This window comes from Homalodisca vitripennis, chromosome 5 (assembly GCF_021130785.1).
Source record: "Homalodisca vitripennis isolate AUS2020 chromosome 5, UT_GWSS_2.1, whole genome shotgun sequence".
Taxonomy (NCBI): domain Eukaryota; kingdom Metazoa; phylum Arthropoda; class Insecta; order Hemiptera; family Cicadellidae; genus Homalodisca; species Homalodisca vitripennis.
In genome coordinates, this window is record NC_060211.1 from 50,576,122 (window position 1) to 50,648,210 (window position 72,089).

Here is a 72,089-nt window from a genome sequence, read left to right on the forward strand (position 1 = left end):
TTTAAATATATATTTTCATATTTGATACCTGAAGAAGTGACAAGATACAGTTTCCGAAACCTCGTGTTTCACTTTCAAAGTAAACACCTCTTTATCAAAGTTGGTGTACCTTTTTTGCTGGGTGTGTTTTTCTAAAAGCTTTGTATCAGAAAAACATTTCAGGCGAGAATGTTATGAAGTTTTTAATGATGCAGTATTTCATTAAAGGCTAACTATGTAATCAACCATTACATTTTGAAAACAATTTTTTTGTAAATAAAATACCTTAGCCAAAAAACAAAATGTGGCATGAATAAAGTTGTCACTCATTTTCACAACTAATGTTAAATGTTGATAAAACCTCCACGGAAATTCTCTTCATTGCGTGTTTTTTTTTTATAATTACGACTATTAAGAAATAACCGTTTTGATTGCTTCAGCAACACTGGATGAACTCTCGAGAGATTAGCGACTTAAAATATTACCTAAATTAAATAACAAAAAGCGTTATTTACCTAATGTAAAATTATGGTGAAATGACGTATAAAATTAGTAAGCTTCCATGTTAAAACATAAATGCACATTTTGATTGGAATTCGAACATAACATTTTCTTTCATCAAAAGAAAAGTTTTGTATGGTTTTATTTAATTGGCTAAAACTAAAAACGTGTTTTGGAGATTATAAATTTCTGACTTTAAATTTTTTTTAAATTAAAATGATTATGCCATTTAAAACCAAGTAACATAACAGTTTTACTTTAGATTATAACATAGTACCTTTGTTAGATAGTCCTAATTCAAAATAAAATATTTAACTGCTTCATTTAAAGCCAGTTTAATTACAGTTATACGATTATGTTTTAAACTTTAAAAAACTTATTCCTTCCTTAGTTACGTCACTGAGTATGGTTATATCACCCCGAGTATTTGGATCGCTTTGTACACGGAGGACCTCACGCTTAAACAATGGTATGTCCGCAGTCCTTGTACCCTTTCTAAAATAAAATTCGAAGCAAATGTTCTTTCATATATATATATATATATATATATATATATATATATATATATAAAATGGAATCATACACATGATTTAATTAGTATTAAATTTACGAGAATGTCCTAAAACGTCACACACGCCTTACACTAACCTATTATACTGTTTGGAAAACCAGGGAAAGAAAACTCAAAACAAACGTACATAAAAAACTGTATCAATTAAACCTACAATATTTAACACAAAACATATATTTAAATCGAAATTGTAAAATGTAAATATAATTCTATTGTCTGTGTTCAATGTAACACTAATATCAGTCAAAGGGTTGTTGTTCCTTTATAACTAACACAAATAGTAATAAAAATGTACAAATCACAACGTTCTAGAACTAAGAAAATATATACAATATTGCATTTTAGTCTAAACTAACGGCACTACAGTAACCAATACAATTAATTTAATGCAATAGCATTGACCCTTTTTTGAATTGTAGCCTCACCTTACTTAGATAAACAAAGAAGCAATGAAGTTAACTACACTTCTTTTAATTGCTATTGCTCTGTGTTTGAACTGTATTTAAATAGCAAAAACTATTACACACATTTTTTACCTCCCAAGTTTTAAGTACAGGAGCTAGCTGTTTATCCAATCTAAATTGAAACTCAAACTATGACATTGCCTGCGCTGTACGTGCTTGAGACGAGCAAGTTCTGCACGCTGCTGCAAGGCAGGGGTGTCCATGGTTATAATACAAGAGCCGGAGAAAACTACAGAGTTCCTCAACACAGGCTACAGCTTCATGGCCATTGACCATCTCCCATCTCAAATGGGATTCAGATTTATCATTTGTTTACCAGAAAAAATTAAACATAACAAATCAATCAAAATTCAAATAGAATATTTCATGACAAACGCATTATATTCCGTGGATGAGTTCCTGGAACCAACGTTGTCAGAGCTGAAATACGTGGGGAGCTAAAGGGTTTCCGACTCAGTTGATATGAAAGATTTAAAAATACGTGTATATTTATAATTGTGACATTTAATGTATACATTTTTTTATTAATATTATTTTTATTTGAAATGTTTTATTGGACGACAAATATGATTAGTGACGCATGTCGTAAAATTTTTTATAATTGTTAAATAATGACAATAAAGAATTATTAAATTGAATTAATGTCAATTCGATACCGTTCCTAGTAGCTAAGTAGCTAGCGTCTGATATTACCAATCCCAGAGTCCTGGGATCAAATCACCGTGCGGATATGGCATTTTTGTGATAGCATAAATGATCTTAGTTATTTGTACACCTTTATAAAATATTCTAAATATATCAATGTTTTAATCAAAGCAGAACCGTTGATTCATGTTTCAAGTTTTATAAATTACTATACTAAACGTAAAAACAGGATATTTATTTCAGAGACCTTAATATATACTGTTAATGGTCATTTGCCTGAATTTGTTTCATAAATAAGGCCGTTTCTGAAATTGTAGAAACCAAACTGGAACTGCCTGCATCATTATCACCCTCAATATAGGTAGTAAGTGAGGGTTTCCACGTGTAAACATCTTCTTATTGATATTATTATGTCTATTTCGTATTTTTATAACTGAAATGAACATCAACTCAATATTTACACTGATAAAAAAAGTACATTGGCAGTAAAATCGAGTAATTCGAAATTATAATTTTACTTACATAATCATTATTATGTTATATATTTTTTGAAATGACATTGAAACTTTATACACAAAACATATCTCTTAAGAAACGATTGTAATAAAACCATCCTGAGTTTTTGCCGTAGTAAAAATGTTAAATCTCATGCAGTCTAACGCTCAGATTGTAGCGTTATAGGGAGGTACTTCATTTCTAATATCTAATTAGTACACATCTAAACGCTTTTTAGTTCTTTTTTTCTTAAGTGTATACTTTTTGAATAATTAAATAATGAAGTAGATCGAATTTGGAAATTTTCTTCTGAATAGCCCATAAAAATATATTTAAACAATTAAAAGCGTTTGGATGCGTATTATTTATATATCTTTGGAAAGAAATAACTGCCATAATCGTACGCCTAAAAATAAGCGTGGAACACTGCATGAGGTTTAACATTGTTCTTATGGGAAATCCTTAAGGTCTTTTTACTACAGTCGAGTCTTAAATTAAATATTTGTTGAAAAAACACTGCAAAACTATTACTCCTACATTTTTTCTTCGCTTCGTTATTTAAGCTGAAACAAGATTTAAAAAAACCTCCCTTGGTAGAAAGCGTTGTTTGTTTGTAAGTCGGTTTTTTATACCCTTCTATAACAGTAATCAGACTTGCTTTTTGTGTTTTTATTGTTGATTTCATGAGTAGGCACATACAAACACACACCTTAAGTAACCTATGTAAATAACCGTAAGGAGGGTTGCTACATTTTTAACATCCACAAATCAGGTAAGGCAACACTCATTCCACCTAAATATTAACCTAACCTTGTACGAAAGAGTCTTAGAATTCTATAACAAATATAAAAATACTAAATAATATCAACGTATTTACATAATTTGTAAGGCAATGTGTGCCAGTCAATAGTTTATAACATTGGAAATCGAGAAATATCACAGGGGCCACGAAGGGTGACGGCGGTTGGACTACGAGACGAGCTGGGAAGTCTCCGCGGCTTGGGAGGCTTGGACGGCCTCTGTCTTGTCCCTGGCCGCCGCCGCCTCCAGGCTGAGAGGCGCAGTTTCTGCCACGGAGCCTAGGTTGTGGGTCAGGCTGTGCCGGCGGAGGTCGCAGTTTCTGCGGAAGACTTTGCCGCATGCGGAGCAGTTGTAAGGTTTGATGTCGGTGTGGGTCAGCAGGTGGGTCTTGAGGTTGGAGCGCTGGTTGAAACTGCGACTGCACACAGGACACTTGTGGGGCGACTCCTCGAGGTGCAGGATCTTGTGGACGGCCAGAGTCCTGGACTGACAGAATCCCTTGCCGCACTCCGTGCACTTGAAGGGCTTCTCCTTGCTGTGGATGTACCTGCAACATCACAAAAACTGTCAGTTTGGAACCTCTTCTAATGTGAAGGATTTCTCATGCAAGTCCTGTTGTTAGCTCTGTATGTAAGGTACAATTGTCCCCTGTAATGTACACTCAAAAACAGTTTTCCCCCTTTGGACGTACGTAGAACACTGCTGCATCACTTACTTCCTGTAATTTTTTGCTTTGAAGCGCCTTGCTGTGTAACTGCTACATCTTGTGTAAAAGTCATTTAGGAAACGGAAATACAAACCTAATATACTATGAAGAAAGATTACAGAGTATAAACACAACTTTATACAGTGTAATTGACAAAAAATTAAAAATAATCCCTACTTTGTTTCGCTCCTTTTATAATTAAATATACTTCAATTAAAACTCTTGGGGAGGGGGGGAGGTATGTCATAGCTAAGTTATGCATAACAAATTGCTCCTATTTGCTTAGAGGTTGTGTCTAAAACATCGTAGTGCATTCAAGTTGGCCTGATGAGACAATAAGAATACCTCTTCTTCTAGATTATACTACATTTTGTACTCTGCGTATATCTGAAGTTGAAACGAATTAAAGTTCATTTTGACTTCTTCGTCGCCGATTTTGTTGGATCTTTACATACGAACATAGTATAGAGTTCAGGAGTCAAGGCTGTGACAGTGTCAGATTCCAGAAGCTGCACCAAGGGGAAGGTGAACTAGGGTAAAACTCAAAATTTATATTGAATCAATCCATCCCTATACGTTGTGTGAAGCTTCATTAGTTATTAATTAACGAGTTGTACTAAAAAACCTTTTATATTAGAGTCTGAGATTTTGTTTATCACAAACACATAATATGTAGGAACAAAAAATCTAAAGTATTCCCATTCATCACAAAATTTCAATAACTCCCCCTTCAAAAAAAAGGACTTCTAAGGGCAGTTTTGAGCTTCAAGCTCTTATAATACAGCTATTACAGGTAATACAATCATTTTATTATTTCTTTCCTATACTACTCAATAGTACGCTTAATTCATAAGATCAAATTATAATCATGCTTTATTTATTCATACATAAAACCCTTTTATATATTGCACAAATAATTAACTTAGATAAATAGGGTGTTAATGAACAAAAACAAGTCACCCACGATCTATAATAATAAGGCTACGAGTTTATTTTCATGAATCTTCAATGAACATTACATTTCCATACACGATTACATAAATAACAATAAAATGTCGATCAGTGGAAGAATAACTGCAATGGCAAGTCCCTAAAATAGATTCAATAAACTATAAATCAATGTTGTCAACTTTTAGATACTTCTTGGTTTAAAATAAACAATACACGAACAAAGTTATTTAATTTCCAATTACTATAACACTCTACATAATTGCCTTGTTAATAATTTGTATCATTACTTGTAGAATGCACTAACTGTCATGAGAAGTGTCAAAAACAAAACCTTTAACAGTATTCAGTATCTTGTTTAAAATTAGTTGAATCAGATGATTAATGTATTGTCTGATGTGAAAAATGTTGTATTAGTACTCTGTAATACGCCATTTATTAGTGGGAACATTTTATTTGGTTCCTATGTAAAAATACAACAAAATATCGGTTAAAATCTGTTATGTGCCCGTCATTCAAACTGTTCTTGTAGACCATGACCACTACAGAACGATGTTTTCCAGTTACTGGACAGTTCTACTCCGTATAGAAGGGAAACAATTAACACTAATCTGGTCGGTATTGTTATCGCTCTTATCCTATCTGGCTCTGACGTGTGGCTCTTTACCTTATCACCGAGTGCCGCAACTAACCTAGAATTTTATTCCGTAATGTGATAAGCGGTTCGAGGGATGTTCGTTGCCATCGCGTAGGACACTACCGTAGGAGGCAGACCGCTGGGGAGTTATGAGTGTCAGAAAAAAAATGAAAAATATTTTTTAATCTTGATTTAACAACCAATAAGACTGTTTCCTTGGACTTCATTTAGAAATTTCTGAGAGAAATATCAAATATAGTTTACAAAGATCCATTCTATAGAAAAAGACTAGAGTCAAACTCTAGCCCGGTTGATCATTTCCTAGTTCACTACCTTTATAGCGATAAGACGTTTGATAGTTTCATTGATAACGCCTTAAAACTGAAACATGTTAAGTGATAGTAACTGTTACAGCACCATTACCAAGAAGATAACCACTAAAGGGGGTAACAGGAACATAAGTTGTTATTGAAGAAAGGAGGGTAAAATCAGAATCAGAAACATTTGTTGTCACAATGGAACACGCAGGTTTTCTGTGCCAGGCAATACATACAATGCAACAGTGATGGAGCAGAACTAGGGTCAAGCTTAGGACCCTACTTGATCGGTAATGTTATTTAACAGATAACATTAGAGGACAGCCTCAAAGCTAAAGAGTTAACACTACTAAATTAATTTCTACCAAATTCATGTACAGAATCTCAATTTTGATTGAAAGAAAGCCCAATGTAAGAACTTCTTCTGAGTCAAATGTAGAAAGGCATCTTATGACATTTGTGGCTCAACGTAGCTGCTTCGATAATATGGCTCGTCTATATCAAGTCAAAATCAAGGTGGACCTACAAAAAAATACAAAAAAAGTTCTTTATACTGAATTTTTATCAAGTGTATAACTATTGTGAGGGGCTTTAAAATAAAATTCCACTTAAAGACTATTTTAGGCTATTGATGCAGAACCAGCCAGAAATAAAAAAAGAATTGGCTGTATATTTACGACATTTCAAGTGGAATTAATATGGCTGGTTTTACCCGCAAAACCAAAAGGTTTAATGGCCTCGATACGTTTGATGGTTTGAGAAAAAGAAGGGGTACAAAGGTAGATCCTTAAGGTACACCAATCTTCATCAAAAACATCTAAAAATACTACTCGGAATGTTTAAACACATTGGACGTAACCCAGCAAGTACAAAAAATAGAGGCACTAAGATTACTGGTGGCAGCCGCAACAGCATCATTAAAAATGGCACAATCACAGGAATGTTGCAAACATAAATCATTATTCATAGGGAAAGGAGGGTTACTCCAATGCTACAAAAAACAGCAACTGTAGTGGTGACAGTGACAGCAAAAATAACAGAGACACTGATAAGTGATTGTAACCGTAACAGAAACATTAACAATGACACACTCACTGACAGATGGTCCTGTAATCACGGGGTCACTGATAGCAGGTATTAAAGAAGTTCCCTGTAATGGCACTCCAGGGCCCCTCATGATGAGCCTACCTGCTCAGACCCGCGCCTTGCCGCGCTTGGCCGCCTCCAATAAACACTGTTTACCCCTAGATTGCATAATAAAGCAGAAACAACAAATGAGTCCACTGGTGTTTTGATTATCCCTTTTTGCTTGACCCTTCTGGAATAAATCTGGTGGCGGTTAGTCACTATGATGCCGCGGGGCGTTTGTTTCTAAAATATCTTGATTAGCCGTCACAATCAGAATAGACTCACTTTTCTACTCATTTAAAATTCAGCTGGAATTGTATCATATTTATGTTATTTTTGGCCTTTGTTGATTTGCTTTATGTTAAAAATTAAATTTCCCCATCTTTTAAAGGAAAATGTAGTATGTATAATCTATTACATTATGATATTTAGATAATTGTTGGATTCATACCTATACCTGATTAATTTATTATTTACATTGTTGAATATTTTATCTCTCAATATAATAGATCTAATTGTTTTTAAATTGTTAGGGGTTTTATCATAATTGACGGTTTTAATATATTTGTTGTTTTGAGCTTACATGTCTTACATAAGAACTATGTAGCAGCAAACACCACACCTCTCTGGAAAGGTTTTTTGTTGATTTGCAATAATTTTCTTGTTTTTGTAGAGTTCGTGTTTTGACTGTAAAAGTATGCTTCTGTGGTAATAAATAAGTAGAGTAGACGCTAGCTGTAAATAAAATTCAAAGTGGAAACATTACTTAGTATAAATTACATATTCTGGATCCACGAAGGATATTGCAGACAGAATAGTAAGGGCTGATGCTTGGAATATTTTAAGAAAGACACAAACATTAACAGGATAAATACTAAACTGGTTTATCATCTTTCTAAAACTGAATTAGACGTTCCTTGAATATATTTATATAAATCTAAGAGATAGAACTTAATTGACTGATTATCTCATTGTGTTAAGTAGAACAATTTTATTTTGTAATAATCTATTGTTTTTCCCTACCTACATAAATTATTTATTATTTAATTATTTACAGCTGTTACCTGTTTAGTAATTTAACTGATTGTGTTATTTTTTATATCTTCTTATCATTTGTTTATTTTTAAAAGGTAAAATAACATGGATGGAATTAAGTTATATACAGACATAGTATAGATATATTCTCTAAAGTAAAATTAAAGAAATAATTATAAATGGACATGTTTTCAAAACTAGAAATCAAAACGTCTAGTACTAAAAAGTGAGATTGGTGGTAAACTCGTATAATTAATATGTGGTGTTATTATTCTTCAAAACTTAAACAGATCGAATCATAACTGAATAAGAAAAAGGCTGAAATATTTACTAGCATAAACACTTGTCTGAAAAAACTGAACATTTCAATACAATATTCTGAAGAGACAGAACAGAAAAACAGAAAACTACGGAACGTCTTCGTGCTATGATAGTTTGTTATGGGTACAAAATAAACTGAAAAGTTGCTATTATAAGAATATTGATTGTAAAATTTAAAAATATTAATGACAAGAGGAAAATAAGTTTGTTCTAATTACAGTTTGACATATTTACATATTAGAAGGAATTTAAATTATACGCTTCCTTTAAGCAATTATAAAATGGAAATAAAAAAAATTATGGTTGCCTGTAAAGTCGGTTTTACGGGCGAAGATTTTACGTGACAACGTCTTTTTCTCGGTAGAATATTTATTGATATGAATATTATTAAATTGCACAATTGGAACAAGGAATTGAATGAAAATAAGAATTGCACAAATTTTAACTATAGAAATATATTTTGTTTACTAAAACATTGTACATAATTTGAAATTAATTAAAATTTGTTATTGTAAATGGTAAAGTTGAATAAAACATTTACTAAAATTGGAATTTGAAATTCTTGCTAAACACAGTTAAATTCTAACTCCGCGCGTGGTGATTGGTCGGTTTAGTTCGTTTGTTTGGTCGCACTGTTATGACAGGTTAGAGGTTATAGTTTGTTATTTTAAATGTTTGACTAGCAATACGCGCTGTTTCAGACTGAATTACGATTGATTGCAGAGTGATTTAAACTAATAATTTACTTAACACTATCAACATTTGTCAATAGTATGACATAACCTATAAACTCAGTTTCTCAACTTTTGTGTCAATCTAACAATTAATCAATCAATCATAGTTTACGATAATGAAATATCAGTGTACAATTATTTACCTTTATTGTTGTAGTTGTTGTAAATGACGAATCTAAGCACTCCACATTTTCACGAATAAACATAGTTATCTGCTTTATCCCGTGCGGCGGACCCACTGGAAGGGCATCGTAACGTTACCGGGCGTTACACTTTTTCATGAGTGACTCCGAGCCGCAACCTAATTTAAGACGTTGTCACGTCAAAATGTAATAGAAACATTTATTATAGACTAGTAGGCTAACTGTTTGGTTGTAACTTTATTCTTATTTTCTCGTTCTCCTAAAATGTACGAGAAGATTTGTAGAACACAACTCTAAATTTATAAATAAGTGCGAATATCTTGGAACCGATTATTAAATAAAAAAATCTAATTTCACGGCTGTTTGCAATACCTTGCAATAGTTGCAAAGTAATAAGTCCAAATTTAAGAGTATTTTTACAGTTTCATATGACATAGTTACGTCATTATTAGGATAACATCCCAAACTTAATGTTTTAATGTGTAATCAGTAACTCCTGTTCTATAATGAATCGAGATAGATATATAAACAGCTGCGCATTGTTGGACAGCTGATTGTATGGCAGCAGTTCTTACGATTATAATCTGTTGTAATGTTGTGTTGTGTTTAGAAGTTGTATTGAATAAATGTCGTTACGGATTGATATTATGGTTTATTGACGCCTTTGATTTAGGAAAGACGATAATATTTACAAACAAGTATTTTGATTTGAATTAACTAATTATGAAATAAATACTACAAATTTTGAAGATGACATCAATTTGTACAAATCTCCCTCACAAAAAATTGCTACTACTAATAAAGTGTGTTATACTATCAATTAGGAGGAGATAAAGTCTGGTCGTGAGCGGATTAAGATTGTGATTTAAAAAATCTTTAATCTTTTTTTGAGGGAGTTATTTCAAGATTTTGAACATCTTCTACCTCCAGACGAAAAGGAGCCAAACAAATATAAAGGTATTTAATTGCGCAATAAAAGTACTGAGACATGTTTTATTTTATTTTTAGCGATCTAATATTAGATCGTCCTTTTCAATATATATATTGAAAAATATATGAAAAAGTCACTGAAACATAATTGCTAAATTTGTGTTATATTTTGAATATAGTCGTAAAAAAACTGACTATTTTAACATTTACTTCCAACTATTCCACTTTAGAGGTTAAAGGCTGTTTCACAAATAGTAATTTAACATGAAAAAAGTGTAAATAATTAATTGTCTGTATTCTCAGAAAAAAGTATAGTAATCTCATTTAATCATGAACGTTGACAATTTCATTGAAGACTAAATACCTATTGAACACTTCAAATAATGAGATTAACCTACTAGATTTATTTTTTATATGTGAAAATATGAAAAAGATGCAATAGCAGTTTTGTTTTCATTTTCAACGTAGTATATAGTATATTTTTACTAGGGTAAAAAATGTTGTTTTATACAGGGTGTTCCTTAACGGGTGACTAATAGTTCACACATAACTCTATTCAGGTACAAAACAAAACAAAATCAATGCAACATATATCCGAAAAAGATTTGTTTTCCATCTGCCTGTGTGAGTTATATAGGAAATTACGTTTTTAGCGGTAAACTGGAGCTTTTTAATTAGGTATATTTAATATGTTGAGTATCCTTTAACAAAAAGTTATGGCATTCACAGTTCAAAAATAGCAGTAGTTTTTAATTTATAATACAAAATTTTAGATAAATCATAGATTTATGCTAATACACAATACATTAATATAGTAGTGCAATTTAACAGCGAGATGAATTATACCGAATGTGTCCAAATCTTTCAAGGAAGACAGACTGGATTATTAAATGTTCCTCAATATTCGCATTAAAATACAAGTAAGTTTAACTATTTTGAAATTTTGACAGCAATCCAATACCACTATCTGTCATATTAGTAACAAGGATGTGTTTGTTTTAGACATACATTTTATCCACCAATATTTATTTTTCTAACGGATGGGAAATGTTTATTTGTGAAATGAAAACCCCAACGAGGTTAAGATTTGTACTTCACAAGACTATGCTTTTATGAAAACTTGTAATGGCAACGCTTCTATTTCTGCTATTTAGTGCTGAACAACTATATAGTCATTATATATCAAGAAACATTAGATGTGTTTATTAGAAGATTTCGAAGATTGAGTAAAACTGGACAACTGTTATAAGTAGAACGGTTGGTCCTCAATATTTACCACACTATTGAAGGAAAGAAAACGTTGTGTAGCTTTCCATGAATAAAAACAGCCATGTCAAGTAAGAAAACCCACCTTTTTAGCTTTATTAATTCGCAAATAAAAGAATAATACAACTATTTGTAAATAAAAATGGTTTGAAAACACGTGTCTCGACCAAGGAATACACTAATTATTTATCATCTAGGATAGTGCATAAGTACAAACATTTGGAAAATATTTAAACCTAGTGGTATTGTAACAGTGTTAAGGCTATTCAGAAAAATGGTAGCCTAAGAAGTCAGCTAATTCCTAAATTTCTTTGACCAATTTGGTGATACTAGTTTTGTGATTAAATTGCACTATTTTTTATTTTTTGTGTATTAGTAGGACTATTAATTTACCAAGAAATTTTGTATTAAAAATTGAACACTGTTGCAATTTTGAAACTGTGAAAAAGTTACAGAGACTTCCAAGAGACCGTAGCCTCTAGAGTGTCCCTGTCTCTGAAATATCGGTCTAAGATTTCTTGGTCATTAAAAGCACTAGTATACTAGTAGAATCCGACAGACCTAAGTCTCTTGGAGCTATCGATTTTTTGTACCCTCCGAGCTCTAAGAGTTTTTCACTTAGGCTATGGTAATCGTCTAGAAATCCCAACCTCGGGGAGTATATACTTCTGATCCTCCTTGTTTCTGGAAAATTCCAGGTAACTCCTAGACGCTTTCATCCAATACAATTTTATTGCCTATGAAAACTCTTGGTTTATGGGAGTTTCTAAGAGCTCTTCATTTCTGAGAGCTTCTGCCCTCGGAGCTTCGTGCCCTTGAGAGCTGTCTAGTTCTGGAAGCTCCTCCAATCTGAAAACTATAGGCTCTTATAATTTACTGGACTTTTGGATATTTCGACTTTTGAAAACTTCTTGCCTCTGAGAACTCACGGCATGTAGAGAATTTCTCCCAATACTGCTATTGGGCTCCTGATCTCTAGAAGCTCGTGGCTTCTAAAAGCTTTCCTATGCCATTAGGAATTCATAGTAAGTGACTACCACGTGCTTAACTTGCACAAAACATTCATGTCGTTTCCTCAGAATCCTACCATCCACAGGATGCCCAGGTTAGTTGTGCCGAAAACGGTTGTGACCCTTGAATCGCTTCTCCTGGTTCAAAATGGCTCAATAATTTTCTCGGATGTAATTTGATTCATTCAATACATATTTGACAATATTCAATCAGACAGTCGTGCATTCATAAAAGTCCCCACCATTGAAACTTCGTTTTTATGTGAAGTCTGTGGAATGATAAAACGTAGATGATGGTTTTATAGAAAAAGGTTATGGGCCTGGTGATGCAAAAACACTATTAGCTCCAAAAGACTTTAGAAATGCGCTTAGTTAATAACTGCTACAAACGAAGTCTACGGCAATTTTTGCTAAAATCCATGTAACTGTATGCAAGGAGTTATGTTAATGGCACTTTTGCCACTAGGGTTCTACAAGTGGCAAGGGCTAACGAATTATAGTCTGTTGGTGATTATTTTCAACTTTCAAACGTTATGAACGTTTATGCCAATTTGGTTGAAGTTCATGCTACCACAGTGCGTTTAGATTAGATATGTAGAAAAAGTATCGCTCTGTTTTGCCCATTTCCGTTGATGCTGATCTCCACAAGGAACTTAAATTTGTTCACGCTGAGGAGTCGTGAAGAATTTCTTCATTTCTTTCTTTTTACGAATTCACGCAATTAAAGTATACTTAGTAGCTGAACAAGAATATACAGATACATAAAACAAGTCAGTACAATCATATGGTAATTGTGACGATTAAAGAAATTGATATTGTTGGATTACATAGGCAGATTACATGTTGATACTTATTCATTTACATAAGCACAGCGCAACACGATATTAAAATGCAATCTAACACTGTGTACAGAAATTTATTATCTCTATTATTTCCGTAATTATGAAGTCTATTAATTCATTGTATTAATTGACTGTAACGTTCTCTTCATAGTTATTCATGCAATAAGCACTGCAGACCCTTACTAAACTGGTAACAACAATGTACAACAGGTATTGACGATAGATTTGAATATCCTATAGAAAAGAATATTTATGAATAAGTTTTCAGTTACACGAATTTTACATTTTATTGTCAGTGAAAATTGAATTGAACCGCTATCAAAACATTATTATTGTTGAAAGTTAGGATCTTTCATTCTACCCCTCAAGCCCGAAGGGGCTTTGACTTTTCAGTTCGAAGTATGAATGTGCATATTACTGTAAATTTTGGCCTGAAGATTATACTGAAAAATTAATCACTTTCTTTGGAGTAATAACAAAAAGTTTTGATATTGTTCACCAAAATTCTGGCAGACCGTTATTGACATATGCAATTCAATATAACTAAAATCGTTTAGAAAATTGTTCCGACCTAATAGGAAATTTGTTTTTAAAACCTAATTTAAATGTAAAACATTTAAGAAGTCTTGAAATCGTACATCAGATCATTTAAAAATCTAGGCAACTAAACGATCTAAATATAAAATGAGTTTGTATTATTCCTTTTTAAATTTAATTTCTTTATCATGAAAAATATAGTTCACATAACAACTCATGGCATATATGTTGTTTATGATATTCATTCTTTTATTATTACTATTGTTTCCTCTTGACCATGAACACTGAAAAATATGAACCTGATTATACATGATATACGTCTACTTTTGTTTAAAAAAGTATCACAGGACTCCATAGTACATCATAAATGGATTCACTAAGAAAGCTACGGACTTCAACCTTGGAGTTTCTCCACATCTGTCTCATATAGTGCAAATGTTACAGAAATCGTTAGAAATGTTACAGAAGCTAACAATCAAATACTTGCAATTTTGCAAATAAATTACGGGCGAAACCGCCGGTAAGTGCTAGTATTGATCTAAAGTTTAATATGAAAATTAATATAAACATAACTTTCCAAATTGTCGTTCAAAAAGAGTTTTTAAACCCATTTGATATTTTAAGACATGAAATAACATTAAAATATATACTAATATGCCAGTTGCACCAACATTGCACAGTTTAATGTATAGCCTACTGAAGATAAAAAGATATAAACGGAAAGTTACCTAGTGAGAATCGTTTGATTCTTAACATTTCAGAAGAAGCTCCATAATGCTACGCCATGATTTTTAAATATTTCTTTAATATTTACTAAAGAAATATTTGTAAAAACTCCAGATGTAATATTTGCTTATCTGGCTTTTGAACATGATTTTATCTCTTAAAGGTAGTGTGTTTACCATGAGATAAAGCCGAAAGGGACGTAGAAAACAGGTTGGTCCATATACGACGCATCACTTTTTACTAGATAAGAGTTATCAGTGTAACCAAACATTGAATTCATTACGAGAATGTTAGGTTTTATGAGAGCACTTTTGTTATTTTTTTAACACAACTAACCTCTCAGCGTCGGAGGAAATCAGTTATCCAAAGTTCGTTGATAAAGAAGAGGTGACTAGTGTGAAAAACGAAGTGAAATAATTAGAATCCTTCCACGTGAACAGCATAGCAGAGTAGTTGTTTAGAGGCTGTTGCTCCAGGCACATAATCATCGATACTACCACTAAAACTAATCGGTTTCTCTTTAGACTTTTCTTACAATTCCATTAAGAGCTAGTTTTCCTGAGTCACACTATACGTGTTAAACCTTAAACAGTATTACGTAGTTTTGTCGTAGAATGATGGAAAGAGTCTAATTTTTAATTAATGTATCCTAATAATATTATAAATGCAAAAGTGACTTTGTTTGTTTGTTTTGGTTTCACTAAACTACTCAACCGATTGTACTAAAATTTTACGTGAACATTCTTAGGGTTCCTGGTATGAATATAAGCCTATTCTTATTTCGAAAATCCCTCCGGGCTACGCTCTACTGGCCACTGAAGGTGCAAAAATCCCATCTTTGTCTATAAGGTTGTAAAATAGTAATTGGAAAAGCCTATTAAATGTAATGAACTGTTATGCGTAAAAAATTGTTATGTCACCACAACTTTATAATTAGTTAATTTAACTACTATTTTCAATTGTTTTACATTTATAGTGCGAAAACATAGATAAACAATATGATAGTAAGAACACTTCTTATTTCAATCTTTTCTGTAACCACTGTCGAACACAGAATTTGAAAATATCAAGATAATAAAATTAAAAGATTTATAAAATATATTTTTAACTGTAATTTTTATCAAATATTAAGTGTTCGGGGCTTGGTCAGTACTGTACTGCAGATGTAAAAGACAAAATTACTATCTAACGCTTTCCATAAATTAAAAGACTGTTACAAAACCCGTCTTAGTTGTCTTTGGACATAAATAGACTTCTCAGACCTGTATATGTATATACATTTCCTTAATCGGGAAACAGGGCAAAATCAACTATGGAAAAAAATAATAAGACCGGAGTAAATTACAATTGCCACAAATATACACATTTGGTTACGTTTTTTGATCTTGGCAACAAGACAATCTCAACATTGAGTCGGAAATATAATTTACTCGAACATAAGTACTTACACACGTGCAAAGCCTACGAAATAGCCTGCGAAGCTGCGGGTAACTGCTTGCAGCATTACTTAGTTATAGACTCTTAACGCAGTTTTTGAAGTCAAAAAACCCGTCGAGGGGACATCACGTATTATTTGTAAATAGGGCCAGTTTGAAAGTTCAAGTCTTTGTGTGTTTGTCTACGTAGGTTTGTCCTTACATTATCTCGACAACAGTTTGACGTAGGCCTACAGTGAAGATACTTTAGCACCAGTGTATGCCTATTGAAGAGTAAGGCACAGCGGGCAGTTATGATATTTCACTGTACTTCTTTAATCGAAGTGGAATACAACCGCAAAAATAGACACTAGAACACAGTCTAAAGTAATTACAATTTCTATAAATTTTACCTAAAGATTAAATTGACAAACAATAAATGTTTTACTAGTAAGAATAACTAATCGCGGCAAAAATTGTAAGTTTGGATCTAAAGTGTAGATGGCAGAAGTCCGAAGTCCTATTATCCTTTCATACTCCAAAGAATAGATTTGACCAAGTGATGCACATATAATACGGACCTTAAGTGAATAAAACCGTAAAAAACGTGACTGTACAAGACCTTCCACATCCCGACAAAGGTTAATAAGTGAGGATGTCAAGTTTGGAAGTTCGAAGTAAGTACTATTATGCTTTCATAATCCAGAGAATATGTTTGACCAAGTGATGCACATATAATACGGACCTTAAGTGAATCAAACCGTAAAAAACGTGACTGAAACAAGACCTTCCACAACCCGACAAAGGTAATAAGTGAGGATCTCAAGTTTGGAAGTTCGAAGTAAGTACTATTATGCTTTCATATACCAGAGAATATGTTTGACCAAGTGATGCACATATAATACGGACCTTAAGTGAATCAAACCGTAAAAAACGTGACTGTACAAGACCTTCCAAAACCCGACAAAGGTTAATAAGTGAGGATGTCAAGTTTGGAAGTTCGAAGTAAGTACTATTATGCTTTCATACTCCAGAGAATATGTTTGACCAAGTGATGCACATATAATACGGACCTTAAGTGAATCAAACCGTAAAAAACGTGACTGTACAAGACCTTCCACATCCCGACAAAGGTTAATAAGTGAGGATGTCAAGTTTGGAAGTTCGAAGTAAGTACTATTATGCTTTCATACTCCAGAGAATATGTTTGACCAAGTGATGCACATATAATACGGACCTTAAGTGAATCAAACCGTAAAAAACGTGACTGTACAAGACCTTCCACAACCCGACAAAGGTAATAAGTGAGGATCTCAAGTGTGGATGGCAGAAGTTCGAAGTACTATTATGCTTTCATACTCCAGAGAATATGTTTGACCAAGTGATGCACATATAATACGAACCTTAAGTGAATCAAACCGTAAAAAACGTGACTGTACAAGACCTTCCACATCCCGGCAAACGTTGTAAGCGAGGATCTAATGAAGACGATGGTACGCGGCTCAGCACAGCGCGGTGAGGTACGGTGAGGGGAGTGGTGCGGGGGAGACCTCGGGCCGGAGCAGCCACACCGGGGTCACAGGTGATCCCACGACCGGGGAGCATTCACGTTCACATGGTCCCCCTCCGGCTACCCACGATAATTACATTTTATGCGCTTATAAATCAACACGTTATGATTTGGACCCGAGACTCTAAAATGCATGATTGTTTCTCCCGCCTGTGGTCCAACTGGTACAAAATGCTCACTATATTTACACGTCGGCGCACATCTGTTGCGCACACACGTACGCACGCACGCCGGCAATCATGCTCTGTCTGGGTAATCTCACTAATCTGCCGGTAACCGGCCTGCCCTGATAAATAGCTGCCAGACTCCCGCACGTCGCGCCTAGCCTAGGCTGTGCTCTGGGAAAGTTGTTACATAAGTCCTGACGGCACATTTACCTTATAGGTTTTCGACACCATCTTGTACCCGGAGAGTTGAACATACGTTACGTTATCACCTGAGGTGTAAATGTGCCGGTCACGTGTGCATAGTAATGTTTGACTGCCAGTGGGCACTTTCAAATTCGTTTATCGACACACAGGAACTGGAATAGTTTTCTGTGCATGTCAATAACAATATTTACAACAATAAGTTAACAGATGAAATACATTAATTTTGTATTGCATTGTAATTGTTTGTAGTACATTTAAATTGACACATTAAAGACATTACCAAATGTTGATAATTGGAATGTTATGGTGCTATCAAGAGTCTTTCCCACCATAATGAACTTTTCCAACCAGGTGGCGCTTCAGATATTTTCTGAAAACAACCACATTCGAATCTGATTTAATACTATAAGGCAAACTGTTAAAGTTTCGGTCTTAGGTTAATCTTTGTGTAACTGCAGTTTTTTTTGTTTCCTTTTAGGTATAATTTGGAGTAGGGAAAAGATTATAACTGCTGTGTCGAAATCCGAACAATGGAGAATACAAATGCAAAGAAGTGTAAGACTGTCATCTGGCCGAAAGCGTTTCTTACATTGGTCCCACGGTACAATACCCCCAGACACTCGCAAGGCTCTCTTCTGCAGAAGAAGTACTGGATTGAAGCTTTGAATGTCACTAAACTCTATGGTTTCGTTTGGAATTCATATTTATAGTACTTTATTTATAGTTTATTTATTATAGTACTTTATTTATAGTACACCACATTGCTGGATTATTTCACGAGGAAAAACTAACTAACTAAATGGAATATGCCTGCTCTTAGTCAGGAAGCAAACACTAAGTGATTAAATAATGAAGTACTGATGTAATGTGTGATCTAATGTATGTGACTATTAAAATAATGTTAAATTGTTAATAATGTTGAAACTTATGTTACACTTCTGTTTCATAATTGCGCACGATTAATGGGGTATTTGAACCATAATACCTATTGGGTTACATAGCAAAACTGAAGATTAATATCTCATATTTTGGCAAAAATAGCCTACTTAATTTACAGTACAGAGTAGGCTATACAATTTCATTTCTTGTAATCAAACCGATCCTGAATAAGATACAAAACTCAATTTACACACCTTCTAAAATTTAATCTGATAATATATATTTCTGGTATATAAATAAAATGATCATTAAAACCTATTCCGTTAGTGTGAGTAAATATACAGCCTATTACGAGTACATTGGAGGGTCCTTTTCACCTAGCAATCCGGGCGCATTCTTTATAACCTAGCGTTGAAGTCTCCGTTTGGAACCAATGAGCAAGTGCCCTGCCACGCCACCTGCGCTATTCTTTCGTTGTCATCACCCTCATACTGTAGAACTGTTAGTATTACTAAAACAACACCGATTGTAAAATGATAACTAAATTTAAGTATGTTCCTATTATATGGTATATTTAAATAGCATAGGCAAGAGCTTCTAAAAGGATAGGTTAGAACTGGGTTTTATACGAAAAATTAGTGTTCTCAAAAATGGTACCAATACATTCTACACCTACAATATGTACGCTACTTAGGCTATAATGCTCGAAGTAGGCTACTTATAACTGACAATATTATATATACTAATAATTCTCTGTGAAATTGCAGGGGATAATATACTGTATAGTCCTATGAAACACTAACACAGGACAGTGGAAAGTTCCGAATTCACAATGAATGAACGACTGAGTCTGACGGTACATTAAAGCCGGCTGAGATATTCGGGCGTTGTCGATGAGTAATGGTCTACAGTACACGACAGAACGTCGATGTTACCCGAGACATGTGCCGGACAATGAAGCCGTCGGTCGCCGCCGCACCGTCTCGTGATTGACCGGGCCCCGCCGCGTTATAGCCGCATTAACAACAGTTTTATTGGAAAGAGTCGCAACCAGTCGTAAATAGCGGGCTGATAGGGCGGTATGACGGAGAGGCGAGTACTCCAGGACACACAAGTCGCGGCGGCCGCGCCGTGTCCGCGCCGTGAAACCCGAGCGCAGTCACCGGCTGTCGCCAAACCCCTTAAATCATCTAGTTGATGTCCGCAGCGAGCGAACACCTTCAGGAAATACTATACGGTGCGGTCTCAACTCTCCACTGTGGAATTGAAGAAATGCGCGGAATGTGGAGTTGTTTAACACGTGTAGGGTGTAGAGCAGCCGTGTGAGTTCTCGGCTCTGGGCGAGCAGAAGGCAACTACTACAGTACAAACATACAAATACTAGTACCTATACGATGCGGTCTCAACTCTCGACTGTGGACTTGTGGACGTGTAGGGTGTAGTGCGGCTGACTGAGGTCTTGGCGCTTATCGAGCAGAAGGCAAATTTTAATACAGTACAAACATACAAATACTAGGATCTAAAGCCAGCAAACATAGAGCTTTTTAATAAATTTCTAATCAAAGATCATGATAATTTCTGGATTCTTTTGGGCGGATGGAGAAACGCCAAGGGACGAGACGTTGAAAATCAACTAATATGATCCGATAATCTGTCAAAAAGCGTTAGTACATATTTAAATTAAACATAAAACAACAAAATACTTCATAATTTACAATTCAGAAACTTAAAAATCATAATAAAATTATTGATGATCCATTAAAAGTAGCAATTAATTCTTTCAACCATTGCTGAACCAGACAGTTCTTCAAAATATCCCCTGCGGGGGGTTATTAATGATATCCATATTCCTTCGTCCTGAGAGTGAGGTAGAGATGGCCTGTATCATGCAAGATCGCAAACAAAAAAATCTTGTGACATTAATGGCAGGTCTGTGTGGTTAATTAAAAAGTGCTTCAAGCATATTTTGACACTACTCACAAAATTGATCAATCTCTCGTTTGCGCAGGGTGCCTTTCCATCCGCACTGAAGATATCCAATGTGACAACGATTTATAAAAGATGAAGATCATTGCATCTGAAACAACTATCGTCCAATTTCCATATTCCTAGTTCTTAGCAACGTTTTTGAAAAACCTTTCCTCAATCCGTTTAAACAATTTCTTGATCACTTTGAAATTCACTGTCCTAAACAGTTCGGGTTTAGAAGAAACAAATCGATGCCGTAACTGAACTTATTCATAATGTTGCCAATGGCCTGGAGAGACGAGAACGTGTGATAAGCATATTTCTCGGCATCTCCAAAGCTTTTTTGACTGTGTGCACCAAGCGATAATGTTGCACCATTTATGGACTAGTGGTATTACGGGTACGATTGGCTCTTGTCGTATCTTAAGGATACCAATGCGTAAGGATTGAGAATTCCCTGTCTAACAGGGCAAGATGACCTATGATGTTCCTCAGGGATCAATATTAGGGCTAGTTCTCTTCCTTATTTATGTCAACAAGTTGAATACATCACACTTACAGCATCTGCTCCAAGGTTGATTCTGACATTTGTATTTTGCGCAACCTTGCGAAATTTGTGTTCTATGGTGTATTAAAAATTGCCTGCTTTGACCTGATACATCCACATTTGTCTTAAAGCGGCTTGAGATTGTAGGGCAGCTGTTCTAAATAAAAACTCTAAAGAGTATTTGGAGTTCAATAGAAGGCTGTCAGAGTTCTTTACAAATTAAATTTTAGAGTCTTGAAAGGATACCTTCAGGGAGCTTGGAGTGTTAACTTTACCTGGCCTCCATAATGTCGACGTCGTTCTATACGACTCAAATGCGAATTAGTCCTAGGCAGTGACGTTGACCAATACGAGATTAGAGGCAGGGACAACGTTCGGATTGTGCAACATAGAACAACGCCGTTTAAACACTTGCCGTCTCAAGTTGGTGTGAAACTAATAAACCAGCTGCCTTGCGGTATTACACATCTTAGTGATTCTAAACTATTCAAATCTCGATTAAAACACCTTGTGTTAAAGACTTTTTACTGCGCTGAAGAGTTCATTTCAAGTCGCTGGAATGAAAATTATTGAAAACTCCAGTTCTGTTATAGAATTGCATAGCTATATCAATGCAAAATGTATACAATGATGAATGTACCTAATGCATGCAGAAATTATCGACGCAGTACCAATTATTATTATTAGTATACAATGCTGTCTCAACTCTCATCGGTGGAGTTGAAGGCATGTGCAGAATGTGGAGTTAGTTAACACGTGTAGGGTGTAGTGCGGCTTTGTGAGTTCTCGGCTCTGGGCGAGCAGGAGGCAAGTACTACAATACAGACATACAAATACTAACATACGGTGATGTCTGAACTCTCGACTGTGGAATTGAAGAAGTACGCAGAATGTAGCGTTGTTTACAAATGTAGGGTTCATTCTTTATTGATTACTGGGGTTTTTAAAGTTAATGGGACCAACCAAGTCTATAACAAATAATCGACATTTTGGATAAACCTAACTGCCATTAAAAATCTATTTCGGTTGGTACGGACAGTAAAAATTTGAGCACTAGCATCACAAAAACACTAATACAGTGAGGATTGGCTTTCTTTCCAATAGCCTTAAATCTAGCCCAATTTCCATGGAAAAGCAAGCTAATAGCATAATAGTACGGAATGCTATGTATAACTCTGTATAACTGTCATATAGGGAAGATTACAAAACAGTAATAAGTATTTGTTAAACATAGACGAATGCATAACGGAATGCACGGAGACATACAACTGACAACACAGTTTGGATTCTAGTAGCTGTCACTTTTGACTTCACAGCCAAAAAACTCTCAAAAGATAGTCAGAAAGTATGATTTTCAAGCTGCAGTAATGTAAAAAATGAGATTTTAGTTCTGTATTAAAGTGGATTTCTATAAAGATCAATTGAATTACGAAGTACTCTAATTCTTGTAATGAATTTCGGATAATCCGGATATACGTAGAATCATAATCCGGATAACCACTACTCTAGGTGTGTCTCGTAATAAAATTATTGGATTGAGACGAATTGTTCAAAAATGTCATTGCATATAGTTTGTGTACATTCTGAATGTTGAGTGGTTGTTTATAACTTTTTAAGTCAGTAGGAGTAAAATTCTTGAAAATATTAAAGGTGCAAAAGTGTTTTATTATGCACCCATAAAGTAGCATAAATATACACGCCACTTTAGTGAACAATTTCATATTGAACTTTACCTAGAGAGAGACAAACGATAAAAATAAAGAGGCGAATTTTCCCTCTTCAACGTAATCTTTGGTGTAAACATGTAATTAGTTACGAAGTAATAAATTACTTTTGTTTTGTTTACAAAAATGATTGTACAATATTTATTGTGCTATTGTTAGAGATAAGTAGAGATGTATTCTTTCATTAAGGTGTATTTTTTAATGTTCAAGTAAGTCTAGAAAAGTTGAACATTCATATTAACGCATTGTTTACTTGTTATTGAACAGTTCAAGGTCGTTCGGATGGAATCATAAAGTCCACTTATAGTGAAAATGCACAAACTACTTTGCTATAGAGTACTCCGCCTAATCTTTCTGTAGAGTTTAGCAACTTCAACCTCCAAATCTCCAATCCAAGTTTGCCTGAGATTTCCCAATCCGTGAATTTTACTCTAGCATCAAAAATCACATGGGACCTACAAGGACGTGCCTGTTGTGCTTATACCTAAAAGCATTGTATTTCTTGCAAATCCACAACTAGGAAAGTTTCCGTCTTGTTGAGAGTTCGACATACAGCTTAGTAACTTTTAATAAGTCGGTCAAGACGCAAATTAAACTTAAAATTTATAAGTAAAGTAATTGTTCCTAACAGTACATCAAAAAAATATCACTATGAAAAATCTAATTAATATCAATTACCAATTAAAATATAACAGTTAATTAGTGCTGGTTATATATTACTAGATTACTGAGATAGGCTGATTATTCTCTTTTACCTGAAATATCCTTGTCATTCGAACTCCGATTTGCTTGCAGTTGTGCAATAACTTAATCTCAAAAACCTTATTTTTTTAATGAAGCACTCACTAACTCTTACTCTTGCAACTGGTTATTAAAACCAGTAGAACTCTCGAATAGGTAATCAAATGTCTAAAACCGTTAATCAGAAACTACGGGATTAATAGAGAGACCTTGATATAGGCAGCATAAACTCAGGGTAAATGTTAGGATTGTGGTAAATTGCACAGAAACAGTTTATAAAGTGAAATTTAAGATTTTACTTAATTATATATCAAAACTCCTTTGTTTAAAGTTTAAAGTAATTGACGATGGAGGGACTGTGAAGGAAGTAGGATTTTTTGGCCGTTTGCCATAGTTCAGTGATCTGCAATCTGATATCTTCCTCAGGTGAATAACTACCTTAATACATATCTACAATCCAGGTTAAAATATAAAAAAACATGCCAGAGCGTTGTGACTCGTGACAAGCCAGGAAACACAAAAAAATTGTGTTTCTGATTACTTGTATCACTGAACAGTGGCATGTATCCGGAAAAACATGTTTCCTTCACAATAAAAACTATCAAAGTAATCTTTATTATATTTTTAAAAATGTATCCAGCGAATGATGCCAGGAGTAAATTGATATCCAAAATCCTCCAAAAGGAACAAGAACATGACTGCATTGTAAGACCAGTCACTTCTAACAATAACCTGTTTATGGCAGTTAAACGCCTTTTAAATAATAGGTGCTCTTAAGGAGAGATAATATAGCAAAGCCTATCATAACAGGAATTGATCTACAATTATACATTGTTTGGATCCATTTTTCGTATTGGAAAGACTAACAAACATTTCCATCTGGAAGGGAAGTCTTCAGCTTTTAAACTTTCTAGTAGTACACATAAAAACACTAATAACACACCATTATCACTAATATGAGTGGTGATATTACATTCTGTAGATTCTGATAGCGTAATAGAAACATAGTAAAACCAACCAACAATCTGAAACATTTTTTAAGTTGTTGATGACGGAGTGGACAACTTCTAACGGTGCTAGACAGCAACAAAATTTCCCGCTTAGATTCCCTTCTGTTAGAATGTTTCCGCTTAGGCTAAGTGATTAATTATGTTGGATGAAAACATTTCTTCTTTTTTGGTGATTACTACGCTAAAATTCTACTTCAATACCCAGATGGAAGTAACGCTACACGAAATCGACAGGTCCTCTTTAAGACGAGCGTCTTTAAGCACCTTTAATAGGGCGAGGAGGTGTCTTGAATAGTTCCCTAAATCACTTATGGATATTGAGGTCACCATGTAAGTACACTGGGGGTTGGTGCTTGTCCGTCTCTGACAGATGTACCATTGCACACCTGAATTATTTCCCCAACATAGCATATAAACATGCCACTTGCCATTAGGTGTTGTTGGCAAGCTTGTTAATGCTGAATACCAGTCAGTACTAATAAGACTCTCTCGCTGGTGCCAACAGAAAACATGCGCAATTTCCTTGCATACTTAGAATCCAAACTGAAGAGATTGCTAGTGACAATGCAAGGTTCAAAGGTTCTGCAAAGCACTAAAGAGCTTGTTACTGGCAACGCTAAAAGTTTTACAAATCATAAGTTGCGGTAGTGAGATGTTATTCGCGTTTTCATCTGTAGCTAAATAAAAATTTTGTAATTAAATTCACCGTAAAATTTGACGAGTTGTCTCGTTATTGCGTCTCTTGGGAGGCATGCTCCTTGATGGCTACAAATAGAACCATCATAAGGGAGTGGGGGAGGGGGAGCTACAAATGCGAGTAAACGGCGAAGGACATCAATATTATGAATCAGAATGTCCGTGATTTATGGGCTGAATACGAAGAGTTCTTTTAACACTTGACGCGTAGTAATATCCCCAGCATTTATGCTATGTACGATGTATGGCGGCCCTCTGATCATATCTCAAGCCTCTTCGTCTCAGACAGTGTCACGTTAATACAGTTACATACGATACCAACTGCAGTAAAGGGGATGATTTTCTTGATTGCTATCAGGTAACCAGACCACGAGAACGAGAAAAACATCCATGCAATGGATGCCTTGTCCGAGATATCAATGTGATAAATATCTTTCCTTTGCCGCTGAGTGTTAAAATTTTATTACATGTGTAGAATACGTTCGTTCCTTTTTGAGACTATTGAATATATTATTCTTTCACCGCTATATCGAGGTCAGTATTCTGAATCAAATCCAAACGAACCGCAGCAGTTGACTTCTGCCCTGGCGGTGTTACACTGGTCAGGGACAACTGGTTATACCTCTCTTTAGATCTGCATCTATGCCGATAGTTGGACGAGGAATTCTCCTAACGTTGAGTACTTCTAGTTACTATTCTAGGATTATCTGAGTTTATATCACTAGCTTTCATTTTATGTTCGGTCTGACATAGAAATCTCTTCACCCGGCAAATCTACTGTTGATAGTTTAATCACAGTAATTGTGTCTTTATGGGTACTTGACTGAGCGTTAGTGAAAACATTAACTTGGGGTGGTAGAAAACGTGTTTTATGCCTGTACTCACGGTACTTCGACAACCGGTTAAGATAGATTATTCGATTTAGTATGCACATATCTTTTAAGTACAGTAAGACTCCCTCCTATTGAAAAAACACTCTTCAACTACGGAAACGTACCGTGTGGAGGTCATGAGAATACCTAAGTGTTAACATTTGACTTTGTAGGAAACGTCCCGTGAGGAGTTCCATGAGTATACTTAAGTGTTAACATTTGACGTTGTAGGAAACATCCCGTAAGGAGTTCATGAGAATACTAAGTGGAACGTTTGACGTTGTAGGAAACGTCCCGTGAGGAGTTCATGATTATACTAAGTGGAACATTTGACGTTGTAGGAAACGTCCCGTGAGAGGTTCTTAAGTATACTAAGTGGAACATTTGACGTTGTAGGAAACGTCCCGTGAGAGGTTCTTCAGTATACTAAGTGGAACATTTGACGTTGTAGGAAACGTCCCGTAACTGTAATTGTGATATTTGACGTTGTGGGAAACGTCCCATGAGAGGTTCTTGAGTATACTAAGTGGAACATTTGACGTTGTAGGAAACGTCCCGTGAGAGGTTCTTGAGTATACTAAGTGGAACATTTGACGTTGTAGGAAACGTCCCGTGAGAGGTTCTTAAGTATACTAAGTGGAACATTTGACGTTGTAGGAAACGTCCCGTGAGAGGTTCTTCAGTATACTAAGTGGAACATTTGACGTTGTAGGAAACGTCCCGTAACTGTAATTGTGATATTTGACGTTGTGGGAAACGTCCCATGAGAGGTTCTTGAGTATACTAAGTGGAACATTTGACGTTGTAGGAAACGTCCCGTGAGAGGTTCTTAAGTATACTAAGTGGAACATTTGACGTTGTAGGAAACGTCCCGTGAGAGGTTCTTGAGAACACTTAACTGTAATTGTGATATTTGACGTTGTGGGAAACGTCCCATGAGAGGTTCTTGAGTATACTAAGTGGAACATTTGACGTTGTAGGAAACGTCCCGTGAGGAGTTCATGATTATACTAAGTGGAACATTTGACGTTGTAGGAAACGTCCCGTGAGAGATTATTCAGTATACTAAGTGGAACATTTGACGTTGTAGGAAACGTCCCGTAACTGTAATTGTGATATTTGACGTTGTGGGAAACGTCCCATGAGAGGTTCTTAAGTATACTAAGTGGAACATTTGACGTTGTAGGAAACGTCCCGTGAGAGGTTCTTCAGTATACTAAGTGGAACATTTGACGTTGTAGGAAACGTCCCGTGAGGAGTTCATGAGAATATTTAAGTGGTTAACATTTGACGTTGTGGGAAACGTCCCATGAGAGGTTCTTGAGTATACTAAGTGGAACATTTGACGTTGTAGGAAACGTCCTGTGAGGAGTTCATGATTATACTAAGTGGAACATTTGACGTTGTAGGAAACGTCCCGTGAGAGGTTCTTCAGTATACTAAGTGGAACATTTGACGTTGTAGGAAACGTCCCGTAACTGTAATTGTGATATTTGACGTTGTGGGAAACGTCCCATGAGAGGTTCTTGAGTATACTAAGTGGAACATTTGACGTTGTAGGAAACGTCCCGTGAGGAGTTCATGATTATACTAAGTGGAACATTTGACGTTGTAGGAAACGTCCCGTGAGAGGTTCTTCAGTATCCTAAGTGGAACATTTGACGTTGTAGGAAACGTCCCGTGAGGAGTTCATGATTATACTAAGTGGAACATTTGACGTTGTAGGAAACGTCCCGTAACTGTAATTGTGATATTTGACGTTGTGGGAAACGTCCCATGAGAGGTTCTTGAGTATACTAAGTGGAACATTTGACGTTGTAGGAAACGTCCCGTGAGGAGTTCATGATTATACTAAGTGGAACATTTGACGTTGTAGGAAACGTCCCGTGAGAGGTTCTTAAGTATACAAAGTGGAACATTTGACGTTGTAGGAAACGTCCCGTGAGGAGTTCATGAGTATACTAAGTGGAACATTTGACGTTGTAGGAAAAGTCCCGTGAGAGGTTCTTGAGAACACTTAACTGTAATTGTGACATTTGACTTTGTAAATTAACTTAAAGGATTTAACGAGAAAAAATAACTAGTAGTCGAATAATGGAAAATTACGAAACTAAAAATGGAATCTATTTAAAATTGACACTTGATTAATGAACAATGACAGTTTAAATTTCCACCTACATTTGACAATTCAGACTGTTGATTACATATAGTTTTTTTAAGCATATAAAATACTATTGGATATCACAAGTGTTAGACAACCCCTCAATACAATTTTGTGCTAGTTAAAATGTACTTAATATATTGTTATACAATATTTTATCCAACACAAATAGCGCTAGCCTTTTTATATTAAAAATCTTTTAAAACTCAAAGGATCGTTGGAAAAATGAAATGATAGACATAGCTCAAACTATATAAAATGTCAAACTTATTAGTATTGATAAAACAAAAAGTGTAGGTAGTAAAAGAGATTTATTTGGGTGATACTTAAAGTTGATAATTTTTTAAACAGTGGTACTGTAATAAACAAAATATATTCTTAGCCGAGGATTTTAGGGAGTTGATTTGATGTCAATTAACTGAGAAGAGAAATCTAGTTCAGAGTAGGGTTTTCATTATTCACTGATAAAGGGTCCTAATCTATCCCATACACAACTCATGACCTTACTGGAGTCAGTTTGTCTTTCAGTTATTATTCTTTAGGCTGGCCTTTCAGTTAGAAGTTATGATGGGCCTTCCTGAACACAAAGGACTATGAAGTAGGCTGAAATTCTGATATCGCCCAAAAGTTTAACCTACACATCCACGAGCGCTTAGATCTCAGGCTTCCTTTCCGCCAATGTCATTCCATGAGTTTGGAGCTTGGATCAGACATAACAGCTGGAGAGATTAAGACTTCTTCAGGTCACTAGCAAAAGTCTTCTGGTCAGAGCTTTCTTCAGAAAATCTTGCTAAATTGGATTCAACTTTCAACCCCTTTTTACTAGGCCTCAATGATCATATTCGTTCTTTCTTGAAGACCTCCAGAATGGCTGAAAGAATCTAGTATTTGCGAAAGTAATCGCGTTAGAACCTTCAGAGAGACCGCTCTGATTTCATAGCTTTTTAATAAAAATGAATTGTACTACCTTAAGATGCACACTATCGTCTAAGAATCTCATAAATTAACATCTCACACAACACAGCTTACGACTATAACAAGATTAAAATGTGAGACGACAAATAGATAAACTGCTGAGTTCACGGTAACAATAAAATGCGAAAATGAGTATCACTAACTCATAAATTCAATTAAATCGCGAAAATTTGCGTTTGGCTAAGATCCGCTCTCATGTGACCTCATTATTTAACCAATAGAGGTTCATAAACAGCACAACATCCGCCCGTATGACTGTTAGTTTAACGATGTTCACTAAATTACATTTAACATATAATACTACCCTATATTAATCAAACATTCAATTTGCAAAACCATTATTACATATCTTAGCGATCCGAAAATATTTTTATTGTATTAGTTACACCAGAGAAAACTCATCCAATGCTGCAAATTGAGGTACGGAAAAGTGAACACTCGGACAGCTCTCTGTGGAGGAGAGGTCAGGGTAGTATGTAGTTGAACGGTAACTATCAAAGTTAAGTGGCGCAGCTCTAGCTTCAGACCTCAGAACTAAGTGAAATAATCCCCGTTAGTATGAAGTATCCCCTGCGTAACTAATACAATTATGATTTTATCAAACACGTGATATCAACATTTCTGCAGCTAGTCGGAGGTAGAGAGTGTTTTGATAAAATAGCCGTTGCCTGCAGCTTCGCACGCAATATTGTTTAAGGTGCCTCGTGAATGAGATGTACCTCGTATACGAGATATTCATTATTGATTAGCCCTTTTGGTTAAATAATGAGCAATATTTTCATCTCCAAGATGTAATGGTCACCAACTACTCTCATCTTAACATCAAGATGTCCTAAGCAAATCTCTGAAGTCCGTGAACTTATAAGTCACCTGAAGCCGTTTTTACAATATATTAAAGGAAAGTAAATTTATAGTAATGTTATTAGGTTTTGATCTTTAATACTCGTGAAACTGGTGAAAGGCTGAATGGGTAAACAAGTTTTTTAATAACCTGGTGATGCAGAAAATGTTATTCTCATTGAAACTGAGGCCTGTAGAAAGATCATATCAATGATATGTGGTTTGGATCTGTTCCAGTGCTTGTAGACTGGAACATTGTATACATTCCTGTAGACAATATCTTTTTATAGCTCTTTTGATTAATAGCATGTAAAGATTGGTTGGATCTCATATTTCTTACTATTCATAAAGTAATAAAGCAATGTGATTATACAAAGCAAGAAGAAAGTAATACAATCGTTAGTGCCTTTTTGTATTTGACTTACATGAAAGGTTAGTTTACGAGTACAAATATAACATACTTAGTAATAAAATATCCGGAGTTTTGCTTTGTCGAGTCTCTTCAAGTACTAAGAAAAATGGATTGATAAAAATATTTTTCATATATTTATCTTGTAAAAAGGTTTAACTGCATGAAATATTTGTCTCATAAATACATAAACATTTTCTCTTTAATTGTTTTTATAATCATGTAAATATCTTTTTAAATAACAAACTTTTTATACAATATAACACTCTAAAATGTTCGTTCGTTTTTAAGATTCACTGACATCTTCATAATATGGATTATACGATTCCTAAAATCTTCCCCTACAATCCACATTACAGCTGCAAAGTAAACTTACCGGTGAAGGAAGTGAATCTTCTGAAAATGTTTTCAATTACATTATTTATCTTCTACCAAGAACATCGAAAGTGGACTTTAAAAAAACACCTGTGCATTAGTTTAACAAATTTAAATTATTTATCTGTTAATATTTATTTGAGTGACTATCAAAAAATAGTCGAGGATTTGGAAAATTGTATTTCTGTCTCTCTAAAGGATATTTTGAGAACGAAATGATCCATACAGTGGTCGATGATAGTGCATGTCATTGATAGTGCACGTCATTGATAGTGCATGTTCTCTATAGGATTTGGCTGAGCTTCAGTGAATATTTTTACATCGATCATATGTTTAACCACCATGATGGCAAAGAGAAAATCACAAAAATTTTTTTTCACAAACTTAGTAGGCCTACAGTCATATGACTTGAGTCATTTAACATGTTGCTTAGTAGTAACTCATGTTGCCTAGCTACCTCAACACACGCAACATCAACATTTTGACGACTTAAAGTATTGAATTTTATTACTTATTTTTATTATAAAATATTTTTAGTTACAAATTATTTTATTACAATTTATGCACGGCTATGAACAAAAAACCATTGAATAAAAATGTGAATGTATCATGTAGAAATGTATCTCGAAAAAGATTTCGTTAGTAAACTTGAAATTTAGCAAGCTGCATAGCTAATAATAAGTTGTACGATGGTGAGTATACGATGGAATTTGACTGAGCGTTATTGAAGCCTATCACTCAGTAAGCTGGCACGATTTCTCTTTTGTCTGCGAGGCTGTGTAATTGAGTTCCTGTATGATTGTACATCCGTTTGTCTGTACTCAGGACATCCTGGGAATGAAATGAAGTATAAATTAGAAAATGTTAAAAGTGAGCGAAGCCCTGGCGTAACAACTTGTAACTATATAATGAATGTTCAAAATCAAATTAAATAGTAGCAAAACAGACTGATGCTCTAAGATATGAAATATATCGCTGGTAAGATAAATTCTTATTTTGAACATAATCAACAATATAATTATATCAATATTAATTTATTATTTCATTTATTCAACTAGGCTTATTTAAAACATATATTTGTATTTCAACAGTTAAATGAGTACAGCTTAATTTGCAACTTAGAGCAATGTAATTAAATTGCAGACGTTAATCCAATTATGAGATAATTAATAGGAAGTTCACCATTACCCATTTCATTGTATCCATTGAAAACTCAAGATGTACCAATAATCCCTCTATTATTATATAATTACGTACCTCTGTAATTAATTAAGTATATTTTAGAATTTTATTTATTCAAATAACTGTTTAGTAATTTAGTAAAGAATCTTGGATTCTTGTAGTTTACTTGTACCAAAAAGAATAATGAATAACTTTATTTTATAATCGTTTCATCTACAAATTTTACGATAGTTAAAAATAGATTTTGTAATAACCCCTTATTGACAATTTCCAAAAGAGTTGGGAACACGTGGCCTTAACTGGGAATGACGTATACAATATATTAAACGACATTTTAAAACTTGATAAAACCTGATTTTCCCACTTTTAAACGAACATCTACAAACCAAAGTCGGGGACATTGTGATGTATATACCAACAAATTTAATATAAAACATTAAATTAACGAGCCTTCTACAAAAATGACAACTCGAGTTTAACGAGAAAAAAATGAACCTTTTTGACAGATTTTATTTATATTTTAATCATTTAGAAATTTTTTATTTGGGACAGTTGCGAGTAAAATATTTCGGCATGTAAAAATAACAATAGTATTAATAAACTTAAGCCTGGTTAAACCATTTTAATGAGTAAACTTCAATGGCTATTCGGCAATAACACTACAAATTGTGGTGTTGAGTACTTATTACGATAAACAATGTTTCCTCTGGTAAATTTTGGTGCATTGTTAAAAGTTGATTAATTTCACAAGAACCCCCGTATTGTATTTAAATTAATTTATAATGTGGTAAATTTTATGAAAAAGATTTTCAAGAAATACATTTACATACTACTAGTCAAATTAGTTGAGAAAAAAATGGTTATTATTTAATTTTCAATAAGTACAGATGGCGTAATATTTTACCCTGTACTGTAATGTAGATCAATTTTACTTGTGTTATGCATGCTTGTGTATACATATTTATACATAAATTTGCAATAAATATAATTGAACATAAAATTTACTTTCGCAAGTTGTTAATGTTCATTTATTGGTGTTCGAAATATTTATTGAGAATTCTCATTTATGATCAAGGAGTTGATGAAAGAGGAGTTTTGCTCCTGAGGATTCGGAAAGTCTAATCTGTCCCTTCTCTGCTCTATACTATTCCAACGTCATCCATTTCTTTTCATGTCATTCGAATGTAAACGAGTTCTTGTTTATTTTCACTCAGCTGGCATATCGGAAAATGACGTAGACGCGACATGTACAAGTATCTTTGCCACTTACATCACATAACAATCAAGTCAACAGACTGGAGTCAATAGCGAATTAGAAGCAATTTAGACGACAGGAAAGTTTGTTCCAAGGTCAGGATCAGCTAAGCACTACAATCCTTCGATTCATCCTAACCGATTCCCTGAATAATATTTTAAATTCAAGCTCCGCAGCTCTTGATTGTATTTCAATTCTAAAACTGTCAAATGTCCCAGTGCCTTCTTTAGTTCCGACATTGAGTGAACGTAAAAATGCACTCCTAATAAGAATCTAATCGATTGAGAGAACTTATCAAGTTCCGTTACCGCGAGATAACCGGATCAAGCAACATCGAGCGTGGCTGCTGCTTGGATGGGTGACCGCTGAGCGACCCTGTCCTTGCAAGCAGCCTGCTTACCCGGCTATTGATGGTGGTTCGGAAATCACCTTTAATTTTTTGGTTCCCAGGTTAAGTGTTAGAGAGGGCTTCTTAGCTCTAACTTCGCCTGGTAAAATAAGACATTACTTTACTTTACTATCAAGTTACATACTTAAATTGGAGAAGTTGAGATCATTTTTATAAATTAATTGTAGAAGTCTATTTTTTATTAATTTGCCTTTATCGCTATACCAACATTACTGATATTTGATTGTGATAGAGATACTTATGTTTATGGATATTGATCTGAAAGGGTTATGCATCAGCAACCTCCCGACCTTATCTAGCAGAGACCACTTCTGGCTGGTTTATACCCTCCAGTTGAACCTACCACAGAGCACAGCAAAAACGATGTGTCAATTAAATCTGGGCAACCTTATGGACGTTCAGGAGTGGCACATCACTAACCGCAAATGTCGAGATTCTGGGATGCAAGGGTAATTCGATAGGTCTAGTCTACTGCGGGAGATGACTGTTGGGGTTGGTGGGGTTCGTTTCCTAAGTGTCAAAAGTTAGGACACCTAGTCTAGACAGGGTGTGCCACTACTGCCTGCTTTGTCTGGAGAGGCTGGTTCAGAGGTGACCTCCCCTTCTTTCGAGGAGACATGAGTTGAGATTAGTGGCCTAACTTCTGTCTCAGGGATCTCGATAGGAGACGGTCCCTACCCTCAACCTTACCCATCCAGAATATCCTGTCCCTCCGGAAGAAGCTCAAAGATCCTTACAGGACTAGGTGCAATTTATAAGCTTCTTGCCCTAAGAGAACAAGCCTTAAAAATGTGGTTGAAGTGTTAACAATATCATAATATTATATAAGTTTTTACATTGTACTATTTTCTATTCAGTGACGTAATTCATAGTTGTAACATTTTGGTGGCCACAAGAGTGCGGGGGGGGGTTGTTATTGAATAGCGAAGGCAATGAGGAAACTCCTTCCCTTCCTTCTGTCAATAATTGTTTTTACGTTTTGAACTTCATAAACTGTTAACCTAACCTAACCTAACCTAACCTAACCTAACCTAGTGTATTTATCAACTTGATGACCACAGAATATAATTAAATAAAAGGAAAATTAATTGATTTGGTAAATTGTTTTATGAAATAAAAGAAAATAAACGTTAAATATCTACTAAATTTCTAACGCACTTAGTCTGTATGGCAGGAGAAGGCCACGTGTCACGCAACAGATTTTGAAGAGGCTGAATGCAGAATTTCGAGTCTTTAGTTCATTTCATTATCGAGAAGATCTCCGGGCGCGCAGACAGAGCAATCATATAGAAAATAAACTGCTACGTATCCCCGGCGGACAAAATTGAAACTGTGCCAGCCTACTCAGTGATATGAACGATACTCAGCCAAATGACATGGATGGACATGCACCATCACATAACTCATTTTTGTCTGTATAGAAATGAAATATCATTCAAAAAGTCTACAGATGATATCTTGCGTATAGTTAGGCTACACGAGTTACTAGATCACATGTTAAAGCTCTCGGTTTGTTTAAAAATTTATTTATATTGTGATTTTCTCGTTGCCGTCACGGTTTTGTTTGTTAATGCTCATCCAAAATCCCATGGAATGACATGCAACATCATCGATCTCAATAGAGAAATAAATGCGAAACTTCCAAGGTCGCAATATAGGTCAGTTTGTTCTCGAAGACAGACAGATCGGCAAAAATTACACTTTTACACTCTAGTAATAATACACTATATGATTTATTTTGGTGTGGGTTTCAACAAAGGAAAACAGTACTGAAAACAACAGTCATAAAAGGGAATTACATTAAAAACGTTCAATGAAAAGAACGCCATGCCTTATATTTGGGAATTGCAATGGTGTACAAAATATTGCATTTCCACGCAATAAGGAAATGCAATTTAAGAATAAGATACTCCTAAATTCAAAATAAGGAAATTTTGAAATAGGAATATCTGAATGTTTTATGTTAGAAAGTCTTAATAGTGAATCAATCGTTCAAGAATCGGTTGTAGGAATGGATTTATTTCAATCAAAGTTCGAGCATATTTAATCGAATAAAAAGGGCGACTTTTAATATTTACACCTATTTTATTTACCAATCTGTGTTTATGTCAGGTTATATTTATTAGCGACCACGAGTGACCAGCCGTAATTCTGAAGTGTAATCGCCCTCTCTCTCTATCTCTGTCTGGAGAGGATGAGTATAGTACCAGACATATATCATTGCAAGACTGGGTTGTGGCAAATAAACTGTTGTTAGGCCTGGCGTGTAGGCCTGTAAATTTATATTTGGAATGTTTTAAAACCCCCGTGGCCAATTATAGATTTAACTTTCATTAAGTAACAAATAAAAAGCAATTATTCTTTATCACTTATAGAATTTGAGAAAATTGTGTTCTTGAAAATGCTTCAGGACATTCATAACCTCCTTTTCCCATTATGATGAGAGACTATCACTTTAATTCATCAAGTTTTAGTTATATCAAGTACACACAAACACCAAAATACAAAATTAGCTAATAAATCAAAAGTTTTACTTTTTTAACTTCTTTCTTAACCAATTACCTGACAGACAGTAATGGCCGTCCCCACCAAGCGGGGAGAGCGGAGGTCGGAGAGCAGCTAAACCGCTGGTCAAAAATGCAATACCGATTCAAGCGGCGAATCGTGCGGCTTGGCTACGGCAGGTAAGCCGCTGCCTATAAACAAGCTCAATATGGACCCTTATGGGAAACCATCCTCTTAGAAATCGCCACTGTCTATAAACAACCTCAATATGGACCCTTATGGGAAACCGTCCTCTTAGTCAATCCCCACTGTCTAAAAACAAGCTCAATATGGACCCTTATGGGAAACCGTTCTCTTAGAAAACACTACTGTCTAAATACAAGCTCAATATGGACCCTTATGGGAAACCGTCCTCTTAGTCAATCCCCACTGTCTAAAAACAAGCTCAATATGGGCCCTTATGGGAAACCGTTCTTTTAGAAATCGCCACTGTCTAAATAAGAGCTCATGTACCCTTATGGGAAACCGTTCTCTTAGAAATCACTACTGTCTAAATACAAGCTCAATATGTACCCTTATGGGAAACCGTCCTCTTAGAAATAGCCACTGTATATTAACAAGCCCAATATAGATCCCTATGGGAAACCATCTTCTTAGAAATAACTACTGTCTAAATACAAGCTCAAGATGTACCCTTATGGGAAACCATTCTCTCAGAAATCACCACTGTAAATACAAACTCAGTATGGACCCTTATGGGAAACTGTCTTCTTAGAAATCACTCCTGTCTATCATATAGAAACTCAATATGGACTCTTATGAAAAACCGTCATCTTAGAAATCGTCACTGTCTATAACACAATTAAGCTCTTAGATGGCTCAGGCCTAGAGAGTCACACATACACAGATTGCTGAAAATATGTTTAAAAATAGGTTTAGGTATGTATTACTTGTCTCATGTCTAATCTCTTGTAAATTTGAGTCATGGGTAACTAGAGCGCACTCTTTCGTTGTGGCATCTTCCCTAGCTCACCGATTTTTTTATTATTTAAACATTATTGATGGCACAGGATTCGTCCCATGTGGCTCTTTATTCATATTGTAATGTGTGATTGATTGACAAATAAAGACTTTCTGATTTCTGATTGTTTTATTTTTTTTATTGTCTAACTGTTTATTTACCAGCAGGACATCTCGAGAATGAAATGAGCTGTAGATTTGCAATTTTACAAAAACGGCAAGCACCGTTTTTCGTCCCAGCGGAAACTGAACGGGTTGTTAAGTAACATCTTAGACTCAATACTAAGCAATACTCGATACTTTCAGTGTATTATACGGTGTTTGGTATGATGTTGCTCGTTATGACGTTTACAATCTTTTCATACTGATCACTTATCACAATAAAATTACAAATAAAATCTGGATTTGATTGGGGAAGTGCACTAGATGACTAATGCGGCGGATATTCGACCGGATTATAATTCCCTGCACTTGTGTGTGTGTGTGTGTGTGTGTGTGTGTGTGTGTGTGTGTGTGTGTGTGTGTGTGTGTGTGTGTGTGTGTGTGTGTGTGTGTGTGTGTGTGTGTGTGTGTGTGTGTTATTTTCCTGTGTAGGCGTAGTGTAGCTGTTATCCTATAATCATTATACCATAATATCGATAAAATGAAACAAGAAAATGATTAAAAATCAAATATTTAATAATGTTGTACTATGTACTTTATTAATTTAATTTAAATTAAATTAAATTTAGTAAATATGTTTCGTCCACCTGTATTTTTTCACATACATGTAAATTAGGATCCCGCCGAAAATTCTTTTAGGAATGCTAACCTTATATCTCGAAATATAATTTCTTATACTAAGTATATAAAAACATTCAAAATAAATATAAAAAGAAATCACCTTTTTAATAGGTTATTGGCATTGAGACGCACAAATCTAAGTTTACAAAGTGAAATTTTATGCATTTAAGGCAAATCCCTATTTAACACAGTTATAGACTTTATCCCCATGTTTAAAGCGGAGCCTCAGATGCGGGGCCTGGAGCTTAACTGCATATACACAAACAAACATATGTAGACATACGCTTGGATACTACTTTAAATGTTATGAATGAACGTTCAGTGGTTCAAGCACTTGTAGTTAGATACAAGGTAGGTAAAACCATACCACGTTTTGAATACAAAATTTCAAATTTACAGCTCATTTCATTCTCAAGAATGGAATTTCATATCAGTGTTTAGTAATAAAAGTCTACGGAGCAAGTCGCCATAAAATAGTGTTCTAATAGTTGGGATGGTTAGGTACATGTGTTAATATTTCCCGTATTTAAATTTTTAATGGGAACACTGAGTTTGTTTACAAATTTATTTATTCAGATATGTTATCTTTACCATCATGATTACCATTAAGACCAATGTAATAATATACACTCACGTTTGAAGGTTCCTTACCTGAAGAAGAGATCAGATTGCAGATCTCGATACGTAGTGTTACCGATTTCTTGTTTCACTGAACGATGGCAAATGTCCGGAAAAATCCTGTTTCCTTCACATACACTAACGCCAGATCCCATGGAGTGACATGCACCAGCACCGAACTCAGCGTCCCTCATATCAAAATAAAGCTTCATGCAGAATTTCAAGTCCATAGGTTTGTTCCTTTTCCATATACCGTGTGGACAAACAGACAGAAAGAAATGAAATTAGCCCCACAAGTAATGGCTTGTCCAGGCTTTGCTAAAGCTGAGACAATAATTAATTAATTAGTTTACTAGTACTACACAATAAGTATTCGAGTAACTCGTGATAGTGAGGATTGACAGCGGTATAATTATGTTGGCTAAACCCCCGGGCCGTTCTCTGGGTCCTACGAGAGAAGTCCGAGAAGTCGATTTAATGAGCGGTGCCATAGAACAACAGTGTTTTGTGTTGTAGTACATTATAAACTCTCAGTATGTCAGTAGCACATGCAACTTAAATATATTGTGCATCATAATAATTCTTTGTCAGTAAATTAATCAGTGGGTAATTAATTAACTAATTCCCATATTGAAGGTCGGTCGTCCAAACATTCTAGCAAGACGACACTGAGCATATACATTCAATCTTTACGTTTTTCATACCACATGTAGGGTATGAACTGTATAAAATAAGTTTTAGTAAAGTATAGTACACTGATAAGTAGGCCTACAAGTTCTTCTGTAAACATTAGTCTCATTTATTTTTATATATTATATAAAAAAGCCGCCTACTATATATAAACTATATATATATTTATTTATAATTATAAGATTATATACATTTTATAGACTAGTCTGATGTGTTAGCCCACTGTAGGAAAGTCGCAATAAATAACCTGAATGATATGATTAGTCAAATGTAATCACAGATAACTCATACTGTCGAGAACTGTTATAGTAATATCTTTAATCAAGTTGGTATAATTCACAAATCATTCCCGGAGCAAACCAGGACATCTCCAAATTTGTACCCCTCCCCCCCCCCCAGAACAACTACCCGATTGTTGTCCTGTTGTCCGGATCTTATCTGATTTATTCATTCGATTACATTATTAGTTTTAGCCTACCAGCGGTATTCTATAAATATAACCTCAAAACTCACTTTTAATATTTGTTAGAAAATGTTATTTTAAAAATTCATATAATAAAATAATAGTATACTCATATAATTCTAAATATAATTCATATATACCATTTATAATTTTTCTAAGAATTTAAGAACTTAAAATTTATGACGTAGGCATACGTAATTATTATAAATTACTTAACACTTCTTGTAGATGGTAATATTTAGGGTTAAATAATATTAATAGTATTAATAAAAAAATGCAGAGAACTGAACACGCTCTCTCTTGATAAAGATCTAATCATTATAATATGTATTACTGAATTTGCAACAATTCCGGCGTTGTGTAGCTCAATACACAATTAATATGTGAGAGCGGAGTCAACAGAGACTGATATGAATTTATGCACAAGTACAGTGTGATAAGAGTACAGGAGTCCCACAGCATAATTTGATTGAAAACGTGTCACAGAAACCATATTGCTTGGTAAAAACTCAAATACATTAATTCCCTCTGCTGCATGACATAAAATGGGAGGAAATCTGTAAATGGTTTTATGAAACGTTCAAAAACTGCATTCTAGTACTTCAATTTATACTCGACTGTTAAAATCTTGAGCTGAGCAAACAATGTTATATTCCCATAGGTAAGACTGTTTGATTCTGCCGTATGACCGCTCTGTAATAGTCAAATGTACCTTTAGCGCCAAAGTACTCTCTCTGCCATAATGGCTGAGATTTACTTGTATTGATCTCTTCTCATCGGTATTACTTTCTTCTTTCTCGCTATAGCCTACCGCTGCCTACATGTTAATTAGCAAAACCTACCGATATAGTTAGTATTACAAGTCTTATTTTATAAAAAAATATTGTCATATTATATACCGGTAGCGTTCGTAGGACAACTACTATTAAAGAATGAAATTTTACTACTAACCGTAAGAATTTGGCTTAGGAGATTTAGCACAGCTCAATGTTTTACAAATTAACAAAACAGCTCGGGCATAGGCGAGTCCTCCACTTTTGGAGAAGTTGACAGTAAAAATAATAACCCTCGAGAAGTGTACTCCCCTGTCTGACAGGTAATTTAGTGCCACGCCCCCTCCCCGGAGACAATAGGACAAGTTACTCTTTAGTAATCTCAGATGATTACATGACAATATGGCCGCTTGGATTGTGTCTTTCGTCACACCGTAACAAAAACAGCACGAACCTACATATACACATTGTTATGAATTCACACTAATTTTGAAAGCAGATTAACTGTTGTTTTCTTTGTTCTTGAAGCTACAAATAGAGGCATTCTAAAGGTTTTAGAAAGCTAATGAAGTACACAAAAAAGCTACGCGTGGCACCTTTTAAAACGCCAAAAATAAACAATGAGTATCATCAATATGAAAATAGAACTAATAAGCAATATTAAAATATATCCTAAAGGTGCATTGTATTAGATGAACAAGTTTTATAATCCTAAACAATGATCAAGGGGTCATAGAAAATTATATAAAATCTTTATATATAATAAATTTGTTTCTAATACTCCTGCTTTACTCATTTTCATTACTCATTCTAGTGGCGTATAAATTTATTCTCCCTATACATTGTAATAATTATGTTGAAACACAGGATATAGGCTAGTAATATCTATAACGTTTTGTACGAGAAACCCATGACTGACCTGTGGTCCCGGAGGTGATCTTGTCGGCGGAAAGCCTTGCCGCAGATGTCACAAGAGTAAGGTCGCTCGTCCGTGTGAGTGCGCTCATGGATCAGCAGGTTGTAGGACTTGGTGAACTGCCGGTTGCAGAACTTGCAGATGAATTGCTTCTTTGGTCGCGAGGATGACGATGGAGTCGATGTCTTCTGCTTGGTCGCCGTCTTGGAGGAAGACGATGTCTCCGGCTGGTACAGGAGTAAGGAGGGGTAGAAGGACTCCCCTGGGAACGCGGGAAATTGAGTATTCAGCCGTGAGGGTGAGCTAGAAGGAGGCGGGGTGTCGTCCTCCAGGTCGTCTTCTAGAAGCGCTGGATCGTCCTCTAGCTCCTCGGCAGCCGCGAGGTCGTCCGGGACCGAGGGCGCGGGGCTAGCCGGCCGCTGCGGGGTCGACACCGATGTGCTGAGCCGGTGCAGGGTCAGATAGGACTCGAAGGCTTGCAAGTTGAGCGCTGCAGCTGCCGGGGAGTTGGGGGGCAACAGTGCGGCCTGCTGCAGGGACGACATCATGGCGGTCTGCAACGTCAGCGCCATACTCTGCAGTGACCTCTGCAGAAGCTCTTCGGAGACGGCGGTAGTGGAGGCCACCATGGCCTTGGTGTCGGCGGCCTCGGTAGTCACTTCCTCACGGTCCTCGGCCGGCGAACTGGGGGCGTCTGTCTTCTGCTGCTGCATCCTGCTGACGGCCTCACCATCCCGCTCACTCGCTAAAGTTTACCGGAGCCATCTTGGAAACACGATTATCCGAGAGTCACGGGGTCAGTTGCGTCATCGGCGGCTCGAATAATTGTCGGGTGAGTCACCGGTGGAGGACGATTGATGCGCGATTATACGATGAGATCTACACGGCCGCAAAAAAGGAGGAAAAATAAATAAAGTACCGCACTATTGTACTGTTCTGTAGTGCAAAATCAATCGAGGTGTAACGACGAGGGGGTTGGAGGGGGTAAGAGGAAGGAGGGGGAGAAGGTACGTCGACGCGATCTCAGAGGCTGTGAGAAGCGAACTGGCTTCGCCACGGCCACCTGCGGCAGAGCGCTCCCCCTTCCCCGCGCCTTGCCGCGCCGGGTACGGGTACAGTCGGGCTCAGAACCACTGGCGCGATGACAGCACTAATTTAACCCCAACATAATCGGTCACACTTCATAAGAACGCGTGAAGGAATTTGCAGACACGCGTGCGGTACCGAATATTCATGTTATGTCCCACTTGCGTTTTAAGACGGCTAAATCTCACCTTCTTTCGGTGGTGAATGGCTTGTTGGCAGAGTCATTGACATTCTTTTACCTCAGATCGAGTTTTATTATTCATTCAAGGATATATTAATATATCCTTAGAAAGAGGATGCGCGCATATATTCAAGACATTGTCTCGCACCCAACACGAAGTTAAAACATTAGGTCTACTATATGAATATTTACATATTATGAGTTATTACTTGAAACTCTTGAAGAAGGATAAGGTTGACGCTCTCTGAACGAGACACCTGTTGATTCTTGGAGAAGATCCAAAGTACTTCTGATGCAACCAAACGCTGTTCGAGTTTTAACTAACTCTGGTCAGAAAACAAGTTGTAGGCCACCGTTCATTAAAGAGTGTATACCTACTGTTTTTAACATTTTAACATTTATATATTTATTTATGTATAGTTAAAATTAAGACTATTTTAAGTGATTATATTTAAAGAAGAAGTCTGCACACTCATAATACTGTATTAGAAATAATTATCTAATAAATACAAATTTTGTTAGACTCACTAAAACAGTAAAATTCTCAGGTAATGTCTGTTACACATTTTAACAAATTAAACAGATTGATTTAAAGTATGGGAATGTTACTTAAGCACTCTTCTTTATTATATTCATGACTATCTATCTTATAACGATACTGACTATAGCTTACATTCTAATTTTGGTCTCTGTTCTTTTTTCTTTCTAGTGTTGTTACCTTGTTTTGTTTTTGTTTTATACTTTTGTTTATATATTATCTTTTTATTATTTACCTTTCATTTATTTATATTTATTTTTCATATATTGTTGGTATGTTAATGTACTGTTAATTATTATTATTATTATATTTTCACACATTGTGTCCATGATATATCTCCTCCTCCTGTTATTATTTTTCGATTTTTAGTGATTATTCTTAAAAATGGACTGCTTTAGTCTTGGCCAGTGATTTTTTTAAATCTACGCCCTGTTACTACGTTATAGTTTTGTAGCCATTGTAATATATTACAAATATTATTACAAAATATATTACAATATATATTTTACAATATATTAATGTATTACAATGCTAAAATAATCATGACAATGTCAATTGCCACCTATGGCCTAAAGACAAATAAATTTCTACTAGGCCATTACGAGCTAGCAGAAGGTAAAGCTGGGGCCAAATAAATTTCATAGGCTCTAGTACAGAACGTACACTTATACTGAACAAATTGTAATTATTATTTGTTATATTTAAAAAGAAAACAAATCGTTTAATTCTCACAGTTATTAGTAACCTGTGCTTTATTTTAGTTTAAATAACTAATAAAAATTACATTCTAGTTTTAATGACATCAGAAGTTATTAATAATGGGTTGAAATAATACACAACAGCATTCATTTGAAGTTTAGTCCAGAAAGCTATGCTTTAAGAAATAAATTTGAGTGTATTTATGTGTAGTGCAGAAAAATGTTTGAAGTAGAATAGTTAACATGCTTAGGAACGCGTTAGTTAACTTTGTTTATGACCTTGAGGATAGTTACCTTCTATGTAAAATGTAAAGTCTAAACTAGCTTTACAAATTCATAACGTATACTGTTCCCCTCAAATTTTCCATGTTATGGTATATATTTTAATTGTAAATAGTACTAGTAGTTCTGTTACAGAGCGATGTCCCTGAAAATTATTGTTACTGCTACAACATACGTACCACACAGCGTATTATACTCTTAGGAATATAGTGTATATTTATGTAATATATTTAAGTGTGTAATATATATTTACCTTCAATAAAGAAGACAATTATCGAAAAGTAAAGTAATCAGGTTTTAAACGTGATAAATATTTTACAACGGAAATTCCTAAGTTTAAGCACTAGTTTTTTTAAGTTCTACTTAGTCGTAAAAAGAATTCATTGGCTATTTGTAACAAATCTAAAAGATAACAAAAATACGTTAAGTCGTGAGTTTCTTCTATGTTCTTATAGGAGACATTTTTATTAGGGATTTATACACAGCACACAAAAACAAGACATTTCTCCAGTTCAAATCAAAGTAAAACCTAAATTTAAAATACTTTAAAAAGGAAAAGCTGAGTTTTTTAACAGAGGATCAGGCCAAGGGCAAATATTTGATAATTTTTCTAGAGTGGAATTATTTATAAATAAATTACATTTAACTATAATAAAACAATATAGGATAAGTGTAAAATTCTAAACTCTACTGATATGAATGTAGAAATAAAATAATTTTACAAAGTGTTTTATAAATACTTGTGTTTAGCCTATACAATGTGTTCCAATTTTGCAACATTAATAATTTAGGTATATTGTAGGTTATCGCTAATCTGTTAGTTGTGTTTAAATTTAAAATCAGCAAACAAGTGAATTTAATGTCCTGTTAAATTAATTAAATAAATATCAAATATGCCTACTTAAAACCTGTGAATGTGATGACTACTTTTAATGGAGAAAGTTTGTGAATGCAAGCTATTATTAACAGTCAGCAACTAAACGTTACATTACGTAGCTATGGTAGAAAGGGATGATTCTATTTGAATGTTCAGTTTTAGCTCCAGTTCACCTACCTTTTATTGCAGAGACTAGTATCTGACGCTGTCTCAGACTTGACACTTGGAATCTGGAGTCATGTTCGTCTGAAGAGATCCAAAGAAAGTCGGCGACGAAGCAGCTCAGAACGAACCGTTTACATCGTTTCGACATCAAACACGCCTAACTACAAAATATAGGTTAATATAGGTGAGGGGATATCCTCATTGTCTCACAGTGAGTACCTGATAAGACAAGGAGACTGCCACTTCATCCATTTATAGGTGTCTCTGATTTCGAATCGATTTGATCCTCTTCGTCGCCGACTTTCATGGGATCTCTTCAGACGGACATGACTGCAGATTCCAGGAGTCAAGTCTGAGAAAGTGTCAGATACCAGACGCTGCAACAAAAGGATGGTGAACTGGATCTAAACTCAACATTCAAATTAAATACTGTAGAATTGTATTATGCTTTTACGTTGGGTGTATTAAATAACTGTATTAAACTGAGCCTAATTCTACATTTCTGCAATACTGCAAAGAAGGTACGTTTCTCCGTGGCGATATTAAAAATAATAAGGTTTCTAAAGCCTGTTCGACGATTGTTTCCATAGGTGACGTATATCATCTGCACTAAAGACTTACGGTTTAAGAACCAAGGATACAAAAGTCAAAAGAATTGATCAGTTTATCTATAGAAAGGTTTGATTCCCAACTAATCAGGCCAATTAAGTTTTTACTTTACTGATTGTATTAGAATTTCTTTGGTTACAGTGTGCTTAATAATAATACTGAAAGAATATTAATGATCGACTACTTAATTAATTACCTACATGAATTATGAACATACGAAATATTTCTTTGTGAGTATACTGCATACTATTACACACCTTTTATTTCCTGTACAGTATTGTTTGTATTTCTTTAAATGACCATGGTAAATCTACCTGAATCTTGCGGTCAGTGATAAAAAAATGATATCGTAAAATATAAATAATGTTTTTCTACTAAAAATAACATTTTTACTGTGCATCAGTACAATATTTATGCATTGAAAAATAAAAACGTATTATCCTTTGTTTTATATTAGTAAAAAGTTTAAATTAATGAATACATTTACTTTATTTTACAAAAAAACACTTCCTTCCCTTTCCTTAAAATACAAATGAGTGAGTGAGAAATATTTAATATTTTTATGAAAATAACATTTTATTTCCTAATATTTTTGTTACATGGCATAGAATTAACAAATTATTTCACTGTCAAATATTTAGCTAGCTTAACCTATATAACGTGACATGATCTGACCTAACATAACCTAACAACAATTAGGCATTTTCGTATTCGAGCAAAACAAAAGTTATCCCCCACTTGTTATGGACATACCCACAAAATACCCATAAGGCGTTAAAGGTATTTTTTATTTGTAAAAAAACCAAAATAGAAGTTTACGTCAGTTCTTGAGCAAGTGGGTTTTGACTGAGTCAAACATTTCTGACAGTGACTCGGTTTGGTGTTGGAGCGTGCCTACACGAGAAGAGATTTGATATTAATAATAAGGTGTCAGTTAAGTTTAATTAACTCCTCATTACGAAATTATGTGTAGTGGTTTTAACTCTCTAATTAAATCGGTTCAACTCTGAAAACTCCATAAAGCAATATTCATATAACCCTATGATATAACATATGTTTTTAATCTTATAATGCGTTGTCGTAAACCCCTAATACTAGGGTACACGAACTTGTTAATCTTTTCAATGGTGAGTTAAATAACCTTCAGTCTAATTGCTAATTTACTTTTTGTAACTTTATATTTGAACAACGGAAGTTCAAAAAATTGGCCTCTTAAATATAAGCAATTCAATCAGATAATTAAAAAATATGATACTTTTACAATGGGATAGCCTACCATAGGCAAAAGATTTTCATTTCATCTTTCAAATTTTCATGAAAGATTTATTTCATTGCTGCTGTATTGTAACGTGCTGTAACACATTACTTTTATTTGCCGCGTGTTACACATATTTGCACGATTTGTACGTTACATGGTTTCATCAATTAAAGTGACATGTATCGACATTTTCCCACAACATACTATTTAGAAACTAACAATTTCAAACCAAGTGAGGGTGGTTTACAGTTGAAGATATCAAACTATTATAATAACGCTAATACTATTATTGACTCGTTAGAACTTCACTTACTACTTTACCTTAATATACACATTCAATTCAGTTCAATCAATTCATTTATTCATTTTGTATACACAGACACTTTATAAATGCACTTTTGGTTGTAATTTATGGTTTTATAATTTATAAAAGATGTGTGTCAAAATCTGTTTAGTGAATAACAGCGGACAACTGATTTGGTTTACATGACAATTTGTAACTAAAAATCAACCGGAGCGTTGTCTCTAAATTGTTCATACTTTTGAGATTCTCTGTGTTATCATATGTGTTTTTTTAATATATTCATCTAACAATTATAAAGAACAAGTAAAGGTGAATTTCCCTCCTATTTCTGTAGGGGTTCACAGAACAACAGAAATGTCCAACAAAAATCTGTTGTTTTCTGATAGGACAAGAAGCTGGGGAAACCTAACATTGCACGGCTTTGGATTTTGGAGTGAAGGATATTCCAGATGGATAAGGCTCAGGATAGGGGCCACCTTTCGTCAAGATTCCGTGCTATATACACCGTGAGGCGTTATATTTCAGTTGTCATGGTGGATCTGAAGAAGGCTGGGTCATTTCATGCCTTTTCAATCAAAGTAGGCAGGGAAAAGTACTCCCAATGCAACAGCCTACACCATTAAGGGAGGAGCTTCCTCCACTCCAAAAGTCATCCTCCACAGTAAATTTGACCTATTGTTCAACCCTTTTTACCTCAACATCTCGAAATTGGCCGTTACTGACCTACCATTCTAGGACTTCTACCAAGTTGCAGAAATTCCATTCCGCCATATGCAATTATAAGACAGTTTTTACACTTCTCAAATTTGCTGACATAATTTACACTTAGCAAATGATCCAAAGGTAAGTGGAATTAACTTCATCAATGTTTAAATTTCTAATCGCCGACATTACCACTTAATAATGTAGAACGACACAACCATGAGTTTTTTTTTTCAATTTTGATTTATTGCACAAATATTAGAGCTTCTGTATAAATAGTGGATATATAATAAGGATCAATACAAGTTTTAACTTGAGCATCATCCTAAGAATCTGATATAAATGGTATTATATATTGCTGAAATGGGTGAAACAGCTTCCCATAAAGGGATTACCTTATATTACCTAGGATCGTCTATTAGTTTAAAAAAAGGCTTTAATTAATAGTCTAGGTATTAAATGGTAGTCATACATCTATTTTCTGGATTTTAAACTGTTCATTCATAAAATGCTCCATAACACAGTTAATCGATTCCAATATCTCCTAGTCTCAAAGCAACCAACGCAACCTAACCTCTAGATAATACTTGCATTTATGAGCTGCTGCCATTTTAAATCACCACCTTACCTCATAAAACTCTTGGAATATAGGAACCTGTTTTCAAAAACCTTTAGTTTCTACAATGGTGGTCTCTGGAGTCTCTGAACTATACAAGTTGTGTGTGATACAACTTGCATTTATGAGCTGCTGCCTTTTACGATCATCACTTTACCTCATAAAGCTCTTGGAATAAAGAAACCTGTTTTCAAAAACCTTTAGCTTCTATAATGGTGGTCTCTGGAGTCTCTGAACTATACAAGTTGTGTGAGACATAGAATAGCAAATTTTGTTAAACCGGAAAATTTTATTTGGCTCTTACATTCTCTGAACCACCCTGGACTATATAATTTATGAAGTCGTCATTCTGTGAGTCAACCGTGGGTCCCAAGAACATACTTTCTGTGAGAAAATCTCACCTCTGGGAACCCAAGATTATTGCATGATTCGAGCATTTCATTGGCGTATCCACTTCTAAGGATCATGTACTTTCTGGACGCTTTCGTACGTACTGGTATCTAGGGGTGCTCTGTTTTTTGGAATCAAATGCTTATTGATATTTCTAGCACTGGAATTTCCTGGTGTCTGATAATACATTATCTCTGAGCAACCTCATCATATTGTACATCCAAGAATGTTATGGCCTCTCTTCCAATATGTCTACCCAGAGCTGCTCATTTCTATGTATACCTTCGATTAACCAAAAACCATAGTATGGTCCTTTTGGGCTCACCCTCTGAAAGTTCTTCTGGCCCTACGGAACTCCCCACCTCTGTAACTTTCAGGTTTCTAGAAACTCTTACTCCATAAAAGTTCTCAACTCAAGGGATATCGCGCTGTATGGACGCCCTCAACTCTGAGAATGCTTGGCTTGTATGGAATTTATAATTTGGGGCGATTTGGCGATTTGGGCCTACAAAAGCTCTGTCATTATAGGAACTTCTGGGGCTTTGACGATTCCTCCGAACGCACTGGTTTCTTATGCCACTTGGTATATTAATATCGTTAGGCACTAGAACTATATGGTCTCGTGGAGTGACTCTTTAGGGGCGAAAGGTTTAAAGGACATTGATCCCTAGAAGTTTGTTTGCTATATACTCGAGTCTACTGAGACATTTACTAACTATCTACATATAATATTAAAAACTGATAACCATTTCCATAGAAACCTTGTTTCAGATCTCAGATGGATCATATTTGGTACTACCATTATATGATCGATTCCATTTAGAATATAACATTAATTTATACAACTGATCACCAAAGAACCATGCTTAGCGTGAGGCATAATCTTTAAAGCTTATTGCTCTTATGGATATATATATATATATATATATATATATATATATATATATATATATATTCCTATTAAGATCACAGAGCTATACGGTTTTGTTCCAAACACAAGATTAACATCAATTCATAACCTACAATTTTAATATTTCTATAATATATTTTATCAATTACAAAAATAAAGGTATTTTGATAGTTGATTTTACTTGATTCTTCATGAAATTGATGTATGTGTATTACAATTATATTAATTATATTTTAAGTTTATTTTGTTTAAACGTAATGCCCATTCGATTGGCCCACCCATGAGTGTCCGTCTTATGTATACCATAAAATTGCCTTGTTTCTGGCTTATTCAGGCATGAGGAGGATATCATAGTTGAACTATGCGCAGATTATGTTTTCAAAGGGACGGAACTGTGTGTACTGTTCGGTTAATGCGATGCTCATGCACTATAGTACGAGACAGAAGTGCAAACCTGCTGGATTGTGGCGCACTGTTGCGAATTGTAACGGACAGCAGATCCAAAAGTCGGGTGATTTCCATTCCAGGATTTGGATCTCAGCCAGTTTTGCTTAAGCAAGTGATAACTGCACCTCTTTAGTGCAGTGTCTGAAATCTTCCCTGCAAAATTTTACTCCTGGAATTTGGAGTCCTGTTCGTTCCTGAAGAGATACAAAAGTCTGTGTAGAAAAAGCTCAGAGTTCGTCTGCATAGTTTTGACATCAGAGACATCTAGACTACAAAATATAGTGTTTTCTAGTTGAAGAAGTAATTTCATTGTCTTATAAAGTGCACAATTGATTGCATTACGTTGTCTACGTTTTAGACACGATTCCAAAATAAAAAAGAACGATGATACAAACGAGTTTCTTATACAGTTTTTGACTGCGTTAGGTTTCATACGTTGCAATAAAGGGGACATAAACTTCAGCAAACTCAACATTCACATTGAATCAACTCTTCCCACAATAGCTACGTTATGTGTAGAAAACTTGGTTAGTTTTGCAAAGTGTTTTGAGCTTCTTCGTCGCCTATTTAAAAAGAATTTCTTCAGACGAAAAAGACTCCAGATTCCAGAAATCAAGTCTGTTATAACGTCAGATTTCAGAAGCTGCACTAAGAAAAAGGTGAGCTAGAGCTAGCAACTAAGCACACCTGTTCCACCACAGCTAAGTAACTTGCACCTCTTAGTTGATGAAGTCCTGCAACTCAATTCCACATTCAACTACATTCAAACTAATCATGAAGTATACTTTATTGCTTTTCAGCAATAGCTATGGCGACAAAACAGAAACAGAGTTTCGCTGTGGAGCAGCGAACAGACAGGTTGATTGGAAACTTTCCTTTACTTTTGTTACTTCAGTGCCTCCTGTGCCATTGAACAGTCTAACAATATCAGCATTTCTTGCAAACATTTTCATTTAAGGGCTGTTACCGTGTCTCTTGATGAACTTTTTCAATGATCATCCAACTGCTTTCCACTGTTCATCTCTCAATCCACTTTGGTGAGGACTAACACGCCTATTTCACAAAATACACTGTATACAACAATTATTACGATTAAGATATATCTACGCTGTTCCAAAAAAATTAACTTGTGAAAGCCCAAAAACGTAATTTTTACTTACAGACAAATTGCTCAAAGATCATCATAAGAGAGTGGCACAAAGTGTTGCAAACTCCATAAATATGAGAGATTGGCACGGGGCGGTTTGGACTGGTTGGTCTAATAGAATGAGTGCTAGGTACGGTGATTTGTGTCTGAGCGCGGCACTTCCTGGTCCGGTCGGCACGTGACGGCTCCGGGCTCTCGTGCGGCGCGACCACCACTAACCATTTAAATCAACTAACTATCCCACAGTTACAGTCTTGGACTGGCTGATTATTGTCTGCTCGACCCAAACACGCTCACTGTCAGAGAGATGTTGCGGCAAACTCCCAACTGAACTGCGGGAAGGCGTTCGACTGATATAGTGTTCTTTCATAAAGCCTCTTTTCGAGTTGCCATGTATGTTTCATAGTACAAAATGGTATCATCGCATTTTAATCAAAATAGAACAATATGGGTCCATCCTAGTGTATCTTTTCTGTAGTTGATTGAGCTATTTCGAGTTCTTGATGTAAGGGCATTTCAAGGCTAAAGATTAATCATCATCACCACCCATGTTACATAACCGTAGTGTTTACACTTACTTGCAATATCTTTGGAAATTAGAAGATCCTCGAAGAAGACTCCTCTGGTGGAAACACAGTTTTAATTACTTGTAATCATTGAACAACCACTAAAATCCATACAGCTAAAACGTCACCCTTCTTGATATTTTCTTATAAAATTCCACAATTCATTTTTGCAACTCCCACAAAGTTTTTGAATGATAAAACCTCAAATTGCCAGATTTATCCTAGGTCTTTCCTTCTACAGCCTGGTTCAATTTCCTATTTTACTTTTGTTTTCATACCAGTCTTATCTTCATTATAAATAAGAATCAGAGTTTCTTAGGCTGAAGGGATTTCTGGTATTGGCAAGGAGAATATCATGCTCAATAGCTTCTCCAACTCATCACTGTCATGTAGCTTCGTATCTGTGGTGTAACTTGATGCAATGGCTGTGGAAAAATACTAATCAGAATGAAAGATAAATTGTTGTACTCAACTTCGCACTCATATAATACTATCCAGGATCCCACTGGGGGCGCTCATTTCTTAGATGACATTGAGTCTCTGAAATTTTTTCAGGATTACTATATTAAAGAGATAACAGAGCTATGCATTGGTGGGCGTCAGAAGGATTAGATTCATGATGATGGTCAAAAGCCTTATTATTCGAGCATCATACAACCGTTGGATTAACATTCCTTTGGGTAATGACTGTCAATGATTCTATCATCTTCTAAGGCGCGGCCTATTGCCGAGCAATTAAGTCTCAAAGGCCTTTTGCGTACCCTGGAAGTATAATAAGAGGCCATCTAGTTTAAGTTACGGCAGTTCTACAAACCGCCGAAAACAACCGATAAGGTCTTCCTGGAGAAATTCATCACTTCTTTGTATGAAGTTTGTTTTTTACAATGAAAGGATTGTGAAGGAATCAGGATTTTTTTAGGACTTTTGCCATCGTTCAGTGAAAATAAAACGTTGCCATCGTTTCACTGAATGATGGCAAATGTCCGGAAAGATCTGATTTCTTTACAAATTCTTCACATTTCTCCAAAATACCAAAGATGGTGTAGCGCTTGTTTGTTATTGCAGGGCCTCCTCCCCGCCACACAATCTACCAGGAGATCTTCCAGGGAGACGCTGACTCCGTGAAAATGCTTCCGTGAAGATCAGCTCCGTTAAGGTTCTTTCATCATTTGGTTCTTAAAGCTCTTGATGGTTTCATACGCTTAATTTCTAGACTGTTTCCATCTGTTTGGCTGCCAGCAGGTAAATCGCGGGAAAAGCGTGTCAACAACACCAAGGCGCTGAGCCGAGTCTGTGGGAACGCTCGCGGCTCCAGGGGTTAATTGTCCGGGCTAGCGAGCGAGCGCCGTGCCGCGCCAGGCCGCTGTGATCGATGACGATGCCGATGCCAAACGGGAGGCGTCCAGAACAATTTGTGTTGGCTGACACATTCATCAGCTGTAAAAAATAAATTAACTGAAAATTAAACGATTGCTGAGGTGAGCAGAGGAATGTGGTTGGCGTGATCAGCTGTCTATGGGGCGGACATGGATCGTGGCTGTCTCTGGTCTGACAGGAACAGCTCCGGCCTCTCTGGACAACTTCTTGCAAATCACGGATAGGAACTTCTTTCTGCGCCTATCGAGACTGTGGCATAGTATCGGTGATATTCAATGGTACAACAATACGTTCACTATCCCGAGATTTTATATGTTCAAGGCATAGACATCAACATTGCTTGTGATGATTAGGATGATGGACAATAAAGGATTACAGGACTGCCACGCATTCTTAATCTTTGGGTATCTTAAATACAGCATTTCCAAATTTAACGCATATCTGTCATCTCTACAGAGTTATTCATATACAGTAAATACTGTTTCCAGGTAAAAAGCAGTATTTATCTTACGATTCTTTGTTTAGTAGTGTGTAGCGATACGTTGCTTTATTTGCTAACTTTCCTATTGCTGTAACCTTTTATTGTTATGTTTTAAACAAATGAAAAAGATTGGATCGTATTAGATCCAATGTTTTAATTTATTTTTCTATAATACTTACTAGTACTTATTTATTATGTTAGATATCCGATAAAATAACATTCTATAGTATCTACAATACAATACAAGCATAACCTTCATAATCATTTATGTAAGCTAAATGAAACTGCAGCAGTAACTTGTTAAAACTTGAAATACAAAAATGTCACAAATCATGCAAATATATATGCTTTGTAATTTAGTACACCAAGACTCTTGCAAGTCCAACAGAAGGGAAATCAACAATAGGCCGATTTTACAATAAATAACATTAGTATGGAGAAGAAGGGTAAAACAAATTTCCAAATAGATGGCTTGCTAATTTATTGTAAAATATTTCAGAATAGAATTGAACATAAAACAACGAGTATACTTCTTCATGTATCCTAAAGATCACTGTTTTTAATGTATAAATGGGCCTCAAATGCGCTTAAATTGTCCAGATAGGTACTAAAATCCGAAGGTACCAGATTAAAATTTTATAGTGGGGTCGTACGTTAAAATTAAAATAGTCACTAAAAATAATAAAGTAAAGTATTTACATAGCAACAGTATGGAATACATTGTTCATAATAAACAATTCATCTAAATATACGGCCACTCAATAAAGCATTTGTTAAGCATTTAAATTAAAACAACTTCACAATTTACATCAAGGAAATCTCTAGCCTTGGTCTAATATGGTCTAATTGAATCCAGACTGAGCTATAGTATTGTTTTGTAAGCTTTCTGTTGTTAGAACTGTTTCCAAAGAATTTTCTTTTTCTAGGAGAGAGCCTTGAGAAATATCTGATGCGCTAGTAGACAGGGTAGCTGTGTTAAGCTTTCAGTCAAGTGGTATCCTTACACTTGCTAGTCTCCTAATATATCACTCTATAATCTCTTTCTTCAAAAATTAACACATAAGAAAAATAAACACATGTTTCTTACTTTAAATCACTGATATGACACCAAACATAAACTAATTTTAATCAGCAAATGTTTTAGATTGGACATTTTTAAATACTCAATTTTTTCTACGAACCCAAAACTGTTTCTTTCAATTCAAAATCTAAATGTCACTTGACTGAGAGGGCTTTTTCTCTATACATGAGACACTGAGTGAGGCCATTCTGTGATTATTGGTAATGTGTTATTGTTATATTTGTAATATGTGTTAATTTTATTTATATTTTAACGTATATTTGGAGCACTTAGACTTATTAAAAGTGTTGTGTTATATACTAAAAAGAAAAAAATTTATTTCATTTGCGCAATAATATAAATTTCTGTGGGTAGTTTACTGTATTCTGTGATAAATCCTCAAAATAAGGCTATAAGAGGACGCCACGGTTAGCAACGCGTATTTAGTTGTGCAATTTCAATCCGAACCGAGCGTGAATCCTACTAATGACATCAACCGGCTCGGCGCGCTATTAAGCGCGGAAAAAAAAGAAAATTGATTACCCGGTATTAAGCGCGTTTTGGCGGAGGCATTCATTTGACGCGTTGATGTCTTCTTGTTTCGGGATGACTAATCAGAACTGCCCCCGCCGTAATGGGTGAGTCAGGCGAGGGATTAACCACTGTCACTGAGATTTATCTACAATAACGCCGCCGAAAAAGTTGTCCATTAAGATCGGAAACAAAGCGGTGGGAGTACAATGGCGAGTAATGAGGTCAGATGTGAGAGGTCGGAAGCCGTGGGAGAACACGGGAGAATTATAACAGGCGGTGAAAGTCGCCCCGGCCTTACCTACCTTACCGCGCGCTAAATGTCAGCAGCAGCCGGGCACCCTTGTTCTGTGGTGATTACAGCTGCCACGAGCACCTCGCTTGTACACAAGCGGTGTACAAACGTCCAATAAACACCCGAGATATGGTATCACAGAGAGAGAAACAGGTCTGTGTCGTTATGTGTTCTCCGAGTACATTGGTTCTCTAACACTTATCACATTCCTTTAGTGGCCATGTAAATTTGAACACTTACCATCGTCCATGTTTTAAGGACTCGCACAATGCACTATGGTCTGGTTTACCGGACGTTTCAAAATTAAAACATACTAAAAATATTATACTTTAAGTACATTTTATGTAATTTCGCGTTAAAGGCGTTTTTTAAATGTTAACTGCGTTATAAAATGCCTGAACACAGCTGATAAGTCAGCAGATGTGATGATAGCCATTAATAACTATGGCAGGACGTCAACTTGTAAAACAAAAATTCTGTCCTATTTTTGAAGATATCTTAATCAAAATCGGTAGTTATGTTGGAAGTAAGTGTTCTTTTGCGTGGTTTTGTTTTTTTGAGTGTAGGTTTTTTGGGGTGTGTTACTATTTTTAGTGTTAATCCTGAAAATATAAAAAACCTGAATACATTTTTTTTTTATTTGTAATTGTTACATTTAAAGAAGGTTTTGCGTATGTAAAATATGAATATACATATGTTTGAGTGAATAAAAATAATTAAAAATTACTTTTATACATAGCAAAGTTGGCATTTTTTAATTTGCTGTACACGAATTGATCAAATTGGCTCGATATTTTGGATACCACCTCTAATAAAACTCTAAGGATTTGATCAGCATTCCAAAAAAATACCATCGAGGTTTTAACTAATTCCAGTTACTAAAAAATATGAATTAGGCACTAAGAATGTGGTTCAGAATGGAATGAAATTGTGACAAAGTCCTAAGAAATCTTTAGTTGAAGGAAAGGGGAATTTCCCATACATTTATCATTGTTGAAAAAGGCAAAAACAACAACACTATGACCGGTGAAATCCCTGTTCATGAAACTGGTTTTCTTTAAAGCACTTAAAATATAGGGGTTTTCAGCTTTACAATGAGGCATGAATGTGACTAACATAGGCTTAAGAGAGAATGTGGGGGGAGGGGGTGAAATGAGGGGTGAAACTTCTTGAGAGTTATTTTACACTGTCGGAGAGTTGACCTATTGAAAATATATTTATCAAATAAGGGAAGCCAACTTGACATAAATTTATTTACTAGTATACACACTTGTTATACATATTTGTATACTTACTGACAGATGTTAATTGTAATTTTATCTTAGATAATAAAACAATTCTATCATATCTTGATATAAAAATGTGTGTGTGTGTGTGTTATACAATTATGCAGATGTATCTTCTGTTTCAAAATAAAACTATGCTGAGTCCAGAGTGAGTATACAATGTTTTAGTTATCTCCTATTGCGGATAATTTAGTGATCTTTTGATTATGGAAAACGCAAGCTATACAGGAGGAATGACCTTTGGTTTCCGAATATGAGAAATTGAATTGCTGACCATTGTTAATGACAACTCATCGTGATTTTGTACACACGTCATGTCAGACTATTCTCTCCAGTAAACATAACAGAAACCATGCTGCTGCAGTGCCAGGCTGTAGCTTACTCTGTGTCGACAGTTGACGAGTATTCTGTCAGCTATTCACCCCGTGTGAGCGGACATAACTCGAGATTTACTCAGATTTCAGGTAACTATCACAACAAGCAGTTGACGAGGACGTACATAAGAAAACAAACAAAGCTGTCTCGGTCTGCTAATGCAATTTAATAGGCTGTAAAGTTTTATGGGGAAGATAGATCTTGTGTATTTACAGCCTGCATCCGATGTCGGTAATGGCTACGGGGCATATGTGCAGCAGTTGCGGTGCTCTGGACTGTCATAACATTGACCCGCAGTCGACTGTTACACAACCGAATAGTATAACCGGATTCACCAGCGACATTGTGAATACTTGAACATTCTGTAGGAGACATATTTAAGAAGAAACATATAACTACCATTTGAATGTTGATTTTAGCTTTAGATCACCCTCTTAGTGCAGTATCTGGAATGACTTTGTCACAGACTTGACTTCTGGAATCTGGAGTTATCCAAAAACCGTCGGTGACGAAGAAGCTCAAAATGAACTGTTACAACGTTTCGACATCAAACACACCTATACTACAAAATATAGTGTAATTTAGGTGAAGAGCTATCCTCATTGTATCATTAGAGTACACAATTGAGTGTTTGACACGATCTCTAAGCACGGTGGATTTCTAGAGACGAACATGCCCTCAGATTCCAGGAGTCTGTAACAGCACCAGATTCCGGAGAAAGATTTTCACGTAAACAAAATTTGTATGTTAAAAAAGAAGACCTGACCTCCATTCTGGTGTAGTTGAGCTGTGATTATGTTCATTCATCTCCTAATATTAAAAATAATGTGGTCATTGTCACTGCGCGCTCTTGGAAACAATTTTCAGTGGTTGTCATGGGATAAAACAGGAGCGTTCAACATTTTAAGCGTACAGCCCATTTCTTTATCCAGATGTCCTGCGGTCAGATAAACACACATACATCTTACAGAAAAATCTTTACATACCCCCGGCAAAAAAAAAAAAAAAAAAAAAAAAAAAACTGTCAGCCTACTAAGTGATAGGTCTAGCGCAAAGGTCCTTTTAGGACTAGGTGCGGGGACAAAATGTCCTCTTCTCTCAGAAGGAAAAAAAAAAAGTTATAGGTCTAAACAACGCTCAGCCAAATTCCATGTTTGGATGAACGATCACAGAACTCATACTTGTATAGAAACGATGTTTCATGCAATATTTAAGTTTGTAGATGATCTTTATCGAGATATCTTATCAGATGATAAATTCACAATTTTGTTCATTGAGTTAGGTTCAAATAATAACAGTTCCGGTCAGGTAAGAGAGTAATTGCAGGTCACGTGAAATGAGGTTTTGTAACCGACTTTTATCATTGCATTTCCCTCAATTGTTTATATTTTAAGAGTAAAAATAACCTACATTTTATTCACATGTCATATATTTATATATCGTATGGTTGTACTCAGATTGTTTACACATGTATTTATTCATCATTGCATGAAATGGAGCTTCATGCAAAATTTTAGGTCTATAGATCAGTTCATTTTAGAGATATCGTATGGACAGTAAGAATTAAATTTTTTCCAACCCCACAAGTAATAAGCTTTGCTGACGCTCAACCAATGAGCTATTTTCCGAAACATGGTGCGTGCGGCACTAAATAAACAAAACATAATAAATCATTACGAACATGCAAGTGGACATTGGGTTTTAACATTCAAATAAGTTATGTATGGTATCAGATTTGTTTGACTCCTTGAATTTTCAAACCATCAATAAAACTAATTCCTAAATAATTTTTTGTAAGAATCTTTACTTGAACATGATAAATGGGCAGATATATTCAACAAAATTATTGCAACTTCAGATTTTAAAAACATTGTAGCATTTAGTAAACGTATAGCATATATAAAAACATAGTGTTTCGGTTTCCTGTACGATATACTAATCAAATGGAATATCTAAACGTTATGGAACCAAATAAAATGTTGTGATGTCGACCATAAAAGTATAGCTTATATAATATCCTTCCATCTCTGGGAATACACCTCTTTTAAATGCAGCCGTTCAGAGGCATTCATGCTGAGTATTTGATAATGCAGTAAAATTTGTTTAAACATCCATAACTTATGCTAGTAAATCGTAATCATACCAAGTGACATATTATGCAACATTTCAGTTGACATATATCTCTTTACGGAGGTTGGCAAGTATGTGAACTCATCAACATGTCATAGCATAGGTAATTTCTCATTTATTTTACGAGTATTATTCCTTCATTTATATCACTACTTCATACTACATTTTTATAACTTTGGAAATAAATCTGCAAACCGCCTTTACGTTGCAGTAAACGCATCTCTCCACGACTACCGAAACATCGCCTGGGGCTCCGGTGTTAAAATAATTTACTCTAGTCGGTCACGTATTGTAATGTCATTGTATTATATTTTTTTACAAAAATGTACCATTATAAAATTTCCTTTTAGTAAATGTAATATTAAATGTTCTAATATAACTTTTATTTTTAGTTATTTACCATTTACATCTTTAAATCACAATTATACAGGGTGATTCAAAACTAAACGGCAATCTCTCGGGAGCTTATTCTATAGCTAAAAACAAGTAAAAAAGTTCATATAACCATATGCCCGGAAACGCTTCGTTAGCGAGTTACGCCTAGCGAAAGATTTCGCCCGGATTTCAGAACCCTTGGTGAAGTCAGGCCGTATAAAAATGGTAAAGGTAGTTACAAAGATACAAATACGATTGTTTTTTATGTTTTTATATCTGACAAATTTATAAAAATTCGTCCCAGAGCTGTAAATGCAATACTTTCAGAGATATCTTACGTAAAACACAAGAATTGGTGCAAAGAAATAACACATTTTTGTGTTTAACGTAAGATTACTTCCATAAATGTTAAATAAAGGTCATTTTTTTCTTAAACAGATTTGTAGAACATTTAATTCTGAAAAGATTCATGTGAATTCCTTAGGAAAAAAATTAATAATAGGTATTGAAATTTAGCTTTATTTAAAAATAAAACAGACGCACAAAAATGCATATTCTTATCTGAATAAAATATTAACTAATGTTTAGGTTGTGAGTAACAGCTGATCATTTATTCTAGACTGAACATTAACATAAAATGTATTTACCTTTATAAAACTGTAATAATCACCTATAATAGTTGCTCAAAGTGTCCTCCGTTGTTAGCAATGCACGTTTTCGCACGACGAATCCACTCTTTTATAGCGCGTTTCATAACGTTTGGAGCATTCTTGATAGTTTCTGCCGCCTCTGTAATGCGATTACGTAACTCCTCTATGGTGTTAATCCGTTTTGAATAAACAATTGACTTCATCCAACCCCATAAGAAAAAGTCTGCTGGCGTGAGGTCAGGAGAACGTGGTGGCCATTTTACTGGTCCATTTCGACCAATCCATTGTCTACCGTATGTATCATTTAAATAGTTTTTCACATCATTAGAAAAATGTGGAGGTGCTCCGTCGTGCATAAACCATGCATTTATTCTGTTTTGAACAGGAATATCTTCCAAGAGGGTAGGCAGGTTTGTTCTTAAAAAATTTAAGTACGCTACTCCATTAAGTCGATTAAGGAGGAAAAATGGACCAATCAAATTATCACCCAGAACACCAAGCCATACATTGACTGAAAATGTATGTTGAAAATGCCTCGTCGCAGTTTCATGTGGGTTGTCGTACGCCCAAGTATGGGTATTACGAAAATTTACAATTCCATTTCTAGTAAAACAGGATTCATCAGTAACGAGAATACGCCGAAGAAAATACTGATGTCGTAAACAATTTCTTCTTAACCAGCGGCAGAAAATCTTCCGTTTATTAAGATCTTGCGGTAATAAGTCTTGAACACGTGTTATATGGAATGGGTACAACTGTGCTTCATGAAGTGTCCGCCATACGCTTGACTGGCAAATATTTAACTGACGTGATAATCGTCTGGTGCTTGTGGTTGGTGATAATTCTACAGCATTTATTATTGCTTGTTCATTATTATAGTTCCTTGCGCTACGTTGACGACCAGTATCTATTCGCTTCGGTTTAAAGCTACCAGTTTCTCTAAGTCGTCTCTCCACAGCTTCAAATGTTTTGCGATCAGGTGTTCTTCGATGTGGAAAAGTATCACGATATTCCTGAACTGCAGCTAAACCATTCTTGTTAACTTTGCCGTAAATCAGTATCATGTCCGTATACTCTTCAAACGAATACATACCATTTACATTATCTGCCATTATTTACTAAGATAATTACATACACTTTTATAAAAATATTTAATAAAATATTTTAAAAATAAATATTTAATAAAATATTTTATACACTTGTATAAAATATTTCCAAATAATCACAGGATCTCACAAAATACAATCTTCACACGCCACAATACAAAAACCTCCATAAAGGTTATTCAAATATTACTTCATGAACTTAATTGTTGATCAGCTGATATTGCCAACCTTTGCAAAGAAAATATGACGATAAAAAGTGTTGAATAAATGATCAGCTGTTACTCACAACCTAAACATTAGTTAATATTTTATTCAGATAAGAATATGCATTTTTGTGCGTCTGTTTTATTTTTAAATAAAGCTAAATTTCAATACCTATTATTAATTTTTTTCCTAAGGAATTCACATGAATCTTTTCAGAATTAAATGTTCTACAAATCTGTTTAAGAAAAAAATGACCTTTATTTAACATTTATGGAAGTAATCTTACGTTAAACACAAAAATGTGTTATTTCTTTGCACCAATTCTTGTGTTTTACGTAAGATATCTCTGAAAGTATTGCATTTACAGCTCTGGGACGAATTTTTATAAATTTGTCAGATATAAAAACATAAAAAACAATCGTATTTGTATCTTTGTAACTACCTTTACCATTTTTTATACGGCCTGACTTCACCAAGGGTTCTGAAATCCGGGCGAAATCTTTCGCTAGGCGTAACTCGCTAACGAAGCGTTTCCGGGCATATGGTTATATGAACTTTTTTACTTGTTTTCAGCTATAGAATAAGCTCCCGAGAGATTGCCGTTTAGTTTTGAATCACCCTGTATAATCACAATTTTTAAGATTACAATAAACATGTAGAATTATAAATTGATTTCCCTAAGTTAACAACAATCTCCCAAAATTAAATCTGTATTTCAGTATGGTCAAGCAATAAAAAATAGAAATACCTGTAGTTTAGTACTTATTTGTTGATTTATTTAAGTATACGTTTATTTTCAGTTACAGATATATTATATATACCTATATAAATACGTTTACAAATGTTGAATGGCAGTCATCTAGAAACATTAACATGTATCAAAAAATGTTAAAGAATCGAGGTTTAAAATAGACCACCGTGAAACAGTGCATAGATATAACTTATTTGTTTTTTTAAATGTTTTTTTTGTATTTTATGTGTCTTTTTTATGTATATAACACGTGTTTTGTGTATTTCAAATAAACCAATACATGTTTATGTAGCCACCCACATTAACCAGCCAATAAAACCACCCAATCAACAACATCAATCCGACACCACCTAACCGACCTCTCAGACCCCGAAATTAAACCACCCAACCACCAATAGCAACCACCTAACAAACCACCCAACCGTCAACGCACACCCAACCACACTACAAAGCCACCAACAAAACCCAGCCACCTTAACATCAACCATCCGATACCATCTAACCGCAATCTACTCAGCCACCCACCAGCCAACAAACAACCCAATCGAAAGCACAACCCACTCACCATCAACATCCATCCGACACCATTTAACCGACAATACATCCCAGCCCCCAACATTAAACCACCCAACCTAAAATACCAACCACCTGACAAAACCACCCAACCGAGACCACACAGCCGATCGCACTACAAAACTGCCAACAACACCCAGCAGACACGGCCTCTCGACTACCAACACCATCTCGCCGAGTGACCAGAGAGGGTCGTGAGAGTCGAAGCTGTGATAACTTCCCTGCTACTTGCTAACCATTGCATGACTCCTGCGCTGTGCGTGGTCAAATAAAATAATTCCACCAATAAAATTACCAATCCAAGATTGCAAGGAACAGCGGGGGCAAACCCACGCGCCCCCCGCGGGCCGTACAGATTTATACTACCAATACGGATAACAAGATTGCTATTGGTTCTGCTGACTTCTGTGCCGATCGCTTCAATCTCTGCAGACGCAATATTGACCAGCGCACAGCGCATCGTTCTCAGTTTACTCTGTCCTCTACGACATCTATAATCCTGTTATCGATGGCATCTATTGTTTATCAGGACCACATTCAATATTGATCAGCACACTGCGCATCGTTCTCAGTTTACTCTGTCCTCTACGACATCTATAATCCTGTTATCGATGGCATCTATTGTTTATCAAGACCACATTCAATATTGATCAGCACACTGCGCATCGTTCTCAGTTTACTCTGTCCTCTACGACATCTATAATCCTGTTATCGATGGCATCTATTGTTTATCAGGACCACATTCAATATTGATCAGCACACTGCGCATCGTTCTCAGTTTACTCTGTACTCTACGACATCTATAATCCTGTTATCGATGGCATCTATTGTTTATCAGGACCACATTCAATATTGATCAGCACACTGCGCATCGTTCTCAGTTTACTCTGTCCTCTACGACATCTATAATCCTGTTATCGATGGCATCTATTGTTTATCAGGACCACATTCAATATTGATCAGCACACTGCGCATCGTTCTCAGTTTACTCTGTACTCTACGACATCTATAATCCTGTTATCGATGGCATCTATTGTTTATCAGGACCACATTCAATATTGACCAGCGCACTGCGCATCGTTCTCAGTTTACTCTGTACTCTACGACATCTATAATCCTGTTATCGATGGCATCTATTGTTTATCAGGACCACATTCAATATTGATCAGCACACTGCGCATCGTTCTCAGTTCACTCTGTCCTCTACATCATGTATAAACCTGTTATCAATGGCATCTATTGTCATTGATTTTGAAGCAGTCGGGATCAAAATTAAAACAGTTAAATCAAAATTAGTAGTGATCGGAATATCTCCCAGTGGAAACGAAGATATTTTTTTCTAAATTCGAACAATTACTTACTGACAGACCTGACTGATCAACGTCAGGAATATGTCGTGATGGGGGATTTCAACATTGACGCGTTGGACAACACACACATTCCACAGTTCGATTAGTTCATTTACTTAGGTCATTCAACCTGGAGTTGTTAGTCAAAACTCCGACGAGAGTGACGGCTACAACCCAATCGGCTATCGACAAAATCATCACCAATCATCCAATTGTCGAGGTATCTGTGATAAACACAGCTATATCTGACCACTACGGGCAAGAAGCTGTCGTCAGTGGAATGAAACTTGAAAGGGAGCCCAAATTTAACCAAACAATAAGAGATACAAGGCCAGAAAACATCGCTCACCTCAACACTTCCCTGTCAACAGAAAAGTGGAGTTTCCTTCACTCTTCTCAATCCGTAGAGCAGCAGTTCAAAACATTTAACGACGTCCTAAATTTCCATATTAATACATGCTGCCCTACAATAACGATTAATATTTGCGAAAAAACGTCAAAAAACAGATGGATCACAAAAGGTATTTTGGTTTCGAGAGAGAAAGTTACATTTTTCTCTGAAATCAACAATCGTACTCATAATGAAAATTTCAAAACATTCTTCAAAAAATACAAAAACATTTGCAGGAAAGTGATCCAAGCTGTGAAAGCATACGATGTCTCCAAATCTATTCTTTCTTCTAAAAATATTTCAAAACCAACTTGGGACATCATTAACAAATAAAACAAAAATTAAAAAACAAATCAAAATTAAAAATGGGAATATACTTGTGGAGGATGGAACTGAGGTTGGGGTATTGGGGTGGATTCACAGATCCTCACACGTCAACCTGAGCTTATTGTATGCGAACTGAGGTTGCCAATCAGTTTAACGAATTTTTCGCATCCGTTGCTGTTTGACAAGGTCCTCGGCCATCTGAACCGCAAATACGTCCCTCGCGAAGTCAGAGTCCAGCAGCCTCAATGTTGCTAACGCCTGTTACTGAGGATGAGCTCCACCAAATTATTCAGCAGCTCCCAGCCAAAAAGTCAAATGATCTTAATCTAATGTCCACATGGCTCATCAAACAATGCTGCAAGCATTTGGTGAGACCTTTAACTAAATTGATAAATTCTTAATTCCAAACAGGAGTTTTCCCCTCCCTCCTGAAAATTGCAAAAGTTGTTCCAACTTTCAATCAGTAACTATCGGCCTGTCACAATTTTGCCATTATTGAGCAAAATTTTTGAAAAGCTTATTCTCATAAGAATGCTTTAATTTTTGAACGAATACAGTCAGCTCTCAAATGAACAGTTAGGACTCAGAAAGGGCAAATCGACGACATACGCAGTAGTGAGTCTTGTTGATATGATTGTAGAGAGAATAGAATGTCGGAACCACACAATGAGTGTGTTCTTAGACTTGTCCAAAGCATTCAACTGCGTTGACCATATCATACTGCTCGACAGACTTGGGTCCCATGGAATCAGAGGCGTGCCCCTTAAATGGCTTAGCTCATTTCTAAGTCATAGATCCCAAGTTGTCCAAATATCAAATCAATCGTCAAAACTAATAGAACTGAGTTATGGTGTTCTCCAGGAATCCATTCTCAGTCCTGTGCTTTTCCTGCTTTATGTCAACGACATAGGATCATCACTTCTGCATGGAGGACTAGCGCAATAAATTTTGCTTTGCGCGATGTAGGCAACCACTGTGGACCAGCCGTCTTGTTAGCTGATTCCTCTCTTCAAAATTTCTAGGAATACACCTTGATCGAGGGTTGACTTGAAATGAGCACATCAGTCATGTTTGCTCACAAATTTTCTCAGGCATTTATGTCTTGAGATCCTTAGCAAAATACTGCCCAAGTCAGGTACTGATAACGACGTATTATGGCTTAATTTACCCCCATTTGTCTTACGGAGTGGTCCAATGGGGAGCGTACGCAAGCTCTCAGTTTCAGAGAGCATTCAAACTTAAAAAAAAGCTATTCGAATAATCGCAAAAATAAAATTCAGAGAGTCGTGTAGGCAAGCTTTTAAGGAATTGCAGCTGTTAACTCTCCCGTGTCTGTACATTTTGGAAACCACTTTGTTTTGTATGTATAAGTGTGCCTTAACCAGAGGCCGGGACATACATACAAGTGAGACACGAGGTAGAGAATTACTACGAACTGCAAGCCACAGAACAGTGATTTTTAAACACCTGCCTTCACAGGCAGGTGTTAATTTTATTAAAAGACTACCAAATTGAATAAAAAATTCCCTAACGCCCAAGGCGTTCAAAAGGCGCCTTAAACACCTTTTGGTGTCACAAGAATTTTATAACGCAGGGAATTTTTAGCATTTAACTGGGAGTCCGCCCAATTACACGACTGATTCTGCTGTTTAAAGTGGGATATATTGGCGAAGGATGAAAGGTGCATAAGTGTAAAATTGTATGTGTGAATGAGAATTTTGCGGTATGAATGTAAGAAATTTTAGATTAAAATTTATGACGTTTCCTATACAATGTAATATTGTCGCTGCAATAAAACTGATTTGATTTGAATCAGAAAACCATTTAATATTGATCAGCACACGGCGCATCGTTCTCAGTTTAATATGTCATCTACAACATGTATAAACCTGTACCAATGGCATCTACTTTCTATAAGGAAACCATTCAATATTGATCAGAACACGGCTCATCGTTCTCAGTTTACTCTGTCCTCTACAACATGTATCAACCTGTATCAATGGCATCTACTGTCTATAAGGAAACCATTCAATATTGATCAGAACACGGCTCATCGTTCTCAGTTTACTCTGTCCTCTACAAACGTAAAAACCTGTTATCAATGGCATCTATTGTCTATAAGGAAACCATTCAATATTGATCAGAACACGGCTCATCGTTCTCAGTTTACTCTGTCCTCTACGTATAAACCTGTATCAATGGCATCTATTGTCTATAAGGAAACCATTCAATATTGATCAGCACACGGCTCATCGTTCTCAGTTTACTCTGTTCTCTACGTATAAACCTGTATCAATGGCATCTATTGTCTATAAGGAAACCATTCAATATTGATCTGAACACGGCTCATCGTTCTCAGTTTACTCTGTCCTCTACAAACGTAAAAACCTGTTATCAATGGCATCTATTGTCTATAAGGAAACCATTCAATATTGATCAGAACACGGCTCATCGTTCTCAGATTACTCTGTCCTCTACAAACGTAAAAACCTGTTATCAATGGCATCTATTGTCTATCACGAAACCATTCACTATTGATTTCTTGATGGATCATGTGCGAGTATTCTTTGCGTACAATATAATATTAGCAATTTATTAAATACTCAAACCCCGCAAACTGATAATTATATTTCAGATCTACTACAGGGAGACTGTTATAATTTATTCTTCGCTAAAGACAATTCCGATTCAGCCTAAATTCCTACCTTACGCTTTATCATCTGAATATGATTGATCTAAATATCATTTCATATACCGTACAAATATTGTTGCAACTGTTGTCACTGGTATGGTTTGAATATTATTGTTAAATACGAGGCATGGGAAACAGCGATTCTACATTTTCGGTAATCACGCGATCCACCAGGAACCTATTCCGTAAAAGCATGCTTACAATATATTTAGTTTACAATGTAAGCTAGTGTAATCTACATAAATAATAAACAATACTAGGGTTTATATCATAGATGTTATTAAACATATAAACTGTTTCTAAAGGAGTACCTGAGACACTGCATGAATAAATGTAGTTCGTAGCCGCTTTTTACCTTTTTAACTCCAAAGGAAACGTAAAAAAAATAGCTACAAATTCAGAGGCAAAATCTGTTTCTGACAGAGGACGTAAAACGAGATTTTGACTGCGTAAAATGGTACAGCATTCATAGTAGCCTATATATTTTACCGGAAAAGTCAGTGATATAAAAGTTTGAATTAAGAGATAAAACTAGTCCTCAATAAGGACCCTCGAGGTAACAGTAATATCTACGATACATGTTATGTCATCGAGTGAGTGGTTTCTAAAACTTATATATATATATATATATATATATATTATATATATATATATATATATATATATTTAATGTCAAAAGCGAGTGAGTTGGATTCCTGCAATCGAAAAGCAAAACTATGTAGTCAATGAGGAGCACCTGTGGGAGTAAACTGTTTACATTCATTCCATTGTCAAAACGTAACAAGATTGATTGATTGTGCATAATTTAATGAAATTCAATTTTTAAATCTTCTGTTGCAAAGGATAATCCTGCGATTTCGTGGTTCTTCGATGTAAATTTAAAAATCTTTCAAGCCCAACTATTTTTTACCCTAATATAACCGAAATTTAAATCAAGCCTCTTTCCTAAATAGTGTTAAGTTAGTTAGAGATTCGCGTTTTCCATTTAGGTTGGGAAAGTCAGTTCGAGTAGCTCTCAAGGACTATCGAAGTTTAAGATTTCACATGATTCCTTATAGCGTACTTAGCGAATATGTAATGTTAGTCCTTTAAATAATTAATTAAATTAATAAAAAATAGTTATAGTTTAATCATTTTAGTCAGTAAAAGAACTGTTTTAATAACTATTAAGTTGTAACGAATTTCTGATATTGCAACAGACTACAGTGAAACTTGGCTAATTCAAATCTTAAGGGTCCAAAATAACATTCTAATTATCCAAGATTTCTAATAATGCAGACTGCAACAGATATATTGGGATGTTGAAAGACCGAAAATACTACGAACCATCAAAATTATTTAATTATAAATATTTGAATTATTCAACTTCGACTGTAATTTAGTTTGTTTTTCTTAGAATCTAGAAAGGTGTCAAATCTATGTTGCACCACTCAAATTGGGTCAAATATAAGCTCCGAATTAACGAGCTATACGAAAAAGAAATTACTTTTAAATTAAATACGCAAATGATAGGAGTACGCCACAACCACGTGTGGCGCACATTCTTCGCTGATGTTCAACGTAAAATATCAAGTCTAAAGCCCATTTCATTATTGACAGATAGAACGACAGATAGTAATACGGCAAATATACATTTACATCCCTCGGCAAACAAAAGAAAATAGTTGTGCTGGATTTTTCTACAACGCTCAGCACATTTAATGGTTGAACATCATATAACTTATTTTTTGTCTATGTTGAAATGTTTCATACAAAATTTCAAATCTACACATACAATCTTTCTCTGGATATCTTGCCACAATACAATTTCACATTTTGTTAATGAAGGTCTCTATGTGTTGGGATAGTTATGCTTCATGTTACATGTTAAACTCTCTTATAAGTATACTGAGTTTCAGTACAAATTTATTTATTCTGCTATTTTTTCGTTGCCTACATGGTTACCCATAAGATCAATGTAAAAATATTCGTTAATGTTCAGTAAAAACCCATGGTGTGATATACACCACCATCGACCTCAATGTTCTTCATACATAAATGAAGATTCATTCATAATTTCGAGTCTATAGTTCGTTCTCGAGATATCGTGCGGACAAACAGACAGACAGTGATAGGCTTCGCTAACGCTCAGCCAATTACAAGTTATAGCTTAATAGCAGATTGCTTTTAACCAATACCAGATTGATCCTGCGCGGCTGTTGTGTACCGAGCAAACAGAAATCATTGCGGATAATGAGCCAAATTTACGTCAGTTATCAAAGACAAAGAAAGCTCAATTTGTGGTCCCTTCATACCTCCCGGGTTCAAGGCCAATATTGTTCACGACAGGATCCACTTCGCGATCGCAGCCCACTGCAAGGTCAGCTGTTATTAAAGGTTGCCTGAGCCAGAACCCGATACTGCTGAATTCCGATGAGTATTCCCTTTCTCGCTTCTGGTCATTCATAAAACTGCCTTCTGTACATTTCTAGTTCTTCAGTATTTGCATTTCATTATGGAGATGGACCCAAGTCGCCAGTATAAGAATAATAAATCTTGGAAGCAGACGGTATACGTTCTCCTCAAATCCATCCTAAACCATGTTCATTAGTAACAATGGATTGTTTCCGATTGCTATTTTTCTTATTTGCATCTTGGAAGATCTCCTTCTTGAACTTTTATTGGACCTAGGAGTCAATGAAACTGACATCTTCCTAAGACTAACAAGAGAACAGTCGAAGCAAAGTCGTTTTCTCAGTATTAACAATGCTTTTTTGTTGGGCGCTTTTCAATTTTGCACTGTTTGACAAAAGTACTCCAATCGTTAAAGTAAAATCCTAATACCAATATTAAAAATTAAATTAAATATATGAAATGTAAATATATTCGTATAATGATTTAGATTTTTAAAACTACAACATAATAATAAAATCATTATTTATTTAAAACGTGCTATTGACGATGGATGAGTTGTTAGGATAACAGGATTTTGAACATTTTGGTATAGTTTTATGAAACTAGAGCCCTAATACAAAAGATTCTAAAACCACAGATCTTATGGTTATTTGTACTTCTTTTTACTCATATTAACCTTGAAGTTTTTGCGTACAGCTTGTTTGTACTTTTTTTAGTTATCACCGTGTATGATTTATCCTCGCTCAACCTTACGTATTATGGATTTGCAGAAGATGATAAATTCCAATCCTCGAAACGTAGTAATCTATTTAATAAATGGTCAAAATCCTATCTAATTATCCATCGTCAATAACACACTTTAAACAAATAATTGTCTACTACGTATGATTTTAACATTTTAATACAAATAAAAAATACGAAATTGTTTTGAGATGACGATTGATAATTTGAGACTGGTGTAGGTCAAGCATCATAGATTTAACAGCGAATTGTATTGCCAAGAATGAAATACGGCTATTATAGGTAATTTAAGTTTTCAATGTGCAATTTTTCCTTATGTATA

At 35.3% G+C, this 72,089-nt stretch overlaps 2 protein-coding genes across 2 annotated transcripts; one reads left to right on the forward strand and one right to left on the reverse strand.

The window, feature by feature from the left end:
• Positions 1–1,175: 1,175 nt before the first annotated feature.
• On the reverse strand, positions 1,176–42,933 carry LOC124362155 (protein sister of odd and bowel). The gene is made up of 2 exons (XM_046816398.1): positions 41,907–42,933; positions 1,176–4,003 (listed from the first exon to the last, which is right to left on the reverse strand). The coding sequence occupies exons 1-2, from the start codon at positions 42,614–42,616 to the stop codon at positions 3,625–3,627; spliced, it is 1,089 nt and encodes a 362-aa protein (XP_046672354.1). The 5' UTR covers positions 42,617–42,933; the 3' UTR covers positions 1,176–3,624.
• A 15,128-nt stretch (positions 42,934–58,061) lies between these two features.
• On the forward strand, positions 58,062–64,055 carry LOC124363465 (extensin-like). The gene is made up of 2 exons (XM_046818714.1): positions 58,062–58,136; positions 63,699–64,055. The coding sequence occupies exons 1-2, from the start codon at positions 58,062–58,064 to the stop codon at positions 64,053–64,055; spliced, it is 432 nt and encodes a 143-aa protein (XP_046674670.1).
• The last annotated feature ends 8,034 nt before the right edge of the window (positions 64,056–72,089 follow it).

Bases quoted from the DNA above. Each gene is read 5' to 3' on its own strand.
- LOC124362155 (XM_046816398.1), bottom strand. From the start codon at position 42,616: ATGCAGCAGCAGAAGACAGACGCCCCCAGTTCGCCGGCCGAGGACCGT. The intron at 4,004-41,906 runs GTCAGTCATGGG...GTGATGTTGCAG, and splicing joins GATCACCTCCGGGACCACAG to GTACATCCACAGCAAGGAGA.
- LOC124363465 (XM_046818714.1), top strand. From the start codon at position 58,062: ATGCTGCTGCAGTGCCAGGCTGTAGCTTACTCTGTGTCGACAGTTGAC. The intron at 58,137-63,698 runs GTGAGCGGACAT...AACCACCAATAG, and splicing joins CTGTCAGCTATTCACCCCGT to CAACCACCTAACAAACCACC.